The sequence below is a fragment of the Giraffa tippelskirchi genome, chromosome 8 (genome assembly GCF_054371585.1).
Source record: "Giraffa tippelskirchi isolate mGirTip1 chromosome 8, T2T-mGirTip1v1.2.pri, whole genome shotgun sequence".
In the NCBI taxonomy this organism is placed as follows: domain Eukaryota; kingdom Metazoa; phylum Chordata; class Mammalia; order Artiodactyla; family Giraffidae; genus Giraffa; species Giraffa tippelskirchi.
This window is the reverse complement of record NC_137282.1, coordinates 141,220,264-141,290,764: the sequence shown is the minus strand read 5'-3', so window position 1 is coordinate 141,290,764 and position 70,501 is coordinate 141,220,264. Positions and strand designations below refer to the sequence as shown.

Here is a 70,501-nt window from a genome sequence, read left to right as displayed (position 1 = left end):
TGTAGAACTCTCTGTAGTCAAGTCCTCTCAGAAAGGGAGGAACTAAGATGACATTCTCATTTAGACAGTTTACAAAAAAAAATGCAAGTCCCCAGGTTTTAAGATCCTCACTTAGAAACGATGGCAGAGAGAAGGACATACTGGATCAGAACAGGCACATTTTACCATGCAGAAATTCCCTAAGTACCTTCTTTACAGATAAGGAAGTTAGATTTTCTTTTTAATGGGTGAAGTTGCTGTTCACTGTAGCACTGTTAGTCCAGCTTGAGTGTCCAACTTAAGGTTGCCAGATTTAGCAAATAAAAATACAGAATGCCCAGTGAAATTTGTATTTCAGATAAACTATCATTGTTTAGCTGGAATTCAGATTTAACTGGGCAGCCTGTATTTTATTTGTCAACCCTAGCCCAACTTACTAGTAAAATCTCAGAAGGAGCATACTGAATGTTTTTCTGTGTTCTTCAACACAAACCCAGGACAGTCTGCACACAGTGTGAACCCTGATGGAATTTTTCAAATAAATGCAAAATGATCGTATATAATGGAACTAACATTCCTTGCATACTCCTCACACAATAGCACAGGTGAACCTCAGAAATTTTATCAGTAATTCAGACTTAATTAAACCACTATTTACTAATCATAGTTCAGTTCAGTTCAGTCGCCCAGTCATGTCCGCCTCTTTGCAACCCCATGAACCGCAGCACGCCAGGCCTCCCTGTCCATCACCAGCTCCCTGAGTTTACTCAAACTCATGTCCATTGAGTCGAGAAGCCCAAGCTACAGAATTAGGAAGTGTAATTTGGAACTCGAGCTCATCCACTTGGGTTTTAACCTAAGTTAAAATATCCAGCAGCCTAATGGATTTAACAATAGTATGCTCCTCATAAGATATTGTTAAATGTGCAATTATTAATAAATAGTGACTCTTCCTAGTCCTGATCATGTAAATATTCAATAAATATACTGACATTTTAATGTTATAACCCTTAAGAATGCAGGCTCAGAAGATATTCTTATTTTTTAACTTCCTGAAGTAGATAATATCTTCATCATCATTTGACTTCCTCTCTGACCTCAACTTATTTCACCCCTCAACCTGCTTGCTGTGCTTCAGCCACTCTAACTTTCTTTCTGTCCCTTAAACAGAACAAGCGTCTTCCCATATTTGGCCTTTCTCATGTTCCCTTTTCGGGAACACTTGTCCCTTAGCTGCTTCACGTGACTGGCTTCTTCTCCTCATTCACATCTCAACAAAGTGTCTCTTTGTCAGACAGAGCCCCCTAGACACCTGATCGAAGGTTGGATGAATCCCATTTTCTTTGTCCCATAACACAGATTTTGTTTGTCAGAGCCCCATTGCTCACTGAAATGTTCTTATATTCGCTTTGTGTTGAATACTTACTGGATTGTTGTCTTTCTCTCCTTCATTAGATAAGTTCTATTGATGATAGAGGATTTTCATATTTTATTCAAATAGAATTGTCTGAGCCAAGAACAGAGTCCAGAATAGAGCAGTTGCTTAGAAAAATATTTTTGGTCAAAATGAATAAACCCAGGATTCTAGGAACTGATCTTTGTGAGAATCCTGGGAAGCAGGAAAAGGCTCAGAGCCAGCACTCTGTTATTCTAATGGCACATTACATCCTTTCCACTTCCTGCGAGAAATTCAGACAAATTTCTTCTTTCTCCACCTACTAGTTGGAATAAACATTCACAGGGAGGAAATGGTCATTTCAAGAAAGAAGGAGCGTTCACTATGTTTTAAATAGTTCAATGAATCTATTATAGTGCTGAGGGTCTGTGCCAGCTTTGGGATTTTCAAATCTGGTGATGGCATGGTAGGAAAAAGAATAGGAAGGAGTTAAAAGTTGATATAAGCAAACATTACTGATTAAGGAAAACAGAGGACATGACGTCTGATCTTACGAAATGTGGGCCTGAGACTCCAAGAAGCTAATGAGTTCCCTCAACTTGCTTATTGGCTTTCAGCCCAATGGGATGGAAACAACCATCATACTCTCTGTACCCTGTTCAGGGCACATGGCTTGGCATGTGAAATGGCTGATATTTGACTATCTATGACCTACACAATCAGAATTTCATATAATTTATTCTATACTCATTGAGTTACTGGATACTTGTATGCTCAGGTCAGAGAAAGGGGAGATACAGGAAAAACTGCTAGTATAGAAAGGCTCAGAATAGATTCATGATGGTTACTAACCTGTGTTGGGTTTTCAGAAGATGCCCTAAGTTCTTTAAGGTATCAAAAAACACCCCATAGATACTCCTTATCTACGTGGTCATTCCAAGTACTAAGAAACCCTGCTTCAGCTCCAGGGTACTTTACCCAAGAGAAATAAAGAGAAAATTAACTCTGTCAAAGAATATCTAGTACAAGGATTCAAGTTTTTATAAACATTGGGGTTTGGGGGAAAAGGAAAGAGGATAATGGGGGAGATCCCTTGATACATCCTCCCACTGGGAGAGATAGCATCATCACAGATCCTGTTGAGGACATAACACGATATTTTAGAACAAGTCTCCCTGGTGGCTCAGCTGGTAAAAAATCCGCCTGCGGTACAGGAGACCCTGGTTGATTCCTGAATCAGGAAGATGCCCTGGAGAAGGGATAGGCTACCCACTCCAGTATTCTTGGGCTTCCTGGTGGCTCAGATGGTAAATAATCCACTTGAAATGTGGGAGACCTAGGTTCGATCCCTGGGTTGGGAAGATCCCCTGGAGGAGGGCATGGCAACCGATATTCTTGCCTGGAGAATCCCCATGGATGGAGGAGCCTGGTGGGCTACAGTCCATGGGGTCACACAGAGTCGGACATGACTGAGTGACTTAGCACAACACAGCACTCCCTAATTCTTTAGATTTGCCATAAAATCTTCAGGGAAACTTACCCTTTTTCTTGCACAATTCAACACAATAAAGAGAACTATTGAATGAAAAATTATTTTAACACTATTGTTTCTAAATTCTCTCAAATACCTGAAGGGATGGGATGCAAAGTTGGAGATGCAAGACTCCTTCATTGGAAGGGAGTTGAGAAGAAATAAACTATAGAGATGGTGGCTGCGTATGTCACTGTCATAGAGAGGGCAAGTATTCAGGAACTGTTTGTTGTAGGTTGGAGTCACAATCTCTAAGGGACACGGTCTGGACATAGAGACTAAGGTACTCTTTCTTCTCCCACACTACAATAGCTCACCACCCAAGGTGTGTGCTTACATTTTGGCCCAAGCCAAGAGAGGGCTCAGAACCATCATCACTAACAGAGCTGCCATCCAGGAGCCTCTGGAGAAATACAGACATACCATGCTGGAGAACAGGAAAGGAAAGGGTGAGGAGAGCAGGTGAGTGTCACTCAGTGAGGACAAGAACCTTCCCCCGACCCGTATCCCAAGTAACATCAATCAAGAGACTCATTTCTTTGTTCCTGGATTGGGTGATCTCAGTGTTGGACCTAATCAGCATCAGTGATCTATGATATCATCAGTTGCTGGTCATAAATTCAGTATGAATGTCCCTCTCTGAAACTTAGATTTTTCTAAACCTGCCCTGTTTGTTGTCTGCAGGGCAGGAATAGAGATGCAGATGTAAAGAACAGACATCATCAGTCCTCTGTGATGACCTAGATGGATGGGATGAGGGGCATGGTGGTAGGAGGGTGGGCCATGAGAGAGGGGATATAGGTGTACATATAGCTGATTCACTTCATTGTACAGCAGAAACTAACAAAATATTGTAAAGCAATTACACTCCAATAAAAAAGGGACGACTTCCCTTGTGGTCCGGTGGCTAAGGCTCCATGCTCCCAATATAAGGGGCCCAGGTTTGATCCCTGGTCAGGGAACTAGATCCCAAGTGCTGCAAATAAGAGTTCCCATGCTACAAATGAAAGAAGTCACAACAAAGATCAAAGATCCTGCATGCCACAACTAAGACCCAGGGCAGCTCAATAAATACATATCTTTTTTAAAAGATTGTTCTTAATTTAGTGCTTTAAATGTTTGATCTGGTTGTATCTGACACATTTTATCTGGGCCTGTATTGAGAGCCAGCTGTGCTCCATGTTTGAGGCTAAAGAGCATTCATCTCTCTTGCTTGAAGATATAGATATTTCAACAAAAGTACGTGTGAGTGTGTTTAGGAGCTGAAGTGCTAAAGAGCAGATGATTGCAATTTAGGAGAACTTTAATCTGATCCTTTTTGCACTTGTTGTAGATTTGGGGAAATTACAGTTGACATGAAGGTACTGTGACTTTTCTCAATACTGAAAAATGCTATGATTCTGTGGACGCTTTAAGGAACACTATCCCCCAGTAACTGGTGATGTGACAGAATTACAGCCGCTGATTAGAGTATAGTCTGTACTTCTGACAGGAAGCGATGTCTTTCATAAACTAAAGGAAATGGAAATTTAGTCAGTAGCTTAACTCAAGTGAAAAAACTTCCCAGGGTTATCTCCTGATGCTGTCCAAGATTAGTGGCACCTCCAAAATATTCATAGAAAATGAGGTTTAGAGTCAGTGATCTGTGTGGAATGGAGGATCTTGAAGGTATCTTTGTAGCATTTAATCCAAGAATATGTTAAGGCCAACTGTCCTGATCAAAGTTTGCAAGTGGCTGAAAGATCAATAAAAGTCAAAGTCAGCTGTTGGTGCACTTTTGCTTAAGAAGAATTAATAGAGAATAGAATCACCATGTTAGTCGCTCAACCATGTCCTACTCTTTGCCATCCATGGACTATAGTCCACCAGGCTCCTCTGTGCATGGAATTCCCCAGGCAAGATTACTGGAGTGGGTAGCCATTCCCTTCTCCAGGGGATCTTCCTGACCCAGGGATCAAACCCATGTCTCCTGCATTGCAGGCAGATTCTTTACCATCTGAGCCACCAGGAAAGCCTGTTCATGTTTTATGTAAAAACAAACAAACAAACAAAAATGTGTTCAATTCCTTATTCCTGGCTCCCATTAGGATTTTTTATTTTATTGGGAACATGTCCTCTTATTATTCACCTTCTCTTGCTTTATACCAAGAAAATATATAAGAATGTGTTGCTAATTAGTAAATACAATCCTATGAAAAAACTATCAATTATATCCTTTGATGTAGTCATATAATAATCCATGCGGTTGCAGAGAGTCGGACACGACTGAGAAACTAACACTTTCACTTTACACAGCAGAAGTTGAACAGAACTGCTTCTCCCTTTGCTTTTAGAGCGGAAAAGCCCTCGACTCTGGCCTCCCACCCCCTACCCTCTTCCTTCCCTCTCAACAGCAACAGGGCCTGTGACTCAGGAGATCCCCACTCTCCATTCAGAAGTGCCCCAGGTGACATTGCTAGCGACACTGGCAGCAGCGAGGCACCAGTGACCCAGGAGGTACAGATGCAGTGAAATTGCCAACTCTCAGATACAACTAGAGGTAGGGCAGGTAAAAGAAACCAAAAAGCTGCGATATAGCGCCACCTACTGCAATACAGTAGTCATGTATGGAGGTGAGAGTTGGACAGTGAAGAAAGCTGGGCGCTAAGAATTGTTGCTTTTGAACTGTGGTGTTGGAGAAGACTCTTGAGAATCCCTTGGACTGCAAGGAGATCCAACCAGCCCATCCTAAAGGATATCAGTCCTGGGTGTTCATTGGAAGGACTGATGTTGAAGCTGAAACTCCAATACTTTGGCCACCTCATGCAAAGAGCTGACTCGTTGGAAAAGACCCTGATGCTGGGAAAGATTGAAGGCAGGAGGAGAAGGGGACAACAGAGGATGAGATGGCTGGATGGCATCACCGACTCAATGGACATGGGTTTGGGTGAACTCAGGGAGTTGGTGATGGACAGGGAGGCCTGGCGTGCTGCGGTTCATGGGGTCACAAAGAGTCAGACACGGCTGAGCGACTGAACTGAACTGAGTTATAGTATGAAGGGGAAATGGAGAAAAACAGCAGTAAAAATAGCTATAGCTGCCTCAATTTGGAAACAAATTCACAACATGGAAAGGGACATTTTGAGATAACAGAAACACAAGAGAGGATGAAGAGAAGGATGGAACCTGTATGGACAAATGGAGATATGATGATATCAGCAGACAAAGGACTATTTTATCTGTAAGACATTTTATATAAACCTTATGGTAACCATATGATGTAAGTCTAGAGCAGAGATATGAAACAAAAAAGAGGAAACTGAGAAAAACATTATGCAAAACCAGCAAACTAAAATTGGAGACAGAAGCACAAGGAAAAGGAAGTATAGAGGAGCCAGAAAAGATAAAAAGTTGGTACCGTGCTCAGTCACTCAGTCGTGTCCGACTCTGTGCGGACACACAGGCTCCTCTGTCCGCGGGATTCTCCAGGCAAGAATACTGGAGTGGGTTGCCATTTTTCATTTATCGATAATCACACTAAATGTCAATGATATGAATTCACCAAACACACATGATGCAACCATCATGTGAGTAACAAACAAGACCCAACTATGTGCTGCCTCTCGGAGCTGAAGACAAACATAGGCTCAAAGTGAAGGGATGGAAGGTGATGCTCCAAGGAAATGTCAGCCAGAAGACAGTGGTGTAGCCTTATTCATATCAGATAAAATAGACTTCAGGCCAAAAAGATGACAAGAGACAAAGATGGACATTTTATAATGGTAAGGGGAACAATTCACTAAGAAGACATAACAGTTAATGATATACATGCACATAACATTGTTGTTGTTTAGTCACTAAGTCGCGTCTGATTCTTTTGTGATGCCATGGATTGTAGCCCACCAGGCTCCTCTGTCCACGGGCTTTGCTAGGCAAGAATACTGAAGTTGGCTCCATTTCCTTCTGCAGGGGATCTTCCTGACCCAGGGATTGAACCCATGTCTTCTGCATTGACAACTGGATTCTTTACCACAGAGCCACCAAGGAAGCCCACACAATAACGCAGAAGTACCAAAATGCATAAACCAAATATTAACCTGTCTAAAGGAAGGGATTGACAGCAATACAATAACGGTAGAGGACTTTAACACCCCACTTGTATCAATGGATAGATCATCTAGACAGAAAGTCAACAAAGAAACAGTAGCTTTAAATCAAATATTAGGCTAGATGTAAAGACTTTCGATCCAAATGCAGTAGAATACACATTCTTCTCAAGTACACATGGAAAATTTTCAAGAATAGACCATATGTTGAGACCAAAAAAAGTCTCAATAAATTTAAGAATATTCAAATTATAGAAAATAAGGGGCTTTCCAGGTGACACTAGTGGTAAAGAATCCACCTGCCAATTCAGAAGAGGTAAGAGACACTGGTTCTATCCCTGGGTCAGGAAGATTCCCTGGAGGAAAGCATGGCAACCCACTCCAATATTCTTGCATGGAGTACCCCAGGGACAGAGGAGCCTGGAGAGCTATACAGTCCATAGTGGGGCACAAAGTCAGACATGACTGAAGTGACTTAACAATGGTATATAAATAGAAATCAATTACAAGAAGAAATCTGGAGAAGTCATCAATATGCAGAGACTGAACAATATGCTAAGAATAGCAGATAGGTCAATGAAGAAATCAAAGAAGAAATTTTAAAAACACCTAAAAATAAATGAAAATTAAAAAATGAAATACCAAATCTTTGGATGCAGTTAAAGAAATACTGAGGGACACTTATAACAGTATAGGCCTAACTCAAGAAACAAGAAAAATCTCAACTAAACAATCTAAAATTACACTTAAAGGAACTAGAAAAAGGACTTCCCTGGTCGTGCAGTGGCTAAGACTCTGTGCTCCCAATGCAGGAGGCCAAGGTTCAATTCTTGGTCATGGAATTAGATCCCACATACCACAACTAAGACCCTGTGCAGTCAAATAAATAAATGAATATTCTTTTTTTTAAAACAAGGAACTAGAAAAAAGAATAAATGAATCACAAAGACAGTAGGAAGCAAATACTAAAGACCTGAGTGGAAATAAATGAAATAGAGACTAAAAAGGCGATAGAAAGGGTTAATGAAACTGAGAGCTGGTTCACTGAAAAGATAAATAAAATTGACAAATCCTTTTTTGTAATTGACAAATCTTTAGCTAGACTTACTAAGAAAAAAGAGAAAAGGATTTTATAAATAAAATCCAAAATGAAGGAGGAGAAATAACATCAGATACCACAGAAATACAAAGGATTATAATAGAATACTATGAACACTGTATGCCAACATATTGGACAACCTCGAAAATAAATTCCTAGACTCCTATGACAGAGAAACAGAAAATTTGATAGACCAACTACTAGTACAGAGATTAAAAGAGCAATTAAAAACCTCTCAGAAAACAAATATCTAAGACCAGATGGCTACACAGGTGAATTCTACCAATTCTACCTATTCTTCTCAAATTATTCCAAAACATTGAAGAGAAAGGAATGCTTCCAACTCATTATATGACCCAATATTTCCCTGAGAGAAAAACCAGATATGATACACACAAAACATACACACACAAACAAAATTATAGGCCAATTTCTGTGATAAGCATACAAGTAAAAATCCTCCCCAAAATATTAACAAACTAAATACAACAATACATTAAAAGAATCATACACCATGATGTGGGATTTATTGCAGGGATGCAAGGATGTTACAACATCTGCAGATCAATCAACGTGATACACCATGTTAAAAACTGAAGGATAAAACTTACATGGTCATTTAAAGAACTGCATGAAAAGCAATTGACAAGATTCAACACTGATTTATGATGGATCTAGAAGGAACAGAGCTGAGCATAATAAAGGCTATATATATGACACATCCACAGTTTACCTCATACTCAACTGGAAAATTTCCAGTAATTTTATAAACATGTGCAAATACCACCACAATCCAGTTTTTTAGAACACTTCTAACACCCCCAAAGGTTTCCTGTTTATAGTTAGTTTTCACTCCATTCCAAGCTCTAGAGACCCACTGACTTACTTTCAATCTGTAAATGTGCCTTTTATAAATGGTTCATGTATGTGGAATCCTATGACAAGTAGTCTTTTGTATTTGACTTATTTCCCTGATAATAGCTCAGTTGGTAAAGAATCCTCCTGCAATTCAGGAGACCCTGGTTCGATTCCTGGGTCAGGAAGATCCCCTGGAGAAGGGATAGGCTACCCACTCCAATATTCTTGGGCTTCCCTTGTGGCTCAGCTAGTAAAGAATCTGCCTGCAATGCAGGAAACCTGGGTTCAATCCCTGGGTTGGAAAGATCCCCTGGAGAAGAGAAAGGCTACCCACTCCAATATCCTGGTCTGGTATAGTCCCTGGGGTCACAAAAAGCTGGACACAACTGAGCAGCTTTCACTTATTTCCCTTAGGATATTTTTGAAGGTCATCCATTTTGCAGCGTGTATCATAAATTCTTTTAGATGTTTTTCACTTGTTCTTTTTTTATTGCTAAACAGTTTTCCATTGTATAGATACAATGCATTTTGCTTTTCCATTTGCTAACTGATGGATATTAAGATTGTTTCCAGTTTTGTGTTATAACAACTAATATTGCTATGAACATTTTCATACATGTGTGCGTGTGTGTGTGAAGTATCCATTTTGCTTAAAGGAATGAGTTTGGGTTATTCTTGACAAACAACTTGAAACTCTCTGTATTAATCTAAACCTCAAATGTCCAGGGATCTAATTCTGGACTCATATAGCAAATAATAGGGCTTCCAAGGTGGCACAGTGGTAAAGAACCTGCCTACCAATGCAGGAGATGCAAGAGATGGATGTTTGATCTCTGAATCCTCCTCAAGAAGATCCCCTGGAGTAGGAAATGGCAAACCACTAAAGTACTCTTGCTTGGAAAATTTTATCGACAGAGGAGCCTGATGGGCCAGAGTCCCTGGAGTCACAAGGAGTCAGACATGACTGAGCAACTGAGCACACATGCATAACAAATAATGAATCAATGCAAAAAAGTGCTTAATAAAATAGATGTATAATAAATTTTAGCATTTTAAAAAATGACTAATTCCTCATTACGTGTCCTTTAAAAAAAATTCCCCCCCAAATATAGTTTTCCTCATAAAATTAAGAGCCAGCATATGTTCTAAAATCAAACAAATAATCCTCCTGCTTATTTGCTTTTGGGGTGGAAGGAAGTGGCTTATGGCTGGTACTTAAGTCTCAGTGCTAAAAAAAAAAAAAAAAATCCCTGAAATGACACTGTTATTTAAATACCTATCATCCTTCATGAGGCAGTTACAAAAAATACAATCGAATAGTACCAGACACTGTATTTCCATACTGTAAAATCATCCTCCTCGCCTCATGGACCATTTCTTTCTCTTAAAAAAGAAAGATGATTTTAAACCTCTCCTTCCCTTGTGCATCAGAGGAGGCAGGCCCATGTCACAAAGGGTGAAACGTGATTTGTGTGAGCTGCTGTCATCATCCATGAGCCTCCTAATGTGTGAGGAAGTGGGTCTGCTGGGAACACTAAGGGAAAACTTTTAGCTGCTTCTTATAAAACCACACGAGAAGCAACAGTTCTCTTTTCCTGCCTTTCAGATCATTGGTGATGCCATTGGCCTGGTAAATCGACCATCTCTGGAAATTCCCTACCTTGGTCTATCAGTTATGTGAGATAATAAGTTAAAGGAAAGTAAAGCTAATTAGATTGGATTCTTCTGCTACTAGTAGCAGAAAGTGTCTTCATAGATATATTCATACTATAGACTTTAGTTCTACCTTGTAATTTCACACCACAGGTCTCAAACAAAATGAAACATTTATTCAAATCAGTGAACAAAATGACAGTAAAGTTTCAACCTTGGGATCAAATAAAACTTATCCTAACTGTATGCACATGGCAGACATGATTTATCAAATCTTTACAGGATGATAACCTGTTTCACACAAATAACACATAGTATAATTAACATACGCAAAAACAAACTGAATTTGCTTGAAAATAATAGATGTGCAGGACTGTGAAGAATTCAACAATTACTTTGAAATAAACTTCTGAATCTATTACCTACTGTTTTGATTTAATTTGCATTTGAAATTGACTCTTCAGATGAAATGGGCTTCCCTGATGGCTCAATGGGTAAAGAATTCGCCTGCAAGGTAGGAGAGGCAGGAGATGTGGGTTTAATCCCTGGATGGGGAAGATCCGCTGGAGGAGGAAATGGCAACCTGCTCCAGTATTCTTGCCTGGAAAACATGGACAGAGGAGCCTGGCAGGCTACGGTCCATGGGGCCGCAAAGAGTTGGATATGAGTGAGCATGCACATTGACTTCAGATGGAATACAACAGCAGAACCCACCATCTTCATAAGCAATTTAATTACCTAAGCCTGAGCTAGGAGAAAGGCTTTAATTCCTTCTATCATGGTGGTTTCTCGAGCTAGGAGAAACCACCATGGTTTCTGAGCCTATCCAACTCTTTTATATTATTAAAGTCTTTGGAACTTAAAACTATATACTTATTTACAATTATAGTTCCACAATCTTTTATGCAAGGGTCAAAAAAAATTTGATTTACTTTTCTAGCTTGTTTTCTATCATATACTTTCGGTCAAATTTGTTTGAATCTTTTCAGTTTGCTTTTAGTTTTTAAGCATCGCTTTGTTAAACTTTTAATTTAAAATTATTTTTATTGCATAGAATAGTTGAATGTTCCTCTAGTTAAAACTATTAAATGAAATAAATTCAAAAAAGTCTGACTTTCATATTTGTCCCCTTTAATCTAGTCTCTCATTTGCCCAAAAGATAACAAAATTTTTAAATAAGTTCTGCCATTGTTTCTATTCACAAATGTAAGTGGATGATAGATAGATATTCTCCTCCTCTATCTTAGATTTTAAAATGTTATACACTGTACAAATCTCCTAAACCTATTGAAAGTACATTTTGGGGATTATTCTAGAGTAGAGAGTCTCATTTTTCTTCCAGTTGTAGGATATTTTTTTGTTTGGATGAACATCCCTGTATTCATAAATTTTCCTTTGTTTTTCAGAATTGTCTCTGATTTCTGCTAAGATAAGATCCATACTGGATTTTCCTGTAACAGACAATAGTTTATCACACACTCTGGGGGGACTCAGAAATGCATTTTTCCACTAGAGTCGTGGCCTTTTCTTAGTGGCCTTCTGAAACCTACTTACAGGCAAGAATGCACCCCGGCCAAAGCATCAGCATGTTACTGATGTTTATCTGAGAGACAGAAAAAGATTTAAATATTGAAGCCCACTATTAGTCTAATTAAAGAGGAGTTCAAGGAGTGAACTAACCCAAGATTAGATACTTTGTTTAAAAATCATGGCAAAGGAGAAAAAAAACACGAATATACATTTTGTAACTTTTAAATAATGGCAGATTACTATAAAGTGTGTTTATTTTTCAGGTTGCAAAGATGCAGGAAACCACCATGATAAAGGGAATTAAGGCCTTTCTTCTAGCTCAGGAAAACATACCTGATGACAGAATGCAGAAAACTCAAGGAAAAAACAGGGAAGGGAGCAAGGAAACCTCCAGATCCACAAATGACCAAATTAAGGAATATATAAGAAATAATAACCATTATTGTTTTGTGATGCCACCCTCCACTTCTGTTTTCTTTCTACTTCTTTCCTTGAAACTGTATAAAGCAGATGATTGCCAGTCCATATTTATTTGAGATAAAAAGCTATACAATAATATGGACAGAAGATGAGATCAGAGGCATAGGAAGCACTAAAGGTTGAAAACAAAGGGGACCAAGAAAGAATGAAGATAAGGTATGGTGATCAATACTGAGAATGTCCAGGTCAAACGTGGGGGCCAAGGAAACCAGCAAGAAGGACATTTTCTGCAGGGTCACTCATCCAGGAGCACACGAGACCCTGAGAAGCACTCTTGTTGTGGAAGAACAGGAGCCAAGCGGGAGACCTTTTCAGGCCGTGAAGAAGCTGGGACAGAAGGTTCTTCTTTCAGCGTCACCATCTTCACTTCAGTTCAGGGGTCCTGCAGGAAACAAAGGACAGTGTCATTTCCAGTCTTGCTTTACAAGCAGCTTTCCCCCTTGTCTCTGCCTCTCAGAGCCTCCTGTTAAAGCACTGCCGTAAGAAGGGGGAAATTTCTTAAGTCTCCTTGCGCCAAAGTCACTTTAGAGGTCAAGCCTTCTGTTTAGTGGACAGAAGAAGCTTCAGTGTAAACTGTGTGGTCAGAAGTCAGATCCACAGTCTTCTCATTATTTCTGTCTCCTGTCTTGTCACCTCTACCATCTGTTCAGGAGACTAAATATGATTCTAAAAGAGAGTTAAAGAGCATTACCTGTAGGCTGAAGTGCAGGGTGTCCTGGAAAAGAGGAAGAAAGACATATACTTAAAAGATATGGAGGTAAATCCATCCCCAAACACAATGTTCCCAGACCCAGAGCACTCTCCTCAGATTTCTCTCACACCACAGCCCGCATCACAGGATGCCAGGATAGAGAGAAGAGACACGAAGAGCGTGAAGCTTCTCTCGCACAAACTCAGTGTAATTTCATCAGCCTTAGTGTCTCTTCCTGCATTTGCCCCAGGATCTCCACCCCAAATTTCATGTTTGTTAACCTTTTTCTTATATTTACAGGCTGTCACCTTTTATGTTTCAACCATGGCTAACCATGGACTGTCAATTTCTGGATTTTCAGGAAATTTGAGGTCAACTAGGTAATGAGAGACTTTGTACAGGGTCAATGAACTACCCGAGCAAAGTCATATTTCTTCTCCCAAAACCCTGAGAGGAGTATCGTCTGCCGACTGGTTCCTCACCTCTCTTACTCCTGAAGTGGATGAACAGCCCCATGCCAAGGAAGAGCAGACCCAAAGCAAAGCCTCCGATCCCACTCATCAGCTTCCTCTGAGCAGAGTCAGATTGTGCTCCTGAGAAAAGCAGCTCATTTTAGTCATTTTTATCCCAAATACAACTTCTCTATTTCAATCTCTAAGACAGAATTTTTTAATGTATTTATTTTTTTTAGTTGAAGGATAATTGCTATAGAGAATTGTGATGGTTTCTCCCAAATGTCAACGTGAATCAGCCATAGGTATACATATGTCCCCTTCCCCCTGAACCTCCCTCCCATCTCCCTCCCCATCCCACCCCTCTAGGTTACCGAGCCCCTGTTTGAGTTCCCTGAGTCATACAGCTATCTGTTTTACATATGGTAATGTAAGTTTCCATGTTACTCTCTCCATACATCTCACTCTCTCCTTCCTTCCCCCGTTCCGTTTCCATATAAGTCTGTTCTCTATGTATGTGTCTTGACTGCTGCTCTGCAGAAACTTTCATCAGTACCATCTTTCTAGATTCCATATATATGTGTTAGTGTACGATATTTATCTTTCTCTTTCTGACCTACTTCACTCTGTATTCTAGGTTCTAGGTTCATCCACCTCATTAGAACTGACTCAAATGTGTTCCTTTATATGGTTGAGTAATATTACATTGTATATATGTACCACAGCTTTTTTATCCATTCATCTGTCGATGGACATATAGGTTGCTTCCATGTTCTAGCTATTATAAATAGTGCTGCAATGAACACTGGGGTACATATGTCTTTTTAATTTTGGTTTCTTCGGGGTATATGCCTGGTAGTGGGATTTCTGGGTCATATGGTGGTTTTATTTCCAGTTTTTTAAGGAATCTCCATACCACCTTCCAAAGTGGCTGCATAAGATTGAGAATTTTTTTTATTAAGCTTTTTATTTTGTATTGGAGTATGGCCAATTAACAATATTGTGACAGTTTCAGGCAGACAGCAAAGGAACTAAGGCAGACATATACATGTATCCATTCTCCCCCAAGGGAGAAGGAAATGACACCCCATTCCAATATTCCTATCTGGGAAATCCCATGGATAGAGGAGCCTGGTGGGCTACAGTCCATGGGGTCGCAAAGAATTGGACATGACTTAGCGACTAAACAATAACAATTCTCCCCTAAACTCCCCTTCCATCCAGGCTGCTACATAACATTGAGCAGACTTACTATAAGACCGAGAGTTTTGAGAAGAGGGAAAGAAGGCTTCCTTGGAAGAACTAGAATAACTGGCAATTCCTACAAAAATTTGTTTTAAAAATCACATAGAGTAGCTTCAAGATTTGGGCACTGAACTCATTTAAACATTGCAGTCCCAATATAAGGCCACAGGACTTCAATATGTGATAGATGAGGAACCTGGGACTGAATGAGGTTAAATAGCTTGTGTATGGTGACAGAGCTAACAAAGGGCATAGCTGAGGTCGAACTCCACTCATGTCAGGAAGCTTTCTACACTGTAAAGGATGAACCTCTTCTCAGATCACAGTGAACAACTCAGAGCAACAGTGTCCGAAGCACAAGCCCAGCCTGAGGCAGGGGACTGGTACCCAGGTCACAGGATGACCATGACTTGAGATTTCATGGAGGCTCAGAACAGGGACACCTTTTTTCTCCTGGTCAGGCTGAAATGCCTCCCCAGGGGATGTAGGTATCTGGAGAAACTATCCCAGGATATCTGTAAACTCTCAGAGGATTTCTATCATAGGCTATCTCAGAGCTCCCCCCAATAACCTCAGCTGAAGGACAGGAGAACAAGGAGCAAATGAACACATGGTATAGGGAGAGAAGGCACTCAGGGGACACTCAGGGGAAAGCAAGCCCCCTCCACAGTGGGTGAGGAACTTATGAGATCAGAAAGCTCACTCCATTCTACTGTGATAGGGCTCGTCTGGCTGGGGTGATCCACTTGGCAGGTGTAGACCTCTCCACTCTGAGGAACTGTCTCAAGCATCACCATGGTCTGGAAGGTCCAGTCACCATTCTGGATCAGGCCTGTGGAGATCACCCCAGCCTCCTCTTCCTGGCCGTTCCGGAACCACCTGACTTCAATGTGTCCTGGGTAGAAACCGTTCACAGAGCAGACCAGGAGGTTGTGATGCTGCAGGGGCTGGGTCTTTGCAGGATACACAGTCACTGTAGGCTCCACTGGGAGAGAAAAGTGGAGGCAATCAGTGAGCAAGACGAAGTGAGTCTCCTTGATTGGCTGCCTTTCTAAACCGACCACCAGAGCAGACTGCAGTCTCAGGTCGACCGGACAGGCCATTTGGCCCAACTTTAGGCACTAGTACTGTGAACCTTGACTTCAATCCTTACAGCACTGGCCCATTAGATTTGAAAGATGTCGAAAAAATATGTGTGTGTGTTTCACAGTGTGACAAATAATTCACTGTTGAACTGAAGCATTTACAAATCTTTCAAGGCATACAGTGTATTGATTAATAGCATGATTTCTGAAGGCAGACAGCCTGGATTCACATCCAGGCTCTTCCTCTTAGTGACTGGGAGAATTTTTACATTTCCATGTGCCTCAGCTTTCTATCTATAAAAGGGGATTATTATCCTAATTTACCTCTCAGTGCTATGTGAGGATTAATGCACGTAAGGTATGTAAAACAATAACTGGAATTTAGTCTTCAATATATGTTAGCTATTGTTATCCTTGTTTAACTGAAGAGAAAATATGAATCAAAGTGTCGATAAATTAGGGAACAGCAGTGGGGTAGGTGTGGATATAGGACATTAAGTCCTGGGAAAACTGTCTCCAGGCACTCACACCTTAGAACACCTCAGAACAGTTCCACCCTGGGAATAAGGAAAGACACGGGTGATTCTCTAAGTCTATGAGTTGAACCCCAAGAAAAACTTGAGTCCTGAAGGAAAGGTAAAGCAGGAAGGAAAGTCACTAATTAAAAAAAAAAAATTCTTGGACTTTCCTGGTGGTCCAGTGGTTAAGAATCCACCTGCCAATGCAGGGGACACAAGTTCAATTCCTGATCTGGGAAGATCTCACATGCTTCAGGTAAAGTAAACCCCTGCCACAAATACTGAGCCCACATGCTGCAACTACTGAAGCTCCCACACCCTAGAGCCCATGCTCTGCCACAAGAGAAGCCACTGCAATGAGAAGCCCATGCACTGCAACTAGAAAGTAGTCTTTGTTCGCTGCAACTAGAGAAAGCCTGCACGCAGTAAGGAAAACCCAGCACAGTCAAAAATTAATTAATCTTAAAAGAGTAAAAAACTTAAAATTTCTTATAACTGTATAACCCCAGAACCAGCTCCAAACTGGCCCTATTCTGTTTCAAGCAAGATACTGAGTTGCTTTTCAGAGACGAAAGAACAAAACCATGAGTCATGCAGCTGAAGCATGAGCAAAGGTGAAAATTTGGACCCAGAACCAAAGTTTCTTCCTGACCATAGAAGCAAAAGACTCAGACATGAAGCAAAGGGCCCATCATCCAGGAAGATGAGGTGCTGAAGCTCCTGTACCACAGCATACCATGAATGACCAAGTTCCAGAGCCCTTTGTTGAGTAGCACAATCACAGACACTTCAATGCCCTCTCCTCCTTTGTAACCACCTACAGTGTTAGTCACTCAGTCGTGTCCAACTTTTTGTGACCCCAGGGACTGTAGCCCACCAGGCTTCTCTGTCCATGGAATTCTCCAGGCAAGAATACTTCAGTGGGTAGCCAACTCTTCTCCAGGGGATCTTCCCCAGCCAGGGATCAAACCCAGGTCTCCTGCACTGCAGGCAGATTCTTTATGTCTGAGCCACCAGGAAAGCCTAACCACCTATCTCAGTCAATATTCCTCCATATCCCCTTCCCCTTTCTGCCACCTCACCTCTCCCACAGTCTGCTACCATCTTTCCTTCCTGCATCTGTCCCCCCACACCTCTTACCCTTTCCGGTCCTCTCAGACCCCTGGCCCCTTCCCCCACCACATGCTCTCTCCCCCTCACAATCACACACTGACAAAATCACACACTGTCTCCCGACAGCGGGTGAGACTCTCAGTCTCATCCTCTCACAGCAACTTTCCTAACTTGAACTTGCTCACAGTTCAACACTCACCTGGACTCAGCCTCTGTCTCTGTCTTTCTGTCTCTTTCTCTCACACACAACCCTGCACACGCACATTCACACACACACACACAACCTCCCCAAGGCCACCCACCTGCTTCGCTCACCTCGGCGCTGCCTCATGAAGCTACCAATGCCCAGGTAGTTGGATCTGCACACCGTGTCCACCTTGGCCCGCATCTGCTCCATAAAGTCCTTTTGCTGGTTCCAGTACACGGCGTCCGGCCTCCCCAGCTCGGTCAGGGCCATGAACTCCCCCACATCGCTGTCGAAGTGCACATCCTCCTCCGTGTTATAGATGTATCTGGCAAAGAACCGCATTCGCTCCAATCCGTTGGAGAAACGACACTCAGCCTTAAACTGATGCATGAAAAGCGCTGTGAGGACGTGAAAGATCTAATCACTGGGCGGGCTCCTGGAAATGACTGACTACAACGCCCACCAATGGGCGGGGGAGAAGGGGGTCTCTCAGGAGCGGTGGGAGCATTAGGAACTCCTTCACTGGCTCCACCGGCAGCCCCAACTACCAGCACTCATGGTTTATCTTTCAACTGCGGGGTCAAGGCAGATCATGGTGGGCGGGGAAGACCCCTCTGATCCTAAGCCATGTGGGATGCAGTCAGCTCTGCACTTGGCTAGAGACCTCCAAGCCTGAGCCGGGCCAGGATTTACCCCATTACTTCCACCTCCTGAATGCTTTCACCAGAAAAACACTCACTGCTCCTTCCTCTCATCCCACAGCCCTTCAGCAGTTCCTGAAACACTTCCTTACCTGATGCTGACCTTGTGCCAAGCCTGTGCTGCTGCCCCTGGGAATTCAAAGAAGGAAAAACAGACCTGTCTCCTACCTTATCTAGGAGCATAACATTTAGTGAAAGTGATGGACACAACCCAACCACACAAGAGTTAATTACACAGGAGCCAGAAATGTCAGAAGAAAACTGTGGAATTCTAGAAGAGAGAATAATTACATTAGGGTGGCAGAGTTTTCTCGAATGATATCTAAGATGTGACATGACACACATTTGTAAATCAACTATGAAACTGAAAGTCACTCAGTCGTGTTCGACTCTTTGCAACCCCACGGACTGTAGCCTAATCTCATTCTGAATATAAAGACATTCGATACAATGTGTGCGAGCTGTCAATTCAGTTCTATCCGATTCTTTTCAATCCTATGGACTGTAGCCCACCAGGCTCCTCTGTCCATGGAATTCTCTAGGCAAGAATACTGGAATGGGTAGTCATTCCCTTCTCCAGGGGATCTTCCCAACCTAGGGATCAAACCAAGGTCTCCCACGTTACAGGCAGATTCTTCACCATATGAACCACCAGGGAAGCCCATAATCAACTATACTTCAGTTTTTTTTTAAAAAAAGATGTGACATGAAAGATTAGGTTTACATGGGCTGAGGGCAAGAAGTGTGTATATGTCTGGGAGAAAAAGGAGGCGTATTTAAGGTGAAGGTAGTAGCATGTGTAAAAGCTTGAAAGAGATGATGAGTTTCTGCAGGAATCCAGAGGAAATCTCACTAAAAGCACAGAGAGTGAGGAAGCAGTGTGAAAGTTTCCACTGGAAAAATCACAGAAGCCAGGTTCTTAAAACTCTTATATCTGATGTTAGAGTTTTGAATTTATGCTACATGGGGAACTTTTGAAGAGTTTTAAGGAAATAAAAACCATGATCCCAACATATTTCTACCTTTCCTTTTTGGCATTTCCAAATCCAGATAACTCTGAAAACCAATTTATTTTTTAAATTTGGTGACAGAACTCACTTGTCAAATCTGACTTGATGAGGTAAGAGATCAAATATGCCTCTTAGGTAAGGGGGGGCTATTCTGCACATTGAAGGCTGTCTACCAGCATTGCTGGCCTCTACTCACTTGATGTCAGAAGAAACCCTCAGTGTAACAACCAAAAATGGCTCTCAGCTCAGTTCAGTTGCTCAGTCATGTCCGACTCTTTGTGACCCCATGGACTACAGCACACCAGGATTCCCTGTCCATCACCAACTCCTGGAACTTGCTCAAATTCATGTCCATCGAGTTGGCGATGCCATCCAACTATCTCATCCTCTGTCGTCCCCTTCTCCTCTCACTTTCAATCTTTCCCAGCATCAGAATCTTTTCAAATGAGTCAGTTCTTCACATCAGGTGGCCAAAGTATTGGCATTTCAGCTTCAGCTTCAGTCCTTCCAATGCATATTCAGGACTGATCTCCATTAGGATGGACTGGTTGGATCTCCTCGCAGTCCAAGGAACTCTCAAGAGTCTTCTCCAACACCACAGTTCAAAAGCATCAATTCTTCGGCACTCAGCTTTCTTTATACTCCAACTCTCACATCCATACATGACTACTGGAAAAACCATATCTCTGACTAGACAGACCTTTGTTGACAAAGTAATGTCTCTGCTTTTTAATATGCTGTCTAGGTTGGTCATGACTTTCCTTCCAAGGAGTAAGCGTTTTTTAATTTCATGGCGGCAGTCACCATCTGCAGTGATTTTGGAGCCCCCCAAAATAAAGTCTGTCACTGTTTCCATTGTTTCTCCATCTATTTGCCATGAATTAATGGGACTGAATGCCATGATCTTAGTTTTCTGAATGTTGAACTTTAAGCCAACTTTTTGACTCTCCCCTTTCACTTTCATCAAGAGGTTCTTTAGTTCTTCTTTGCTTTCTGCCATGAGGTGGTGTCATCTGCATACCTGAGGTTATTGATATTTCTCCCAGCAATCTTGATTCCAGCTTGTAGTTCTTTCAGCCCGGCATTTTGCACAATGTATTTCCCATATAAGTTAAATAAGCAGGGTGACAATATGCAACCTTGATGTACTCCTTTCCTGATTTGGAATCAGTCTGTCATTCCATGTCCAGTTCTAACTGTGGCTTCTTGACCTGCATACGGGTTTTTCAGGAGGCAGGTCAAGTGGTCTGGTATCCCCAACTCTTAAAGACTTTTCCACAGTTTGTTGTGATCCACACAGTTATAGGCTTTGGCGAAGTCAATAAAGCAAAAGTAGATGTTTTTCTGGAACTATCTCACTTTTTCTATGATCCAGCAGATGTTGGCAATTTGATCTCTGGTTCCTCTGTGTCTTCTAAATCCATCTTGTACATCTGGAAGTTCTTGGTTCACATACCTTTGAAGCCTCACTTGGAGAATTTTGAGCATTACTTTGCTACCGTGTGAGATGAGTGCAATTGTGCAGTAGTTTGAGCATTCTTTGGCATTGCCTTTCTTTGGGATTGGAATGAAAACTGACCTCTTCCAGTCCTGTGGCCACTGTGAGTTTTCCAAATTTGCTGGCATATTGAGTGCAGTGCTTTCACAGCATCATCTTTTAGGATTTGAAATAGCTCAACTGGAATTCCATCACTTCCACTAGCTTTGTTCATAGTGATGCTTCCTAAGGCCCACTTGACTTCACATTCCAGGATGTCTGGCTCTAGCTGAGTGATCACACCATCGTGGTTATCTAGGTCATGAGGATCTTTTTGTATAGTTCTTCTGTGTATTCTTGCCACCTCTTCTTAATATCTTCTGCTTCTGCTTCTGGCTCTAGATATTGCCAAATATTCGGGGTCAAGGAGTTGAGGGAAGGGTTGGTGATTTGTCACTGGATGAGTTCAACTAGTATAAACCATCTGAAAATCTGTGGTCAAAAGCCACTGTTAATGGAGTGCTGAGAATTACATTAAAAATTTTGCCAATATTGTATCTGTTGAAAATCTTGTTCCTATATGAAATTTCTATTTTTCAAGAATCCACTTCCAGTGAAGAGCTATTTTTCCAGCAAAATAAATTTGAATATGACTTGCTTATTTCTTTGCCTCACCAGCCAATTAAAAAGACATATAACTTATTCTTCACATCATCTTCCTTCTTAATTTCCCTGCCACTTGTCCACTACTTCTCTACATTAGTAAGCTACACCTACAGATATTTCAGTCCTATTCAAAGCCCCAACTAACTCATTTCTAACTTTGCCTCCTACAATACCAGTATTATTGCTATTAATAATACTGAATTACTAGCCTTGGCCAGATGTAGGACTCTCATTTCTGCAGTCAAGTACCCTTAGAAAAGGAGAACGTTAGAAAAAATAACATTCTCATATAGACAGCTTACAGAAAAAGAACAGGACCCTAGACTTTGAATACAGACCTTCACTTAGAAATGATGGCAGAGAGGAGTGTGCTCTGGGTCAGACTAGGTCCACTTACTATTCAGGAATTATCTAATACCTTTTTGTCACATGACAAAGTTTGAAAAGAGCAAGACCCACAACAATCTACCCGAATCTATTCACTTTATCTTTACTGTTGTCTTTGTCACCACCACACTAAGTGAAGCCACAGTACACCTGCCCTGCAGAATTCTACCATATTCTCAAATGGTGTCCTCGACTCCACTTGTGAACCTCTGGAGTCCAGTCTCCACGTGGCAGCTATATTATTTTAAAAAATAAACAAACTGACTTTCCTTATAATCTCTCAGTAGTTTCACATATCTCTATAAATAAAAGTCAAAGTTTGGACCATGGGGGCTTTCCTCGTGGCTCAGTGGTGAAGAATCTGCCTGCCAATGCAGGAGACAGGGGTTCAATCCCTGATCCTGGAGGATCCCACATGTGGAGCAATGAAGCCCGTGCGCCACAACTATTGAGCCTGTGCTACAGAGCCCAGGAGCCGCAAGTACTGAGACCCGCATGCCCTAGAGCCTGCACTTGGTAACAGGAAAACCCACCGCAATGAGCAGCCTGTGCACCACAACTAGAGAAAAGCGCGCTCGGCAACAAAGACCTAGCATAGCCAAAGATAAATACAGGAATAAATTTTTTTTTTTAAAAAAGTTCTCAGCCACCAGAGCCTACTATGATTTGGCTCCTAATTTCCTCTCCAATCTCATCTTATTTCACTCTCCCAGCAGCTTGCTCGGCTTCAGCCGCTCTAATGTTTGTTCTGTCCCTCAAACACAGCAAACATCTTCTCACACTTTGGCCTCTCCTCTGCTCCGTCTCCCTGGAGCGCTTGTCCCTAAGATCCCTCACGCATCTGGCTTCTTCTCATCGTTTATGTCTCAGTTGACTGTCACCTTCTCAGGGACAGCTTCCTGGATGCTTGAACTGAAGTCAGGTGAATACAGTTCTCTCTGTTCTATAACCCTGAAGTGTTCTTTCAGCACATTTACTGCTCTCTGAAATGATTTTCCTTGTTACATGTTTACTGAGTTTTCTTCCTCTCCCGCCATTAGGTAAGCTCATGACTGCAGGGGACTTTCCTATGTTACTGAAATAGAATTCTCTGAGCCAAGAACAGAACCCGGTATATAATAGCTGCTCAGAAAAAGACATTTGAGTTCAAAATGAATAAACCCAGTGTTCTGGAAATGGATCTTTGTGTGACTCCTGGAAGGCAAGAAAGAGCTCAGCTCTAAAACTCTTTTATTCTGTAGGCATATGATATCCTTTCCATTTCCTGTGAGGAATTCAGGCAAACTTCCTTTTGCTCCTCCTAGTAGTTGTAAGAAACATTCACAAGAGAGGAAAAGGTGATTTTAAGATTCAGGGAAACTTTCATTAAGTTTCATCTCATCCAATTGATCTGTTATAGTGCTGAGGGTTTGTGCAAACTTTTTTTCTTTGATGGGGATTTTTTTCTAATGGTCATGGCATAGCTTGAGGAAAGAATAGGGAAGAACCAGAAAGGAGAGGACACCAAACATGACTAATTAAGGGATTAAATGACATTATTAGTGAACCTATGAAGTTTGGGGGCAATATCTGATAGGCCAACGAGTTCCTTTGACTTGCTTCTTGACTTTCAACCCAGTAGGATGGAAACAACTTCACATTCTCAGGACCCTTCTCAGAGTTTATGGTTTGCCATATGAAAATGCTGATATTTGACTACTTGTAACTTACAAAAACAGAATTTCCTGTAATTTATCCTCTACTAGCTGAATCCCTTTGCATGTGCTCAGACCAGAGAATGGGGAGATAGAGGAGAAACTAATCATATAGAAAGATTCAAAATAGATTTATAAAGAACACTAACCTGTATCAGGTTTTCAGAAGATGCCATAAATTCTTTAAGGCACCAAAGAACACCCTATGGATGCTCCTTATCTACAGAGTCATTCCAAGTAGTTAAAGATCCCTGGTCTAGCTCCAGGGTGCTTTACCAGGGAGAAAGAGAGAAAATTAACCCCAACTTCTGTCAGAGAAGCCCCAGGGCAGGGATATAGGCATTTTAAATATTGTGGTTCAGGGAGATAGGAAAAGATATAGTGAGGGATGTCCTCTGATACATTCTCACATATTAGGGAGAGACAGCAACATCATAGACTTTGTTAAGCACGTACATAGTATCTTCCTAGGAGAGACCATTCTAATTCCAGGTGAGTCCCTGTAAATTTTCAGAGAAACTTTTCTTTTTTCTAATATGTGCGTTGAGTGTGTGCTCTTTCGTGTCCGACTCTTTGTGAGCCCATGGACTGTAGCTCACCAGGGTCCTCTGTCCATGGAATTCTCCAGGAAAGAATATTGGAATGGGTTTCCATTTCCTCCTCCAAGGGATCTTTGTGACTCAACATAATAAAGCCAGTTATTTTGACTTCCTTACTTCTAAATCCTCTTAAGATCCTTAGAGGGATGGGTTGTAAGACTAGAGAGGTTTTATTGGAGGAGAGTTGAGAAGACTTATCCCGTATATATGGAGTTACCTTAAGCAGCACTCAGAAGGCAGGCATCCAAGGCCCTTTGGTTGTGGAAGGAATGAAGGCTCCATGTGACAAGGACTGGTGATGACTGAAGAGAATGTCACAGTTTTTAAGAGATGTATTCTGGACACAGAGACAATGGTAATTCCCTTTCTTCTCCCACCCATAATAGCTCACCCTCCCCCCAAAGGTGTGCACTTACATTGGGTTTCCCTGGCCCCAGAGAAGGGAGGGCTCAGCACCATCAGTATCACTGTCAAAGCTGCCATCCAGTGAACCACAGACACATCATGCAGGAGAACAAAGAGTGTGAGGGAGCAGCTGAGAGTCACTCAGTGAGGACTAGGACCCTCTTCAATCCACATGGCCAAACAATACTAACCAATGAACTCTTTGTTCCTAGATTGGGCGATCTCAGTGTTAGAAGAACCAATCAGCAGTAGAGATGGATAGCATCATCATTTGCTGGTCAGAGATTCAGTAGGAAGGTCCTCTTCTGAAACTTAGAATTTTCTCCATTAAAAAGATTATTTTAACTTAGTTTGATCCAGTTGTAGCTGAGATATTTTAATTGGGCCCCTCTTGTGTGCCAGTTCTGTGCTTGTCACTGATGTGCCACTCATTTGAGGCATTTAGGAAATCTTTCCTCTTACTTGAGACATTTGGACAAAAGTAGGTGTGAGTGTGTGAGGAATTGAGGAAGTGGAGAGAAAATTGTTGCATTTTAAGAGTCCTATGGTCTCATCATTTTTGCATCATAATTTAGTGTTGTAGATTTGGGAAAATTACTGAACTTGTTGAAAACAAAGCACTTCGATTTTTCAAGTACTTCAGTTCTGAAAAATGCTGTGATTCTGTGGACAACCGAAAGAACAGTGCCCCTGGTAACAGAATTATAACTGTTGTATGGAGAGTATAGACTGTGCCTCCTTACAGATAAGATTGTCTCCAATAAACCAGAGGAAATTAAATTAGTCAATAATTTAATGTAAATGAAAATGTCTTCAGGTTTGTCCCTGATATTATGATTGACTTTAGTGGCACCTCCAGAAAACACAGAGATAAAGGGGAACTTATATGAGGTGACCTATGTGGAATGGAGGGTCTTAAAGGTATTTTTTTGTAGCACGTTATCTAACAAGGTAATGAAACCAACTGCCCACATCATAGTATGCAGGAGACTGAGAGAGGGATAAAGGACTTCAAATCAGCCTTTAGCATGATAACTCAGCTTTAAAATGTAATATCTTACCTAAAAAAAGTGTTGAATTCCTTTCTCCTATTTCCCATCAGGATTTCCTCATTTTACTGGGGATATGTCCCTTATTAATCAACTTCTCTTGCTTTATCCTAAGAATAGAAGACTTTGCTAATGAATACATTACAGAATGTTCAGGAAAGAGAACACTATGGGAAAACTATGAATTATATCTTTTGACATAGTCACATAATTTTAAACATATAAATCTATATTAGATAATTATTGCACGTTATATTAGAATAAATGTAATATCTCAGATTTAGAATGGACTTTAGAGGCCAACTATTTGTCTAAAGTTTAGCATTAATTTACACTCCACCCCAGTTCTGATAAGCATTTATCCTTTACATGCGTTAATAGTTCTAGAGATAGTATTCACCATTTGGCAATAAAAATGACTACAATTAATTGAGCAATTTTTGCGCTCTTTACCTTGTACCCAGAATTATACAAACACCTTTTTATACATCTTTTTGAAATATAATTCTCACATCGTTTCAGTGATTTTACTACTCTTGCTAATCCTACAAAAGAGTAAAATTATGGTTGGAGGTTAAATAACCTTTGCAAGGATACAGGGGTAGAAAATGGTACATTTCAGACTGCACCAAGATATATGTGACTCCAAATAACACAAGCTCAAATATTGAATTGTGAGTGAAGTGAAGTGAAAGTCGCTCAGTTGTGTCTGAGCTTGCTAGGCTCCTCTGTCCGCGGAATTCTCCAGGCCAGAATGCTGGAGAGGGTAGCCGTTTCATTCTCCAGGGTATCTTCCCAACCCAGGGATCAAACACAGGTCTCCCACATTACAGGTGGATTCTTTACTGTCTGAGCCACCAGGGAGGCCCTAGAACTAGAACGTTTTCTGTTCAGTAGTTACAGAGAGATCAAGTAGAATTCTCATAGACATGTCCATTAATATCATATGTAGAAAAAGTTTTATTTTTTTCTCTTTGATCTAGATCTTGAGTTCATTGTGCTGTAGCAAAATATCCACCTCTTTATCCATTACAATTACTGGCCACATTATTTTTCAAAACCCCACCTTGGTTTTCCACTAGCAACTGTCCAGTGATCCCAGGTGTGCATCTGAAATGTTGTCTATTTCAAAATAAATAATGAATTATTTTAGCAGTTCTTTTGCCATTAGTTCATTATCGTAGATAAACAAGTTTCTACCTTCAAAATGTAAATTTACTAGTCATTCTCACCAGGTAGGAAAAGGAGCTACTCCCCTTGTCTTGACATCTCTTTCTAATGTTGTCAAACAAACCTACAGGAGTTGCATTAAACCTAAAGATCACTGGGGAAGGGGGAGAATTAGTGTGTTTACTATATTGAATCTGCCAATACAAGAACATAGTATGTTTCTCCAAATATTTACAACTTTTGATTATTTAAGCAAGCATTTAAAACATTTTCAGCATACAAGTGCTATACGAGTTTGTTAGGTTTGTATGTATTTATCTCATTTTTAAATAACTGGTCATAATATTTTACTGTTAAATTTGACTCCCATGTGTTCATTGCAAGTATATAGAAATAGAATTGATGTGTGTAGGTTTATCTTGCATCCTGTGACCCTGCTAAACTCAGTTGTTATTTTAGAAATATTTTTAAGTCTTTAAACATTTTATAGAACTATCACATGAAACCACCTGGCTCTGGAGATTTCATTTTCTTGAGTTTACATATAAAGAATTAAAATTTTTAAATAGTTGTAGAGGTGTTCAGATTATCCAGTTCAGCTTGTGAGAATTTTTGTATTTATACTTCTTGAGGAGTTGGCTCATTTTGCAGAAGTTATCAAATTTGTGTGTATAAAGTTGTTTGTAATATCACTTTATTACTTTTTGATGTCTGTAGGGTTTGTGGGTATCTCTTGTTTTATTCCTGATACTTGTAAATAATATATTCTTTATCAGTCTTGCTAAAAGCTTGTCATTTTTATTGATCTTTTCAAAAAGTCAGTTTTCATTTTATTGATATTTTATATTGTTCTGTTTTCAATATCGTTAATTTCTGCTCATGTCTGAATCTCAATCCTTCCTTCTGCGTGCCTTGAATTTTTTGCTCTTTTTTTAGTTCCTTTAGGTGGGAACTTACTTTATTAATATGAGATTTGTCAACTTTTCTACAGTCAACATTTAGTGCTGTAAATTTCTTGCTAAGCATTGTTTTATCTGTATCTCACAAATTTTGATATGTTGTTTTTGCATTTTTATTGAGAGTATAAAACCTCCATTTAGATCTATGGATTATTTATAAACATTGGTCTGTAAATATCGTTCTCTAAATACTGATTAGATCCTATTTGTTTATATTGTTGGAGAAGGCAATGGCACCCCACTCCAGTACTCTTGCCTGGAAAATCCCATCCCTGCAAGGCCAGACAGGAGAGCAGACATCAAGAGCATGAAGCTTTCCTCTCACAAATGGAATGTAATTTCATCAGCCTTAGTGTCCATCTGTCCCAGGGTCTCCACCCTAAATCACTTTGCATGCTAACCTTTTCTTATCTCTAAATGCCATAATGTCTTATGTTTCAAACATAAGTTTCTAAGTTTCCAAGGCTTATTGAATCCTAGATTTTCAGGAAATTGAGGTTAATAGGGGCTTCCCAGGTAAGTCTAGTGGTAAAGAACCTGCCTGCCAATCCAGGAGACATAATAAGAGTAGTGGGTTCGATCCTTGGGTGGGGAAAATCCCCTAGAGGAGGGCATGGCAACCCACTCCAGTATTCTGCCTGGAGGATCCCATGAACAGAGGAGCCTGGCGGGCTACAGTCCATGAGATCTCAGGGTCGGATATTACTGAAGTGATTTAACAGGCATGCAAGTAGAGGAAGGAAAGGCTTTAGATGAGACCATTGATATACAGAGAACTAACTGAGGAAAGCCATATTTCTTCACTCAAAAGTGAGTATCAGCTGCCAACAGGTTCCTTACCTTTCTGATTCCTAAAGTAGATGAACAACCCCATCCTAAGGAAGAGCAGACCCAGAACAAAGCCCCTGACTCCACTCATCATCTTGCTCTGAGCAGAGTCAGATCGTGCCCCTAGAAAAGAAGTTAGTTTCAGTGATCTTTATCCCAATCCAACTTCCCTAAGCTTTGAGGATGGGTGAAGAAGTTTGCCTGGAAGAATTAGAATAATTGGTCATTATGAACAAGAGATTAAAAATCACACAGAGTAGCTATGAGGTTAAGACATTGAACTCATTTAAACATCACAACCCTGACATAAAGCCATGACTTCAGCATCTCATGGATGTGGAGCCTGGGACTCGAAGATGTTAAGTAGCTTGTCTAGCACGACAGCTAATAAAAGGCAATGCTGAGACTGGATTCCTCTCATATCAAGAAGGTCCCTACATTGAAGAGGATGTGCTCCTTCTCAAATAATGGTGAACCCAGGGCAACAGCATTAGATGTACAAGTCCAGCCCAACAAAGGGGACTGATGCCTTGGGCCATGGGGTGACCATGAACTGTGACATCATGGAGACTCAGAGCAGGGACACCTCTTCTCTGCCTGCCAGGAAAAACTGTCTCACCAGCAGGTATAGGTATTGATAGAAACTATCGAATCATATCTGTAAACTATCAGAGAATTTCTATCACAGGATATCACAGAACTACTCCCCCAAAATTTGTACTAAGAAAGAGAAGAGCATGAAGCAAATAAAAAATATGGTGTGGAGAGAGGAGGAACCTGACACTCAGAGGTAAGCAAGCCCCCTCCAGGGTGGGTGAGGAATTTATGAGATCAGAAAGCTTCTCACTCCACTCCACTGTGATAGGGCTCGTCTGACTGGGGTGCTCCACTTGGCAGGTGTAGACCTCTCCACTCTGAGGAACTGTCTCAAGCATCACCACGGTCTGGAAGGTCCAGTCTCCATTCTGGATCAGGCCTGTGGAGATCACGCCAGCCTCCTCTTCCTGGCCGTTCCGGAACCACCTGACTTCAATGTGTCCTGGGTAGAAACCGTTCACAGAGCAGACCAGGAGGTTGTGGTGCTGCAGGGGCTGGGTCTTTGCAGGATACACAGTCACTGTAGGCTCCACTGGGAGAGAAAAAGCAGAGGGACTAAGTGAAGGAGACAGAGTAAGTCTCCCTGACTGGCTGCCTGTCTTCATTTAGTCTGCTGTTTCAGACTTCAGGCTTGCACAGGCCTCGCTAGAGCTGGCCATGTGGCTAAACAGGAGTTAGTGCCATGAGCCTTGCCTTTAATCCTTACAGCATGAACCCGTTAGATTTGAGAGATGTGGAGGGAATTTGTGGTTTCTTTATCCAAGGAACCATTTATTCATTATTGAATAGTTTACAAATTTTTGCAAAGCAATTTTGTGTTCATTAACAGCACAACTTCTGTAACCATGCTGCCTGGCTTCAGTTCCAAGCTCTCTCTCTTACTGATTGATCCTAGTGTAATATTCACACTCTCTGTGCCTCAGCTTTATGACCTACCAAGGAGGATAATCATACAGTGATCTCTGAAGGTTATCTGAGGATGACTGCACCTAAAGTATGTTAAGCCATAACTGGAATTTAGCCTTCAACATGTGTTAGCTATGTATTATTTTTGTTTCATTAGAGAGAAAACATGGTTCAAAGTAATGTGGATAACTTAGGAAAGAGTAATAGGGTAAGTGTAGAGATAGAATATGAAATTCTGGGAAAGCCAAGTCCAGGCACTCACACTTTAGAACGCCTCAGTTTGGGGCAGGGTTTGCGATTCACTGATATATGGTCTTAGTGCCTCATTCTTAACTCCACCAGCCACAATAAACACAGTTTAAAAAAAAAAGAAAGAAAAAACAGAAGAAGGGGAAACCTGGGGGAAAAACATTTTTACAATTTCACAAAATAGTAGATTTAAGATCGGTGGTAAACCATTACTAACATTTTCTCAGTCTATTACATTAAATTAAAATATTTAAATTTCTAAAATGGAAAATAATGAACTGAATCAAAATATAAACCACAAACTGGAGAAAATCATCAATGTGTTAATCTTAACACATAGAGAACCCATAAAATCACAGAGGAAAATACTAGGACCATAGAGATAAGAGACAATAGGTAATTCTTAAGGTAATAATAACAATTAACCAATAAATATATGAGAAACGTTCAAGAGCCTTGGAAACAAAAAAAAATTTTAATTAAAAATTTAAAAAAGTAAATTTTAAACTAAGTATTTGGAAATAATGAAAGAAACATCTAACAAAAGGGAATGTAATGTATATTTTGCAACTACAAAAATAAATAATATGTAACCACACAAAATACTATTAACATTCATTATAAAAAAAGTAACAGTGTGTTAAGTGGCAAAGTTATCATTATAATTCAGAAAGCTGGTTTCACAAGCATTTCAATTATGTAAAAGTACATATAAAGAAAACCAAAAAAGCAAGACATTTAGACATAAACAAAGCCTTAGAATAATCAGAAGTGCTTCAGAAGTTCCCCATCTCTCAAGAATTAGTCTGCTAGCTCTTGGTCAATGAAATGCTTCTGCACACAGACACCTGCACACTTGTTTCTGGGGGGTCAGTGTTAAGAGGGTGTGTACCTAGAGCAGGTTGTGACTCTTCTCACATGCTCCCAATCCTTGAACATTCCTCACCTCTCCTCCCCCAAACCCTTCCCCCAACCACGGACACCTTGAAGTCCCCTCCCACATCGCTAACCACCCACCCACCAGTGTTGACTCCCCTCCCCCACCTCTTTTCTCCCACAAGGACCATCAAGGATGCCTGGAGTCTCCCTTCTGCATCCTCACCCCCTCACCCTCACACACATACACCCTCCCTCCTGGTCCTCCCAGATTCCAAGGTACGCCCCCCACCACACACACCGTCTTTTTCCTTTCACAATAACTAACAAAGTCACACAGGCAGATGAAAGAAGAACCTGTGGTAGTTGAGGGGTGCCTGTGGAGCCAATGAGGGAGTCCTAGTGGCCCTCCTGTGCTTGGGCAGCCCTCATTGGTGGCCGTCACATCAGTTCCTTCCTGGGAGCCCACCAGGGTGACCGAATCCTTCTGTTCCCACAGCACATTTCATGGTGCAGGGCCAGTCCGAGTGTCATTTCTCCAGGCAACATCTCTCACAGGAACCCTCCTTAAGCATACTTGCTCATAATACAACACATTCACCAGGACTCAGACTCTCTGTCTCTTTGTCTCTCTCTCTCTCTCTCTCTCACACACACACACACACACACACACACTGTCCCCAGTCCCCTGGCCGCCCACCCCCGCGCTCACCTTGCTGCTGCACCGTGAAGCTCTCACCAATCCAGTAGTTGTGTCTGCAGAACGTGTCCACCACTGCCCACGTCCACTCAACGAAGTCCTTCTGGTGATTCCAACTCTCAGCGAAGAGACGCCCAGCTCAGTCACTGCCCTGAACTCACCCACATCGTCACTGTCAAAAAGCACCAACTCCTTCTGGTTATAGAAGTATCTGGCCAAGAACTGCACCTGCTCAGTCCGGATGGATGATCCAATCCAGACTTTATTTTGGGGGGCTCCAAAATTACTGCTGATGGTGACTGCAGCCATGAAATTACAAGACTCTTACTTCTTGGAAGAAAAATTATGACCAACCTAGACAGCATATTAGAAAGCAGAGACATTACTTTGCAACAAAGGTCCATCTAGTCAAGGCTATGGTTTTTCCAGTAGTCATGTATGGTTGTGAGCAGGGTGCTCGGGGCTGGTGCACCGGGATGACCCGGAGGGATGGGATGGGGAGGGAGGTGGAAGGGGGATTCTGGGAGGGGGAAACATGTACACCCATGGTGGATTCATGTCAGTGTATGGCAAGACAAATACAGTATTGTAAAGTTAAAAAATAGAAAATAAACTAATTAAAAAAATTTTAATGAGAACAACTAAAGAATTTATAAAGTGTTTTAAGTAATTAAAAAAAAAAAAAGAAAGCTAAGTGCCAAAGAATTGATGTTTTTGAACAGTGGTGTTGGAGAAGACTCTTGAGAGTCCCTTGGACTGCACGGAGATCCAACCAGTCCATCCTAAAGGAAATCAGTGTTGAATGTTCATTGGAAGGACTGATGTTGAAGTTGAAGCTCGAATACTTTGGCCACTTGATGCGAAAAACTGACTCATTGGAAAAGACCCTGATGCTGGGAAAGATTGAGAGTGGGAGGAGAAGGAGATGACAGAGGATGAGATGGTTGGATGGCATCACCAAACTCAAGGACATGAGTTTGAGTAAACTCCGGGAGTTGGTGATGGACAGGGAAGCCTGGCGTGCTGCAGTCCATGGGGTCGTAAAGCGTCGGAAAAGACTGAGTGACTGAACTGAACTGAACTGGGGGATCTCAGTATTAGAGAACAATTAGCATCACAGATGAAAAGCATCATCAGTTACTGGTCAGAGACTTAGTATGATGGTCTTCTTTCTCTAATAAAAGGATTGTTTTAATTTAGTGCTTTAAAGGTTTGATCCAGTTGCATCTGAAACATTTTAACTGGGCCCCCATTGTGAGTCATTTCTTTGCTGATCAGTGAAAAAATCACACATATGAGCTTTTTAGGAGCTTTCGTTCCTCTCTGTTTGGAGACTGCGCTATTTAGACAAATGTATGTGTGCATGTGTTTAGGAGTTGAGGTGCTGGAGAGAAAATGATTGCAAGTTAGGAGACCTTTAATCCAGCCCATTTTGTACCATAACTTAGTGCTGTAGATGTGGGGAAATTACTTATCCTCTATAGTAGAAACGCTGGAGAAGGAAATGGCAACCCACTCCAGTGTTCTTGCCTGGAGAATCCCAGGGATGGTGGAGCCTGGTGGGCTGCCATCTATGGGGTCGCACAGGGTCGGCCACGACTGAAGTGACTTAGCAGTTAGCATAGTAGAAACGAAAGCATTATAATCTTTCAGTTACTTCAATACTGAAAAGTGCTGTGATTCTGTGGACTCCTCAAGGAACAGCATCTCCTGGTAACAGATGATGTGACAAAATTATAGCTGTTGATTAGAGCGTAGTCTGTACTTCCTTACCAGTCGAGATGTCCCTGACAAACTAAAAGAAATTTAAAGTTAGTCAATTATTTAACCTGAGTGAAAAGGTTTCTCTTTTTTTCTGTCAGGTTTGTCTCCTGTTACTGTCACTGAGTTTAGCAGCACCTCCAGAAAATACTTACGGACACAGCAGGGGAAGGAAAAGTGGAACGAATTGAGAGAGTAGCACTGACATATATACACTTCCATGTGTAAAATAGATAGCTAGTGGGAAACTGCTGTATAACACAGGAAGCTCAGCTCAGTACTCTATGATGACCTAGAGGGGTAGAATGGGGGAGGGAGGTGAAGGGAAGCTCAAGAGGAAGGGGGTATATGTATACTTAGAGCTGATTCACATTGTTGTACAGCAGAAACGAACACAACATTGTAAAGCAATTTTCCTCCAACCAAATTTTTTAATTTATAAAATTAAAAAAAGAAAAGAAATAAGTAGACCTTGCTAATGAATATATTACAGAGTGTTCAGGAAATGGAATACCTTGGAAAAACTATAAATTGCATATTTTGATATATAATTTAATACAAAATTTTATTTTCAGATAAACAGTACACATTAATGTAAATATCTCACATTTAGAATGGACTTTAGAGATCAATTATCTTCTTAAAGTTCTGAATTAATTCACACTTCACTACAACTCTGATAAGCAATCCTTTATGTACCTTAATAGTTCTTGTGACAATACTCGCCATATCACAATAAAAATAACCAAAATTATTAAGCCTTTTACTTTATACCATGAATTAATTTTGCTAGGCTTTTTTATACATCTTTTGAAAATTTAATTCTCACATCATCTTCGTGGAATACACTTTCTATTTCTACAGATGCAGATAAAAAGATGATGGATGGAAGGTAACTTGCAATGATGCAAGGCTGGTAAATTGAGCCATTTTATGTGATTCCAAACTCCACAAGCTCAGCCATTGCATCATACCACCTTATGTTCAATTTCCAAAGAGAATAGTGCCCCTTATATTGAATCTATTTTTATCACTTTAATTTCATGGATATGCATATCAATAAAACTACTTTTAATGAATGCCAGCACTTCTCACTGGAAAAGACCCTAATGCTGGGAAAGATTTAAGGCAGGAGGCGAAGGGGTCAAAAGAGGATGAGATGGTTGGATGGCATCACTGGCTTGATGGATGTGAGTTTGAGCAAGCTCCAGGAGATGGTGATGGACAGGGAAGCCTGGTGTGCTGCAGTCCATGGGCTCACAAAGAATCAGACACGACTGAGCAGCTGAGTTGAACTTCACTTGATATAAATTGAAGCAGCTACTTGTAGCAATTCTAGTTACTTAAAGACTTCCCTCATCAGCATTGTTACTCTCCTCTGGAAATAATAAAATTTGAGTTGATCTTATGTAATGACCCCATAGGTCCCCACAAGTCTCCACCTTATTGAAGATAACAGTGTCTTTAAAATTCCTAAATCCAATCTATTGTTCTCAACCATTACTTCAGATTTCTCAGCATAATGTAATGCAAGTTTGAAATTTTGGAATACAATATAAATAGAATCTCCTTTATTTTGGAAAAATGTATTTCTCTTAATATGGAAAGTTCAACACTTCTTGGAGAGGTTGGATAGCAGTCACTATTGTTTCTAGATCTGAGAAGAATCTATGTCCCTAGATGCCAACAATAATTAGTACTATTGGAAGCTGTGCTATTGCAACCAGGAAAATATCATGTTTAATTTGACAAATAGAAAATCATAATTTACTCAGTATTCACTACCTGTGACATGGTAATCAGGTAAAGCCAAGTTAAAGTTCACCATATCACAGAATAATAGGACAAGCAAAAAAAATTGTAATTCTATATCAAGAACATACTGAAATACAATAAAGAGAACATTATCAAAACTTGTTCATATAAATTACACATACAATTTACAAATCATACTAATTTATTTTTTTTTAAATGAATCAATTACTACAACCTAAGTTCTACATGTTGTCTACATCCATGAGTAACAAAAATGCGCTGTTTTAAACATTACTGGACTGAACAACAACAGAGGAGTCACCCTTATGCCTGAGACATCTGATTGTTTCTGAAAGGTAGTGTCTTGTTTTTCTGTCTACGTACCTCTCCTTTCCCCCTTGGCTTCTGAGGATCATTAGTAAATCAAGTTTCTGGATTTGGCAATAGAAAGTAAAGAACAAGGAGAGAGACACTGTGCCTGAAACTCCAGTGTCCTCTGGGCGCATTTAGCTAATCAATTTAATGAACAGTTGCAAGAATCAGGGTAATGGACAGAGTTCAAAAAGTCCTTTTTGGAGGATATTGGAAAATAAATCTTATATAGGCTATGGAATGACAGAGAATGGGGTAAAATGAGACAGCATCATAAGTATTGTTATGTGTTATAAATAATTTTTTTTCATATTTTGAGATTGGCAAGCTAAACATTTAAATACTTTTTAAGAATACTGGCGATGGGACAGGGCTTATAAGATGATCGTATATAATAGCTGAAAGGATATTCTTTCCAACAACAAGCCATGTGTAGTTCTGAAAAACAAAATTAGAAGCTGCAGGATGGAGCACCAATGTTGAAGAACCACACACTTCTTTTCTAGAAGTTCAGTACAGTTCAGTCTCTCAGTTGTGTCCAACTCTTTGTGACCCCATGGACTGCAGCACACCAGGCCTCCCTGTCCATCACCAACTCCTGGAGTTTACTCAAACTCATGTCCGTTGAGTTGGTGATGCCAGCCAACCATCCCATCCTCTGTATTCCCTTCTCCTCTTGCCTTCGATCTTTCCCAGCATCAGCATCTTTTCAAATGTGTCAGCTCTTCGCATCAGGTAGCCAAGGTATTGGAGTTTCAGCTTCAACATCAGTCCTTCCAATGAACATTCAACAATGATTTCCTTTAGGATGGACTGGTTGGATCTCCTTGCAGTCCAAGGGACTCTCAAGAGTCTTCTCCAACACCACAGTTCAAAAGCATCAATTGTTCAGCGCTCAGCTTTTATAGTCCAACTCTCAGATCCATACATGACAACTGGAAAAACCATAGTCTTGACTAGATGGATCTTTGTTGGCAAAGTAATGTCTCTGCTTTTTAATATGCTGTCTAGGTTGGTCATAACTTTTCTTCCAAGGAGTAAGCATCTTTTAATTTCATGGCTGCAATCACCGTCTGAAGTGATGTTGGAGCCCCCCAAAATAAAGTCTATCACTGTTTCCACTATTTCCGCATCTATTTGCCATGAAGTGATGGGAACGGATGCCATGATCTTAGTTTTCTGAATGTTGAGTTTTAAGCCAACTTTTTCACTCTCCTCTTTCACTTTCATCAAGAGGCTCTTAAGTTCTTCTTCACTTTCTGCCATAAGGGTGGTGTCATCCGCATATCTGAGGTTATTGATATTTCTCCTGGCAATCTTGATTCCAGCTTGTGTTTCTTCCAGCCCAGCGTTTCTCATGATGTACTCTGCATATAAGTTAAATAAGCACAGTGGCAATATACAGCCTTGACGTACTCCTTTTCCTATTTGGAAACAGTCTGTTGTTCCATGTCCAGTTCTAACTGTTGCTTCCTGACCTGCATACAGATTTCTCAAGAAGCAGGTCAGATGGTCTGGTATTCCCATCTTTTTCAGAATTTTCACAGTTTATTGTGATCCAAACAGTCAAAGGCTTTGGCATGGTCAATAAAGCAGAAATAGATGTTTTTCTGAAACTTTCTTGCTTAGTTGGTGATCCAGCGGATGTTGGCAATTTGGTCTCTGGTTCCTCTGCCTTTTCTAAAACCAGCTGGAAAATCTGGAAATTAATAGTTCCTGTACTGGGAACCAGGCTGGCTTGGAGAATTTTGCACATTACTTTGCTAGCCTGTGAGATGAGTGCAGTTGTACGGTAGTTTAAGCATTCTTTGGCATTGCCTTTCTTAAGTAATAGAAACATTTTAAAGTAGTCACTAATTTATTAACCATTAAAAAAATTAGCATATGAAATGAAAATCCAATTAGTAAAGACATGTGACAGAGTGCTCTAAGATAAGATAAAGTAATAATTTTCTTCCATAATAAAGTTATTGAATATATTAAATTAATTGAAAGATAGGTTGCGTGTGTATTATTCAGTTCAGTTCAGTCACTCAGTCGTGTCTGACTCTTTGCCACCCCATGAACTGCAGCATGCCAGGCTTCCCTGTCCATCACCAACTCCTGGAACTTACTCAAACTCATGTCCATCAAGTCAGTGATGCCATGCAACCATCTTATCCTCTGTCGCCCCCTTCTCCTTCTGCCTTCAATCTTTCCCAGCATCAGGGTCTTTTCAAATGAGGCAGTTCTTCGCATCAGGTGGCTAAAGTATTGGAGTTTCAGTTTCAGCATCAGTCCTTCCAATGAATATTCAGGACTGATTTCCTTTAGGACTGATAGTTTGGATCTCCTTGCAGTCCAAGGGACTCTCAAGAGTCTTCTCCAACACCACAGTTCAAAAACATCGATTTTTTGGTGCTCAGCTTTCTTTATAGTCCAACTCTCACATCCATACATGACTACTGGAAAAACAATAGTCTTGACTAGATGGACCTTTGTTGGCAAAGTAATGTCTCTGCTTTTCAATATGCTCTCTAGGTTGGTTAGAGCTTTTCTTCCAAGGAGCAAGCGTGTTTTAATTTCATAGCTGCAGTCACCATCAGCAGTGATTTTGGAGCCCCAAAATTTAAAGACTCTCATGGTTTCCATTGTTTCCCCATCTATTTGCCATGAAGTGATGGGACTGGATGCCATGATCTTCATTTTCTGGATGTTGAGTTTTAAGCAAACTTTTTCACTCTCCTCTTTCACTTTCATCAAGAAGCTCTTTAGTTCTTCTTCGCTTTCTGCCATAAGTATGGTGCCATCTGCATATCTGAGGTTATTGGTTTTTCTTCTGACAATCTTGATTCCAGCTTGTGCTTCATCCAGCCCAGCATTTTGCGTGATGTCTCTACATATAAGTTAAATAAGCAGGGTGACAATATACAGCCTTGATGTACTCCTTTTCTTATTTGGAACCAGTCTGTTGTTCCACGTCCAGTTCTAACTGTTGCTTCTTGACCTGCATACAGATTTCTCAGGAGGCAGGTAAGGGGGTCTGGTATTCCTACCTCTTAAAGAATTTTCCACAGTTTGTTGTGATTCACACAGTCAAAGACATTGGCATAGTCAATAAAGCAGAAGTAGATATTTTTCTGGAGCTCTTGTTTTTTCTATCATCCAGCAGTTGTTGGCAATTTGATCTCTGGTTCCTCTGCCTTTTCTAAATCCAAATTTAACATCTGGAAGTTCATGGTTCACATATTGTTGAAGCCTAGCTTGGAGAATTTTGAGCATTACTTTGCTAGTGTGTGAGATGAGTGCAATTGTGCGATAGTTTGAGCATTCTTTGGTATTGCCTTTCTTTGGGATTGGAATGAAAACTGACCTTTTCCAGTCTTGTGGCCACTGCTCTGCTTTTCAAATTTGGTGCCGAATTGAGTGCAGCACTTTCACAGCATCATCTTTCAGGATTTGAAATAGCTCAACTGGAATTCCATCATCTCTACTAGCTTTGTTTGTAGTGATGCTTCCTAAGGCCCACTTGACTTCGCATTCCAGTATGTCTAGCTCTAGGTAAGTGATCATACCATTATGGTTATCTGAGTCATGAAAATCTTTTTTGTATAGTTCTTCTATGTATTCTTGACACCTCTTCTTTTTTTTTTTTTTTATTTTAGTTGGGGGCTAATTACTTTACAATATTGTAGTAGTTTTTGCCATACATTGACATGAATCAGCCATGGGTTTACATGTGTTCCCCTTCCTGGACCCGCCACCCACCTCCCTCCCCATCCCATCCCTCTGGGTCATCCCATTGTCCCAGTCCTGAGCATTTGTCTCATGCATCGAACATGGAATGGTGTTCTGTTTCACATATGATAATATACATGTTTCGATGCTATTCTCCCAGAACGTCCCACCCTCACCTTCTCCCTCAGAGTCCATAAGACTGTTCTATGCATCTGTGTCTCTTATTCTGTCTCGCATATAGGGTTATCGTTACCATCTTTCAAATTCCATATATATGCATTAGTATACTGTATTGGTGTTTTTCTTTCTGGCTTACTTCACTCTGTATAATGGGCTCCAGTTTCATCCATCTCAATAGAACCGATTCAAATGTATTTTTTTAATGGCTGAGTAATATTCCATTGTGTATATGTACCACAGCTTCCTTATCCATTCGTCTGCTGATGGACATCTAGGTTGCTTCCATGTCCTGGCTATTGTAAACAGTGCTGCGATGAACATTGGGGTACATGTGTCTCTTTCAATTCTGGTTTCCTCGGTGTGTATGCCCAGCAGTGGGATTGCTGGGTCATATGGCAGTTCTATTCCCAGTTTTTCAAGGAATCTCCACACTGTTCTCCATAGTGGCTGTACTAGTTTGCATTCCCACCAACAGTGTAAGAGGGTTCCCTTTTCTCCACAACCTCTCCAGCATTTATTGCTTGTAGACTTATCATCTGCTTCTGTTAGGTCCATACCATTTCTATTCTTTGTTGTGCCCATGTTTTCATGAAATGTTCCCTTGGTATTGCTCATTTTCTTGATGAGATCTCTAGTCTTTCCCATTCTATTGTTTTCCTCTATTTCTTTGCATTGATCACTGAGGAAAGCTTTCTTATCTCTCCTTGATATTCTTTGGAACTTTGCATTCAAATGGGTATATCTTTCCTTTTCTCCTTTGCCTGTAGCTTCTCTTCTTTTCTCAGCGATTCGTAAGGCCGCCTCGGACAAGCATTTTGCCTTTTTGAATTTCTTTTCCTTGCAGATCGCCTTGATCACTGCCTCCTGTTTAATGTTATGAACTTCTATCCATAGTTATTCAGGCACTTTGTCTGTCAGATCTAATCCCTTGAATCTATTTCTCACTTCCACTGTATAATCATAAGGGATTTGATTTAGGTCATACCTGAATGGTCTAGTGGTTTTCCCTACTTTCTTTGATTTAAGTCTGAATTTGGCAATAAGGAGTTCATGATCTGAGCCACAGTCAGCCCCCAGTCTTGTTTTTGCTGACTATATAGAGCTTCTCCATTTTGGTTGCAAAGAATAGAATCAGTCTGATTTCAGTATTGACCATCTGGTGATGCTCATGTGTAGTCTTCTCTTGTGTTGTTGGAAGAGGGTGTTTGCTATGACCAGTGCATTTTCTTGGCAAAACTCTGTTAACCTCTGACCTGCTTCATTTTGTACTCCAAGATCAAATTTGCCTGTTACTCTAGGTATCTCTTGACTTCCTACTTTTGGATAAAGGACATCTTTTGGGGTGTTAGTTCTAGAAAGTCTTGTATGTCTTCATAGAACAGTTCAACTTCAACTCCTTAAGCATTACTGGTCAGGGCAGAGACTTGTATTACTGTGATATTGATTGGTTTGCCTTGGAAATGAACAGAGATCATTCTGTCATTTTTGAGATTGCATCCAAGTACTGCATTTCAGACTCTTTCATTGACTATGATGGCTCCTCCTTTTCTTCTAAGGGATTCTTGCCCACAGTAGTAGATATAATGGTCATCTGAGTTAAATTTGCCCATTCCAGTTCGTTTTAGTTCACTGATTCCTAAAATGTCGAGGTTCACTCTTGCCATCACCTGTTTGACCACTTCCAATGGGCCTTGATTCATGGACCTAACATTCCAGGTCCATTGTAAAGAGCAATATTGCTCTTTACAGCATGAGACTTTACTTCCATCACCAGTCACATCCACAAATGGGTGTTGTTTTTGCTTTGGCTCCATCTCTTCATTCTTTCTGGAGTTATTTCTCCACTGATCTCCAGTAGCATATTGGGCACCTACTGACCTGGGGAGTTCATCTTTCAGTGTCCTATCTTTTTGCCTTCTCATACTGTTCATGGGGTTCTCAAGGGAAGAATACTGAAGTGGTTTGCCATTCCCTTCTCCAGTGGACCATGTTTTGTCAGAATTCTCCACCATGACCCATCCGTCTTGGGTGACCCTAGATGGCATGGTTCATTTTATTGTTAGACAAGGCTTTGGTCCAGTTTGTAACATATATTATTACAAACTTTAATCAAATGCAAAATCATTCAATGAAACATATAATTTTTAGAAATAACTATTATTGGTATCATGTGTAAGACTGCTTTATTAATCTGTGAATTAAATTCCCAATTAATAGTATATAAATTTTTTTTTTTTTAATATTTTGAAGTTAGTGGAAAAAGGACAACAGAAGCAACTTTCTTCTAATCTGTTTTATATATGCAGGAGTGTTTTTCCTCGAAGTGAATAACATGTGTATAGAGTTATATTTTTAACTTTAAAAATTAACAGTGATAAAATTAAATGCAATAAATTGCATAACTTTTTATTGCACTAGGTAAAATAAATTAAATCTTGTTGTAGGTTGAAAAGAGAGATATTCAATAGAAAAGAAAGTCCTAAAAACTTTACACAGTTAAAAAGACAAGAAATGTTCAAGACAAATAATGCAGATGATAGAACTCCAAAATTAAAAGGATAAGGAACGACAGTGGATTAAGTAATTTAGCCATATATGTTATAAAAATGAAATAAGTTAATGTTCTATTATTTCTTTTATTTTTATAACTGAAGTATAGTTGATTTACAGTATTATATTAGTTTCAGGTGTACATAGTTGTTTAGTATTTTTATATATTATACTCTGTTCAAAGTTACAAAATAATGGCTATATTTCCCTGTGCTCTACAATATATCCTTCTAGCTTATTTATTTTATACATAATAGTTTGTACCTCTTAGTCTTAGTCTATCTTGTCCCTCCCCCTTTCTCTCTCCTTATTGGTAACCACTAGTTAGTTTTCTACACTGAATATATTTTCTGTTTTGTTATATTAATTCATTGTTTGTTTTTTATATTCTCTATATAAGTAACAGTATGCAGTATTTGTCTTCCTCTCTCTGACTTATTTCACTAAACCTAATACCCTCTAGTACCATCCATATTGTTGCAAATGGCAGGATTTTGTTCCTTTTTATGACTAATATTCCATAGTGTATATATTATATATGTATACATACATGTAAAACACCTTCTTTAACTATTTATCTATTGTTGGGCATTTAAGTTGCTTTCTTATCTTGGATACTACAAATAATGCTGGTATGAACATTGGAATGTATGTGTCTTTTTAAATTTGAGTTTTTGTTATTGTTGAGTTGTGTGAGTTATTTATTTGTTTTGGATATTTTATGCAGATATATGATTTGCAAATATTTCCCCCCATTTCGTAGGTTGTGTTTTTTGTCGGTGTTGGTTGTTAATGTGCAGAAAGATGTGTTTTTTTGATGTTGGTTTTTAATTTGATGTAGTTCTATTCATTTATTTTTGCTTTTGATTTCCTTTTCCAAGAAGACATACACAGATAGGTATTACTAAGATTCATGTCAAAGAGCATACAGTCTATGTTTTCTTCTAGGAGTTTTATGGGTTCACTTTCTATGAATGTAGGAGTCTCTGATTTTGAGTTGTTTTTGTGTAAGGTGTGAGAAGGTGGTTTAGTTTCATTATTTTGCACGTGGCTGTCCTGTTTCCCAACATCTTTTATTGGAGAAACTATTCTTTCTCCATTTTATATTTTTTGGTCCTTTGTTGTAAACTAATTGTCCATGTAAGTATGGGTCTATCTCTGGGCTCTCTCTTTTCTTTCATAGCTGTTTGTGACTATTTGTCTGCCAATATACAGCTTTGTATTATAATTTGAAATCACGGAGTGTGTAGGGCACTACACGGAGTGTGTAGTTCATTTGGAAAGATTGTATTTATTATAGGTGAGAATATTGAGAGACTTTTCCAAAATCAAAGGATGAAGGGAGAAGAGAAAGGAATCTAAAGGTGAGAGCACAATATATTCAATTTAAACTTCATAGTAACTCTGTAATTGTAAGGGTTAATTTTGAATCCATACTGGATCTGCATCTGTGACTTTAATTCTTATTTTGCTTTTCTTATTATAGGCATAAATAATGGCCTGCCTCAGGGAGACCTGTCCAGCCCCTTCCACTTGACCCTTGGTCTAGGATGTTTTGTTTGGCTAACATGGAGCTAGCTTGACCCTGCCCACTGTGAAGAGCTATAAAGAAGTGAAGTTAACATATTTCCTGCCGGAGGCTTGCCATTCTAGGAGTATTTGTAAGAATTAAAGGGTCTTTTTACTTTGTTTCCTCACCTCCACCCATCTCTGAAAAGAATCCAACATTCAGGCCCTGATAAGATGGTTATTTTCAGGCACTAGCCTGCCATCTTCTCAGTCAGCTAGCTTTCCAAATAAAGTCCCAGTTTATCAGAGCTCAGTCTCATTAAGAGGATCCGCAAGCAATCCAGTTGCTGTGGTCCTGTTCTCACCTGGAAAAACCTAGAGCAGTGTTTGTTTGTTAGGAGATCTCTACTTAGCTCTAGGTTCAGATTTTGGTTTTGGTTCTTGATTCTCCTGGTCAATGAAATGTCTGCATCTTCAGTAGAATGAATCTGAAAGCCTAGGGTTTGGCCTCTGATAAAGGGTAAGACAAATGGTGGGGAGAAAATGGAATGGGGAGCAGAATAGAGTACCTATTTATATACAACAGAATTTATACATCAACATCACCCACACCAGACTTAATGAAGATTGAGATTGGACACTGAGGACTGACATTACCCATTTCATTCATATATACTTGGATACTTGTTTCATTACCAAGAGACTAGCCTGCCTTATTCTTGGAGCCATCTTGTTTTTGAAGATGTGTTCCTGAGTGAAAACCCTGAGTAAAAGTTGGGGGAGATACAGCTTAAAGTGGGGGCAAAGAATGTTTGAGTCACAACGAGCTATTTCTCATTTATCTTCAAAATTATGACTTGATTAATCTATTTCCAAAATGATCAACAGAACCTACCCCAAATCAAAGGGATTAAGTCACCCTGCTTATTTAACTTATATGCAGAGTACATCATATGAAATGCCGGGCTGGGTGAATCAAAACATGGAACCAAGGTTGCCAATAGAAATATCAGCAACCTCTTATATACAGATGATACCACCCTAATGGCAGAGGGCAAAGAGGAACTAAAGAGCCTCTTGATGAGGGTGAAAGAAGAGAGTGAAAAGAGTTGGCTTAAAACTCAACACTCAAAAAACTTAAGATCGTGGCATCTGTTCCCATCACTTTACAGCAAATAGATGGGGGGGAAATGAAAACAGGGACAGACTTCATTTTCTTTGGCTCCAAAATCACTGCAGATGGTGACTGCAGCCACAAAATTAAAAGATGCTTACTCCTTGGAAGAAAAGCTATGACAAACTTAGACAGCATATCAAAAAGCAGAGGCATCGTTTTGCTAATAAAGTTTCATCTAGTCAAAGCTATAGTTTTTCCAGTAGTCATGTACGGATTGAAAGTTGGACCATAAAGAAAACTGAGTGCCAAAGAATTGATGCTTTCAAATTGTGGTGCTGGGAAAGACCCTTGAGAGACCCTTGGACAGCAAGGAGATCAAACCAGTCAATTCTAAAGGAAATCAGTCCTGGATATTCATTCATTCAGTCCTGGATATTCATCAGTCCTTCCAGGACTGATGCTGAAGCTCCAATACTTTGGCCACCTGATGTGAAGAATCAGCTTGTTGGAAAAGACCCTGATGCTGAGAAAGATTGAGGGCAGGAGTATGGGGCGACAGAGGATGAGATGGTTGGAAGGCATCATCGACTCAATGGACATGAATCTGAGCAAACGTCAGGAGATAGTGGAGGACAGGGAAGCCCGGCATGCTACAGTCCATGGGGTTACAAAGAGTGGGACGCAATTGAGTGACTGAACAAAATTACCCCTCACGGTATGGTAGACTGGCAAATTAGTGCTGTTGAAATGAAATAAACTTGGGCTTCATCTTGACTCTGTCATTTACTAGCTATATATTCACTGGTGTCTACTTAAATTAGCCTGATTCCTCTTATGAAAACACTGATGAATTGTAATGAGAATTAAAAGAAAAATTGAAGCAAAGTAATTTGGTACCTTGCTTAGTATAATAAAGTTGCAAAAAGTATAATTCCATTATTTTTCTCAAAATTTTTACAGCTTGATGATAAAAATCCAAGGTAAAGTAAATAAAACCACAAAGCAGAAAGCAAAGCAGCCTGGCCTTGAAGGGGAGCAAAGTATGTTACCCCAAAATATGCCTATAAGCATATAGTAAGAATTATAAAAATTCTTGTAATATAAGAATTATTCTGAGCTTATAAGGGTTTAGATAATAGAATTGCTTTAGATTACTTGTTGGCTGAACAAAGAGGAGCCTGTGCCATTACAAATATCTCATGTTATGCAAATATCTCCTGTTATACCTGGTTTAATACCTCTGCTATTAAAGAAAACAAATACAAGTAAAGAACTAACAAGCTACTTGATGAGATTAATGTCTCTTTAGGTACATTCTTTGATTTATTCGGTACAAAATGATTTGGTTCATAGGGGCCCTGGCTAAAATGCATATTTCTGCCTCTTGGTATTATCTTCTAATGGCCATTATTTTAATCTCTGTTTCAGTAGCTTTATAAACCCTGCAATAGTTCAATTGTTCTCCTCAGTGAAGACAACAATCTTTCAGCACTTTGCAGTCTTTTAGCTACTCTAAATGTAGCGACACCTTCCTTCTATGAAAGCACAGGAGAAGAAACAGTTGTCTTTTCCTGCTTTTCAGATCATTAGTGATGCTACCAGCCTGATAACCAACTCTGCAGATTCACTATAATAATTAAAGTAAAGCCAATTAAAATGGGTTTTCTAACAGAAAGCATCTTAATTCAGATATTCACACCATTCACTTTTCTACATTATTTTTCAGACCACTGATCTCAAACAAAATGAGACAACTCATTTCTTAATCTTAAAGAACAAAGCGAGAGTAAAGCTGCAACCCTAGCATCAAACAAAATTTACACCAAATGTATACATAATGCAGGTACAACTATCACCTTATCAAATTCCTATAAGATGATAACCTGTTTCACATATAATCAATATATGCATAAAATAAATTTTGACTATGGTTGAAAACAAAACAATAGTTGCTTCTGACTATGGAAAAATTATGTTCAAATTACTATTACTCTGAAATGAGCTTCTGAATCTACTATCTACTCTTTAGATTTGACTTACATTTAAAGCTGACTCTTCAGAAGGAATATAAAAGCAAAACCCACTAACTGCTTATCCAATGTAGTCACCTTTCTCGGAACTTATCCAACTCCTTTATACAACTGAAGTCTATGGAATTTATAGATAAATGCTGATTTACAATTATAGTTCCACAATGTTTTATGCACGAGTTAAAAAATGTTAAAAAAGAAAAGTAAAAAATTACTTTTCTAGCTTGTTTCTCATCATATATTTTTGACAAGTCTGTTTCAATCATTACAGCTTGTTTTTAGTTTTTGATATCACCTTTCACATATTATTTAAATTTTTATTATGCAAAATATTCAAAAATGTCTCAAGTTAAAATATTAAATAAGATTTGGAAAAGTCCAGCTTTCATCTTTGTCCCCTTCAACTTAGCCCCTCATTCTGCTGTAAAGGCAATGTTAAAAAAAAATCCTTCCTTTGTCTCTACTTATGCATGTAAGTAGATGATATGTAGATAGATCGAATGAATGGGTTTAGTGACATGTTCCTATTATCCTCTTTTACCTTATTAAACAAAATGCTGTATATGGTACACACACTTCTGTACATACTGAAAGTGAATTTTGGAGATTACTCCATAGCAAGACAGTCTCATTTTTTTCTAAAAATGCAGAGTATTCCATTGCTGGATGTACATCACTGTATTCATACAACCCCTTTTGTTTCCCAGCATGGTCTCAGATTTCTGCTAAGACCCATATGGGATTTCCCTGTGACAGACAGTAAGTGTGTAACAGAAACTGGAGGGCCTCAGAAATGCATGTTATCGACTTGTGGCTTTGTCTTGATAGACTTCTGAGAACTATTTATGGGGAAGAATGCATCCCAGCCAAAGAATCAGCACATCAGTGATGTTTATTGGAGAGACAGAAAAAGATTGAAGTATTATAGCCCACTATCAGTCTAACAAAAAAAACAGTTCAAGAAGTACCCTAGTTTATATACTTTCTTTTAAAACATCAGTGAAAAAGAGACAAAAAGAGCATTACAAAAATGCTGAGGGCATCACATCCTTACAAGTTACCTGCATTTCTTACATTTGTTGTCCCAATTCTGTATTCAATAGTGTAAAGAAACTTGCCTTTGAAAATGCAGAGATGTAGAGGACCATCATGAAATGGGTTCTTTAGGGGCTTTCTCAGGAAAATGGGTTCATTAAGGGCTAGCACAGGAAAACATGTCTAATAACAGAATGCAGAAAACCCAAGAGAAAAATAACGGAAGAAAGGAAACTTTCTAGAGCCACAGGTGACCAAAATTCAGGAATATAAAGAAAAACGTTATTGTTGTGTGATGTAATCTTCCCTTTTTCTTTTCTTTGACTTCTTTCTTTGAAGATATATGAAGCAGATGATTTTCACTCCGTATTTATTTGCGGGAACACATTATAAAGTAAAATGAACAGAAGATGAGCTCAGATGCACAGGAAACAGAAGTTGAAAACAAAGGGAACCAAGAAAGAAAGAACATAAGGTACTGGAATCAATACTGAGAACTCCCAGGTCAAAGCCTGAGGGCAGGGGGGTAGGGGTGACTGAGAAAGCCGTCAAGGAGGACAGTGTCTACAGGGTCACTGAGCCGAAGCAAATGAGATCCTGAGAAAGTACTTCATTGTGGAAGAGTTAGTGCTAAGCAGGAAACCTTTTCATGCTGTGAAGAAGCTGGGACAGAGGGTTCTTCCTTGAGTGTGACCATCTTCACCTCAGCTCAGGAGCCCTGCAACAGACAGAGGAGAGGGTTATTTCCAGACATAACTCTACAGGCAGCTCCTTTTCCCCTCTCTCAAGGGAATGTTAAGGTTAATATTAAAGTGTTACGGTTAGAAGGGGAAAAAATTCTTAAGATTCCTGAGCCAAAGCTACTTTACAGCACAAGCCTTTTATTTAGTTGAAAGAAGAAGCTTTAATGTAAACTGCCTGACAAGAAGTTAGGTCCAAAGTCTTTCATTATGTCTGCCTCTGTCTTATCACCTCTACCACCTGTTCTAGGGAAACTAAATACGACTCTAAAAGATAAAAAGCATTACCTGTTGGCTGAAGTGTAGGGCGTCCTAGGAGAGACATAAGAAGATATATACTTAAAAGATATAGAGGTTGATTCATCTCCAAAACACAATGTCCAAGCCCCAGGGCCCCACCAGAGATCTTCCTAACACCATAACCCACATCATCTGATGCCAGGGTTTATATGAGGGCAAACACTGAGAGCATGTGACCCATGAAGTTTCTCTCATACCAATCCAATGCAATTATGTCGGCCTTATTGTCTCTTCCTGCAATTGTCCCAGGATCTGCACCCCAAATGCCCATGCCTGTTAACCTTTCCTTATCTCTACAAGCCACAATCTCTTATGTTTCACCCATAAGTAACCATGGACTACAGATTTCTGGATCTCCAGGATATTAAGATCAGTTGGGGGAAATAAGCTTTAGAAGAGGCAATTGATACACAGAGAACTAACTAGAGCAAAACCATATGGCTTCCTCCAAAAGTCAGTGGGGAGGCTCAGCTGCCTAAAGGCTCCTTACCTTTCTGATTCCTGAAGTAGATGAAGAGCCCCACCGCAAGGAAGAGCAGACCCAGAACAAAGCCCCCAACTCCACTCATCATCTTGCTTTGAGCAGATTCAGATCGTGCCTCTGAGAAAAGAAGCCAGTTTTAGTCAGTTTTATCCCAAATTCTCTTCTCTAATTGCGACTCTGAAATTGTTAACTATGAGAATGAGGAAAGAAGTCTTCCCTGGAAGAATTAGAATAATTGGCCATTTCTGGAAAAGAGATTAAAAATCACACTGAGTAGCTACAAGGTTCAGACAGTGAACTTATTTAAATATCACAGCCATGCTATTAGGTCACATGACTTCAACATCTAATGGATGAGGAGCCAAGGACTCAATGAGGTTAAGTAGCTTGTCTAGGGTGACAGATGTAATGAAAAGCATAGCTGACGCTGGACTCCTCTCAGGTCAAGCACATCCTTACATTATAGAGGATGCACCTCTTTTCAGATCACAGTGAAGAACTCAGAGCAACAGTGTCAGAAGCCCAATCCGAGGCAGGGGACTGGTGCCCAGGGCCATGTAGTGTCCATGACTTGTGATATCACAGGAAGCTCAGAACAGGGACATCTCTTTTCTCCTTGTCAGGCAGAGATGCCTCCCCAGGGGGTGTAGGTATTTGGAGAAACTATCCCAGGATATCTGTAAACTCTCAGAGGATTTCTATCATAGGCTATCTCAGGGCTCCCCCAATAACCTCAGCTGAAGGACAGGAGAACAAGGAGCAAATGAACACATGGTGTAGGGAGAGAAGGCACTCAGGGGACACTCAGGGGAAAGCAAGCCCCCTCCACGGTGGGTGAGGAATTTATGAGATCAGAAAGCTCACTCCATTCCACTGTGATAGGGCTCATCTGGCTGGGGTGATCCACTTGGCAGGTGTAGACCTCTCCACTCTGAGGAACTGTCTCAAGCATCACCATGGTCTGGAAGGTCCAGTCTCCATTCTGGATCAGGCCTGTGGAGATCACCCCAGCCTCCTCTTCCTGGCCGTTCCGGAACCACCTGACTTCAATGTGTCCTGGGTAGAAACCGTTCACAGAGCAGACCAGGAGGTTGTGATGCTGCAGGGGCTGGGTCTTTGCAGGATACACAGTCACTGTAGGCTCCACTGGAAGAGAAAAGGTGGAGGGAATTAGTGAGGACAACAGAGTAAGTCTCCTTGGTTAGCTGCCTTTCAGCCCCTACTCTCAAGTTCCAGACTGCAGCTTTGGGGAGGCCCAGTGGCACAAGAGGAATTAGTGCCATGAGCTTTATCTTTAACATTTACACATTGGACTGTTAGTTTGAAAGATGTTGAGAAAATGTGTTTTCTCATGCAGTGAAATAGTTATTCATTGTTGAATGGAATTGTTTACACATCTTTGCAAGGCATATAGCATATTAATTAAAAGCATAATTTCTGAAGCCAGACTGCCTGGGTTCAAATCCAGGTTCTACTTCTTACTGATTGACCCTGGGAGAATTTTTACATTCCTCTGTGTCTTGAATTTCTCATCTATAAAAGAGGATAATAGTATTAACTTATCTCTTAGCATTCATTATGTGAGGATTAATATACCTAAGGTATGTAACACAATAACTGGAATTTACCCCACAATATGTGTTAGCTATTATTATCCTTGTTTAATTCAAATCCATGTGGATAAATTGGGGAAAAGCAGTAGGATAGGTGTGGAGAGAAAGGATGAAATCCTGGGAATCCTGCCTCTCTCAAGGCACTCATATCTTAGAATATCTCAGAAATGGTTCTGCCCTACAAAAGATGCATGTGATTGTACTCTGTTAGTTAAATCTCAAGAAAAGGGTGAGTCCTGAAGGAGAGGGAAAGCCATTAATTTTTTTTAAATTTATATAAATTCTTACATACCACTGATCAATCCATCTCCTTTGCAAAACAAGCATATTTACTATTGGAACTATTATTATTTTACATTTTTCTTTCTTTTTAAGCTCATATTTGAATTCAAAAGAGGATAGGAGACTCATTAATATGTATGCTTAGTGCCTGATACAATCCCTAAAGCTAACGCATTCAGTTAAAGACATTTTCTTGAAAAAGAAAATGAAATCTGAGGAAAAGACATTTTTACAATATCGTAAGATGACAAATTTAAGATTAATCTAAAGCATCTTTTCCAACCACAACACTGTGAGATTAGAAATCAGTTACAGGAAGGAAAAAAAACAGCTGTAAAAAACATGAACACATGGAGGCTCAACAGTATGTTACTGAATAATCAATGGATTAATGAAGAAATTAAAGAAGAAATCAAAAAATACCTAGAAACAAATGACAAGGCAAATGCAACAATCCACAACCTGTGGGACACAGCAAGAGCAGTTCTAAGAGGGAAGTTTATAGCAGTACAATCTTAACTCAGAAACAAGAAAGATCCCAAATAAACAACCTAACCTTACAACTTTAGAGAAAAAAGAACAAACAAAATGCAAAGTTAGTGGAAGGAAAGAAATCATAAAGACCAAAACAGAAATATATGAAATAGCAAAGATCAATGAAATTGAAAGCTGATTCTTGAGAAGATAAGTAAAATTAATAAACTTTTGGCCAGATTCAATCAAGAAAAAAAAAAAGGGAGAGGAGTCAAATCAATAAAATTAGAAAACAAGAAAGAAGTTACAACAGACACCACAGAATGCAAAGGATCATAAGAGACTACTACAAGCAACTATACACCAATAAAATGGACAACCTGGAAGATATGGACAAATTCTTAACCTCCCTCCTGTATCCCTCCCCAACACCTTCCTCCCTCCAGGCCCACTCAGACCCCAGGGCACTGTCCCCATCACACACACTCTTCTCTTCGTCCCACTTCACACACACACACTCCCCTCAACAGTCACTGACAAATTCACACACTGTCTCTCCAACAACACACTCTCACAGGAATCCCAACTTCTACTTACTCACATCCTACATATTAATACTTACCCTGGACCGGTCTACCTCTGTCTCTGGCCCTGTCTCTCTCTGTCTCTCCCATATCACAATCACACACTGACAAAATCACAGTGTCTGCTGACAACACACTCTCACAGGAACCCTCCTAACTTGTACTCACTCACAGTCATACACACTCGCCCGGATTGAGTGAAGTATCTCTGTCTCTGTCTGTTTCTCTCTGTCTCTCTATCTCTTTGTCTCTCTCTCCCACCTTCTCTCTCTCTCACACACACACACTGCCCCCCAACCTCCTGGCCGCCCACCCCCGCACTCACCTCGCCGCTGCACAGTGAAACTCTCCAAGATCCCGTAGTTGTGTCTGCAGTACGTGTCCACCGCGGCCCGCTCCTGCTCCAGTAAGTCCTTCTGGCTGTTCCAGAACTTGGCGTCTGGCCGCCCCAGCTCAGTCAGCGCCAGGAACTCACCCACGTCGCTGTCGAAGCGCACGGTCTCTGCTCCATTAGAGAAGTATCTGTCCAGGAACCGCACCCGTTGCGTCCCATTGGAGAAATGGCACTCGCTCTTGCTATACTCCAGGAAATGTGCTGCAGAGACAGGATAGATCTGGTCACAGGAGCGGACTCCTGGGGAGAGGCTAATGAGGGTTGGAGGGCAGGGGCCACACCCACCAATGCGGGACGCCCAGGCTCAGTTGGGGCCGCTAGGACTAACCCTAACCCCCTCCTTGGCTCCAACGGCACCCCAACTACCAGCTCGCCTTGAGTTCTTTCATCTCAACAGACGGAGGCTGCGGGAGGCCAGGGAAAATCTCTCCTATCCAAGCCTTTCCTGACCTAGTCCAGCTTCCATGCTTGGCTGGAGCCCTCTAGGCCTGAGTCTTCTAAGCCTGAGGACTTAGAGGATTTGCCCCTTCACCACCTCTTCCTAAATCCTCCACCAGAAAACCAGCGCTCTCCCGTCATCCTGCAGCTCTTTTAACAGTTCCTTAAACATGTTCACCTCATTTTGCAAATGCTTGGTTGGGGCCAACCTTGACACAGGCCTGTGCTACTCTCTGAGAATCCAAAGAAACAGATGTGTCCCCTCCAGTCATGGAGCTTACATTTTAGTGAAAATGACAGACAAAATTAAACCGTAAAAGAATTTATACAAGAGTGAGAAATACCAGAAGTGTTAGACTTCTGTAACAATTATAGGATGACCTGAATTACATTAGATGCCAAGTGATCTCAAAGAGTGACATTTAATGTAACGTGAAAGGCTAAGTCGGTGTGCACTGAGGAAGGAAACTGGGTGTGTGTGTATATGTTTAGGGTAAAGGGGAGACGCATTTCAGGTGTACATATACACCATGTACAAAACCTTGGAAGAACTGATGGACTTCTTTAAAGAACTAGAAAAAAAAATTTCATTGAAGTGCAGAGAGTGAGAGGGAGGAGGTAAAAGACTATATTGGAGATTCTTGTCAATGTATGGCAAAAACTATTACAATATTGTAAAGTAATTAGCCCCCAAGTAAAATAAATAAATTTATTAAAAAAAAAAAAAAAAAGAACATAAAAAAAAAAAAAAAAAAAGACTATATTGGAGAAATCAAGTACTTGAGCCAGTTAAACAAGTCCTGTAGGTGATGTTAGGATTTTGACTTTATACTATATGTAAGGAGAACTACTGAGGAGCTTAAGGAAATTAAAACCATAACCCTATTATAGCGCTACAATCTCTTTTCTGCATTTTCAAATTAAGAAAGCTCAGAAAAACAGATTTTTTAAAAATTGGTGACAAATCTCAATTGGCAAATCTGACTTGATGAGTTAAGGGGTCAAATATGGCTCTGAGGGTTGGGGTGGGGTACATGGTGGGCTGTCTACCAGCATCCCTTAGCCCCTACACAGTGGATGTCAGAAGAGACCCTCAGTGTAACAACCAAAAATGGCTCCAGATATTTCCAAATGTTTAGGAGTCAAGGAGTAGGGGTAAGGAGGGGTGGTCTGTCACCAGATGAGCTCCACTAGTATAAACCATCTGAAAAAATCTATGGTGCAAAAAGCATTGTTAATTTTGGAGCAGCTGAGAATTACATTTAAAGTTTTGCCAATAGTCTGTCTTGGTCCTACATCAAATCTACACTTTTTAAGAATCGAGCCCCAGTGGAGAGCTACTTTTCCAGTAAAACACATTTATTCAGTACAAAGCCTTCTTTGTTTCCCTTACCAACAAATTACAAAGTCATGTAATTTATCCTTCACATCATCTTCCTTCTTAATTTCTGTGCCACTGGCCCATTACTTGTCTATAGTATAGGAGCAAACTACAGTCACAGACATTTTATTCCCATTCAAAGCTCCAAATAATTCATTTTCTAACTTTGTCTCCTGCTCCTAATAATACTAGTAGGCATTAAATTATCAGCCTTGGTCAAACAAAGAATTCTTATTTCTGTAGTCAAGTCCCTTTGGAAAGGAAGAAAGTAAGGGAGAAAATGACCTCATTTATACAGTTAACAAGAAATGAGCAATTCCCCAGACTCTGAGAAGAGACCTCCACTTATAAATGATGGCAGAAAGTGCATTGTGAATCAGATCAAGTCTATCTTAATATTCAGAAATTCTCTAATACCTTCTTGTCAATGACAAAGTTAAAGAATAAAACTGTGTGAAGTTAATTTTTTTATGGTGGCTTATATGGTTAGAACTGTTTACTGCAACTCATGTGCCCAATTTAAGGTTGCCAATTTAGTAAATAAAAATATACATTTCCCAGTTAAATTTGTATTTCAGAAATTGTTGTTTAGCTGAAATTTAAATTTAACTGGATCCTGTGTTATATTTGGCAACCTTAGCCCAATTTGCTAACAAAATTTCAGAAGGAGTACATTTAATACTTCTTTTTCTTCTTCTTCACATGCCCATGACAGCCTGCACATAGTATGAACCCATATGAAACTTGTAAAATAAATGCAAAATTAATGAATATTCCTTCTATTTATTGCTTCTAGCACTCTTTCTAGTGCTGTTCATATCATAAGTACTCAATAAATACATTGCCATTTTAATTTTTATAAACCCTATGAATGTAAGCTCACAAGATCTATTTGTTTAATTTCTAAAGCAAATGATATCTTCATCATCATTTGGCAATTGTCTTCAATTAATTTTATCACTAATTACCATTCTGAGCATAAAAGAGCAGAAACATTGCTTTCTATAAGATAAAAATGTATATATGAATCTAACACAAATAGAGTATGCTGACATAAAAGAAAAAGAATTTCCATAAACTCAGTTTCACACTATGTAATCTAGGCTTTAGCAGCAGCTATGTGACACTGGGTAAATTATTGAAACTTTCTGAATATTAGGTTCCATAGATATATTTTAATTGCTACAGATTTGATAGGATAGTATACGAATTACATACTGAAATTTATGGGCCTGGTGCGTAACAACTATGAAGTGTTTTGATGTTCCATGCTGATAGAAATTGGGTTGTTTTGTTTGTTACTCCAGCCTCATCAACTAGAGGAATAACTGTTGTACTCTAGGTCACTAATAAATATAAAGTTGTATAAATCAATGGCTTTTCCCATAACCAGTCACCCCTGCATACATACAAGGGCATTCTAGTGTTTTTTGCTGGTGACTGAACCTCTCTGGTTCTCAAGTACTCCCAGCGTTTCTTCAGGTTTGTTTATTCTCATACTTTAGGTACAGCTTACTCTCTGATTCTAGGGCACAGTCTCCCCCTGATTTAAGCTACTCAAATGTGGCATCTGTAATCCATTCCTCACTTCTTCAGCTCTCATTCTTTCTTCAAAGGGTCCAATCTAGCTCCTGTCTTGTATGTTCTGTGGACTGTATACATCAAGTCTGCCAAACCCAGTGTTGATTTTTCTGTCATGTTCTCACTTGACCCTCCTTAGTCAGACTCACCACAACTGCCACTCCTTCCCTTCTTGAAAAATCTATTTTCTTCACTTGCATGCATCACATTCTCTTGGTTTTCCCCAACATCAATAGTACCCCTTCCCAGGCTCTTTTACAGACTCATAAGCCTTTGGCCCTCTGGACATGGCCCTTGCTCTCTTTTTCTGATCTACACACACTCTCTCTTTCCCCTACTTTCTTGGATTTTAACATAGTGCATATGTCAATGACCCCAATGACATACATACCTTCGGCTCTGGCCTCCCCTTGAATTCCAATTTGATGTTTTCAACTGACTTCTTGAAGGCTACACATATATGTTAATAAATTATTTCAAACTTAACATAAACAACTTAACATATCCACCCACTTCAAATTATTTCCTTTCAAAACTTTTCCTATTTCAATAAACAGCACCACCAAGTGACTTTCCTCCTAATCCCTCAGTGCTGTGCTGTGCTCAAGTCCTGTCTGACTCTTTGAAACCCCATGGACTATAGCCCACCAGGCTCCTCTGTTCATGGAATTCCCCAGGCAAGAATACTGAGGGATGGGATGGGGAGGGATGTGGGAGGGGGTTCAGGATGGGGAACACATGTACACCCATGGCTGATTCATGTCAATGTATGGCAAAAGCCACTACAATATTGTAAAGTAATTAGCCTCCAATTAAAGTAAATAAATTAATTAAAATTTAAAAAAAAAAGAATACTGGAGTCGGTTGCCATTTCCTCCTCCAGGGGACCTTCCCGACCTAGGGATCAAACCTGCATCTCTTACATCTCTTAGATCTCCTAAATTTGCAGCCAGATTCTTTAACACTAGCGCCACCTGGGAAGCAACCCCTCAGTAGCATTCACATATCTTTTTAAAGAAAATTTAAATGCTTTACCACAGCCAGCAGGACCTAATATGATTTGTCCCCTGACTTCATCTTCAATCTCATCTTATTCCACATGCCAACTTGCTTTCTATGCTTCAGCCACTTTCTTGCCTTCTTTTTGTCCCTTTAGAAAATCAAATATCTTCCTCACTTCATTCTTTCCCTGTTCCCTTATATCCTTCACATGACTGGCTTTCCATCATTCATATTTCAACTAAATGTCACTTTCACTAGCTACCTGAACTGAAATCAGGTGAATGCAATTCTCATTGTTCCATGACCCTGACATATTTTTTTCAGAGCACTTATTTGTCTCTGAAATGTTTTTTCTTTGTTAAAGTTTATTGGGTTGTTTTCTTTCTCTCCTGTCTCCATGATAGCAGGGGTCTTTTCTTCCTTATTCACACAGAATTTTCTGGGCCTGGAATATATAATAGTTGAGCCCAATATATAATAGTTGTTCAGAAAAAAAACCAAACAGATTTTTGGTCTAAACAAATAAACCCTGAGTTTTGGAAGTTGATTTTTGGGGGGATCCTGGAAAGCATCCAGAAGGGGCTCCAGCTCCAACACTTTTATTCTGATGACACATTACATTCCTTCTACCTTCTATGACAAATTCAGACAAACTTCCTCTTTCTCCTCCCACTAGTTTTAAGAAACATTCAAAGTTAAGTAAAAGGTGATTTTTAAGAAAGAGAGAAATTTTCACTAAATTTCATCTCATCTAATGGACTAAATAGTGCTGATGGTCTGTGTAAACTTAGGGATTTTTAATAATGGTGATGACATAAATGGAAAAGGGGTAGGGAATAACTGGAAAGATTTATTAACATGAATAATTAAGGTACAGAGACTACATGATAAATGAAGCCATGAAATTTGAGGCCAAGACCTCAATAGGCCAATGAACCCTCTTGACTTGCTTGTTGACTTTCAACCCTATGGGATGGAAACAACCTTCACACTTTGTACCCTGCTCAGGGTTTATGGTTTGAACAATATGAAATTGCTGATATTTGATTGCTATTGACTTACAAAAACAGAATTTTATGTATTTTGTCCTCCACTTGTTAAATCCCTTCTTATAGCTTCAGGGCAGAGAACGGGGAGACGTAGGAGAAACTGATTGTGCAGAAAGATTCAAAATAGATTAGTGGTGAATACTAACCTATGTCAGGTTTTCAGAATTTATGTGAATTCTTTAAGTGTCATAGAACATCCCATAAGGTGCTCCTTATCTATAGAGTCATTCCAAGTACTAAGAATCTCTGCTTAAGCTTTAGGGTACTTTCCACAGAATAGAGAGGAAAAACCAACCCCAGCTTTTGTCAGAGGACCTCTATTACAGGGACATAACCTTTATAAACACTGGAGCTCGATACAAAGGAAACGGCTTAATGGGGAGAGACCTTTTGCTATAGTCTTACATATTAAGGAGAGACAGCATAGGTCCTATTGAGGACACAACACAGGATCTTCTAGGAGAGATCTTTCTAACTCCTTTTGAATCCACAGAAAAATTTTGGTGAAACTTTTCCTTTTTTGGCATGCGTGCTAAATCACTTCAGTTGTGTCTGTCTCTTTGCGACCCCATGGACTGTAACCCACCAGGCTCTTCCATCCATGGGATGCTCCAGGCAAGAATACTAGAGTGGGTTGCCATTCCTTTTCTAGGCGATCTTCCCGACCCAGGGGTCAAACCCCATCTCTTATGTCTCTTGCATTAGCAGGCAGGTTCTTTACCCCTAGCACCACCTGAGAAGCCCTTTTTTGGCATAACTGGTGGCTAAGGCCATAAAAAGTCTGCCTGCAATGTGGGAGATCCAGGTTCGATCCCTGGGTTGGGAAGATCCCCTGGAAATGGAAATGGCTACCCACTCCAGTATTCTTGCCTGGTGAATCCCATGGACAGAAGAGCCTGGTGGGCTACAGTCCATGGGGTCACAAAGAGTCAGACACAACTGAGTGACTAACACACACACACACACACACACAACACACACATACTATAAATAAAGGAAACTGCTGTATGAGGAATTATTTTGACATTCTTATTTATAAATCTTAAGACCCTAAGAGAATTGAATGCAAGGCTGGATAGGTTTTATTGGAGGAGAGTTGAAAAGAAATGGTTCATATATATGGCAGCAACTTATACAACTCTCATTAAGTGAGCAAGCACCCAGGCTCCTTTACTGTGGAAAGAACTATGGATCCATATGATAAAGATAGGTGGTCAATAAGAATATATCACAATTTTTAAGGGACCTGGCCTGGATATAGTGACAAAGCTAACTCCGTTCCTCACCACCCACCCCATGATAGGTCACCATCCAAGGTATATACTTACGTCGGATCTCCTTGGCCCAGGCCAGGGGAGGGCTCAGCACCATCAGCATCACTATCAGAGCTGCCATCCGGGAGCCTCCAGAGAAATACAGGCACACCATGCCGGAGAACAGCAGAGGACAGAGAGTGAGAGGAGCAGGCAAGTCCCTCTCAAATGGGTACTGTGACCCTCCTCCACCCACATCCCAAATAATACCAACCAAGGAACTCATTTGCTCCAGGATTGGGTGAGCCCAGTTTAGACAACCAATCAACATCAGAGGCAAATAGCATCATCAGTTGCTGGTCAGAGATTCAATAGGAAGGTCCTCTTCTGAAACTTAGAAATTTATCCACTAAAAGGATTGTTTTAATTTAGAACTTAAAAGGTTTGACCCAGTTGCATATGAAATATTTTAACTGGGCCCCTATTGTGATCTAGCTTTGTGCTGATCAGTGATGGTCACACACTTGTTTCTTTAGGAGCATTCATTCCTCTGACTTGGAAACAGAGCTGTTTTGACAAATGCATGTGAGTGTGTTAGGAGATCGGGGAGTGGAGAGAAAATGATTGTAATTGAAGATCTTTAATTTGGTCCTACTTGCACCGTAACTTAGTGGTGCAGATTTGGGAAAATTACTTAAATTCTCATAAATGAGGGCTTCCCTTGTGGCTCAGCTGGTAAAGAATCCACCTGCAATGTGGGAGACCTGAGTTCGATCCCTGGGTTTGGAAGATCCCTTGGAGAAGGGAAAGGCTACCCAATTCAGTATTCTGGTGTGGAGAATTCGACTATACAGTCCATGGGGTCGCAAAGAGTCGAACACGACTGAGCGACTTTCACTTTTCACTTTCTCATAATTGGAAAGAAGTCACTTCAGTCCTTCAGAAATTTCAATACTTAAAAGTGCTATGATTTTGTGAATACCTCAAGAAATAGTATTCCTGGTAGTGGATGACATTACAGAATTATAATTGTTGATTGGAGACTATATAGTCTGTATCTCCTGACGTGTAGGGGTGTCTCTGATAAACAAAAGGAAATTTTAAAGTTAGTCAATAACTTAACCTGAATGAAAAGATATTTCAAGTGATGCTGCCACTGAGGTTAGTGGCATCACCAGAATACTCATCTAATTGTGCTGTGGCAAACTATCCACCTCTTTATTAGGAACAAATACTGGTCTAATAATTATTTTTCAAAATTTCACTTAGATTTTCCACTAGCAACTGCCCAAGTGATTTCAGGTGTATATCTGGAATGTTGTCTGTTTTATTCAATATATGCAATAAAATATTTCAGCAGTTATTTCACTAGTAGTCCATCCTCATAAACAAGTTTCTACCCTCAAAAAGTAGGTTTATTAGGAATGATTCTCCCTCAATGGGAAAGGACATCTCTTCCTATGTGGTGTACCTGTCAAAAAAAATCAATCTTTCAATACTGTAGAGCAATTTTGAGAGCACTGAAGTGAATGACCCTCAATAATTATTGCTAGCATCCATTTTTAAGTCATATGTCCATTTCATATGTTACACAACCAAGCTAAAGGAGGAAAAATTGGTGCTATTTAAAAGCCATCCAGAGATGCTAAAGGCGAGCCAGGTGCAAAAGATGCTTGTCAGTCTCTGTAGTTCAGAATTTGGAACCTGATCTTGAAAAACACTTTCAGAAGAGGGAAGAGTTCAGTAAATTGTTAAAATAAGAATGAAGTGGCCAGTTAATTTAAAAAAATATCTAAACCATGCCTACATTAATAACAAGAGAAAAATGCTTTTTAATAATCATAGCAGAAGATAACATAATGACTACTCAAAATATTAAGCTTCTCCAGGAATGACAATCACTTGTTGCTTTTTACTGAATAAAAATTCCAGGCTATGGAAATTCAAAAACATGACAAGAATCAGTCCTACCGGATTGCTTCTGCCATCTAAGCAAAATACATAGCAGTTGGTTTATTTTCCTTTTAGAACAGGAATGAAACACTAAAAGTTTTTAGCTGTCTACATTTCTTTCAATGCTATTGCTTTTATTAATTACAATATCTCTAGTCTTGACCATATTCTTTTCATCTATTATATGATTTTATAGCCACGTGATTCCTGCCATCCAAAACAATTCCTTGTTATGTTCCTGTATAGACAATTCACTCAAGTGTTTACCTAGATAGGCTTCTAAGGGTGACTCTGGTTGCCCCTTTCTATTAGTTAAGATTGAGTCACCACATGATAATGATTCAAACTGCTAAGTGAATTGCAATATTCTAGATAGTTTAGAGAAGACTCTTGAGAGTCCCTTGGACTGTAAGCAGATCAAACCAGTCAATCCTAAAGCAAATCATTGGAATATTGATTTGGAAGGACTGAATATTCATTGGAATATTGAATGCTGATGCTGAAGCTGAAGCTCCAATCTTTGGCCACCTGATGCGAAGAACTGACTCATTGGAAAAGACCCTGATGCTGGGAAAGATTGAAGACAGGAGAAGTGGACGACAGAGGATGAGATGGTTGGAGGACATCACCAACTCAATGGACATGAGTTTGAATAAACTCTGGGAGTTGGTGATGGTCAGGGAAGCCTGGCGTGCTGCAGTCCATGGGGTCACAAAGAGTCAGACATGACTGAGCAACTGAACTGAACTGAAATGAGATAGTTTCAAGAATGTTTAAGGAGGCCTTGAAATATTGGGAGTAACATGGCATGTATGAATCTTAAGCACACCTCTGGCAAATCACTGCCATAATATCACCTGTCAAGACTAAATATAAAATGTCTTGGGAATGTGTACAGGGATTCAAGCCCCCTTGGCCACCAGATTCAAGAGATCAAAAGGTATCCCTGAATGGCAGCCAGAAAAGATAAATAAGGAAGCAGATGAAAACCCAGATACTTGTAAGAGTGTCCCTCTGAGAGACACTGGTGCTCTGGGGTGGCATAGGAAGAGCACAAAGACAGTCCCTGCCTTCTGGGGTCCCTGGAAAAGTAAACAGTTAGCCCTTAGCTGTGTGTTTATCAGAACTCTGCCCTTCAGGCTGCAAGTATGATAATAAATTAGAGGTTTCCTTCACAAAAAGACTGAGCTCCTGGATCTGTTGTCTCTTTTTGTGCCCTAAGGGTGGGGGCTATTTAAGAAATTTTTCTCTGCTGGTTGTAGTCCTGCAGGACCTGTGAGCATAAACCCTGACAGCCACCAGAACCAGTTAATCTGGAGGTGTCCCCTGGTCACAGTTCCACAAACCAGGGCACCAGACATAAAAGCAGGAGCACCAGACATGTGTAAGAGCCCCCCTCTGGGAGACACTGGGTCTGTGGAGTGTGACAGACAGACAGCATGAAGTTGGCACCTGCTGAAGGAGAAAATAAAAAGATGGTGCCCACCAGCTTTAGTAAGGCAGACCAAGAGCACAGAGACAATGCTTGTCAGTTGAAATGTGAAGTAGCATTCACCAAGGGGAAAAAATTTGGAGTAAAATCTATAATAAAATAAAATAGTGCCTGCCACCTTTAGCAAGGCAGAGGGAGAGGTCAAAATGGTGCCTGCTCTTGCCTCTGTCCCTAGAGAGGATCCCAACAGGTCCCTGTCCCTCAGGTCAATGCTCAAAATTGAATATCTTTTGCACACGGGCACTTTTCAAGGTGTTGGTGCCTGGAGCAAATGAATCTGCCCTTTAAGAGTCTCTTTTCACTTCTCCACTGGTATGGGAGAATAGAGACAAGAGATCAATCTCAAGACACTCTGAAACAGATAATTCTATAAAATATCAAAATTATGTTTTCATGAGACTTTTTTGGATACATTGAGGAGTCGGGGAAAGTAGAATAAAGGACATCCAAAAGACCAAACACCCTAAATCCAGAAAATGTTTTGTGATTAATAAGAAATTATGAAATGAGGAGCACTGGGTTTAATCTGGGAGATTATCCTGGGACTGGCTTACCTTTGGTCACTAGTCAGTTTATCCTTTCATTTTCTAGGAAGAAATATCTGTCTCTACATAGGAGAAATTGTTACAGTCACACAGATTGGCAGTAATAAGCAGTAATTTGGTGAAAAGATAATTTTGTGGGATTGTCCCTCTTTCACATATTTCCAAATCTCATGTCCTCACAGTCAGAAAAATATTCTTGATGCCTATCCCTCATATCTTTTCCCTGCAATGATGTTAATCATTCATCACCATTTGGTAAATTTTAGCTGAGAACCTACCACATGTACAGGCACATTACACGTGCAATCTAGTTAGGTAGGTAGGTTTAGTCAGTAAGTCATGTCCGACTGTTGCAACCCCATGGACTGTGTAGCCCTCCAGGCTCCTCTGTCCATGGGATTTTCCTGGCAAGAATACTGGAGTGGGTTGCCGTTTCCTTCTCCAGGGGATTTTCCTGACCAAGGGATCGAACCCGGATCTCCTGCATTGCAGGCAGACTCTTAACTAACTAAGCCACCAGGGAAGCCCTAGTTGGGGGTATTCAATTCACAATATTTATCGAGTGCTTCCTATATGCATAGAATTCTTCTAATGCTAAGGCTTAAAATATACACATGACTTAGATTCTACTTTTAAAAAGACTAAAACCCATAGTAAAGATTGATATATAAACATTTTTTTTTTTAATGTGACAAAACTTACCATAGACACATCTGTTAAAAAACAAGCAAAACACAACTTGGTGACACTAATTTTCAAGATAAAACAAAATAATTAAAAATAAGTAAAAACATAATTTACAACAAAAAGGAAGTATTTGTAGAGATGTGAGTTCTGGAGGAAGTGAGACTTAGAACACAGAGGAAGGGGTTATGTTTCAGGTTGTCTAGAGACATCTGGGGATTAGGAACCACAGTGAAATCATGTGTGTACGGGGAGGGATGGTCAGGAGGTGGTAAATAGTGAGGAGTCCTTTTGACAGAATTAAAATTTCTTCCTTAGTAACATTGGGCGATGAGAGCCGATATGCAAAGTTTAAACTATGCTAGGTAAGGCATTGAAAAAATATAAAGAAGTTACATTGTTTAGAAAGGAAGGAATGAGATTAGAAAAAATATTAACTAGGAAAACATTTAGCAGTCCAAGGTTAGTTATGTTGAGTTGGGCAAAGAGATTAGTGTGACGACAGTAGGAATAAATACCAGGAATATTATGCATTTTTGGACTTCCAGGCCTGTATTACAACTAATATTTAATAAAAAAAAAAGGGGGGGGGAGGAACCTGAGGTCTTTCATAAGTGTCTCGTATTTACTTTTGGAGACAGCACCCAAAAGATCATTCCTCATATTAGCCTGGGTGTTGGTTCTTTCCTTCTGAGTAAGACACTTAGGAGAAATATAAAGAGAAAGAGAAAGATTTTCTGGAAAAACCACATCCTTTCTCAGATAACTGGTTTTTTATATTTATAACCAATGGAGATGAAGAATGAGGCAGCATCACTTATCTCCAGCAGATACTGAGATATATACAACCACAAAGTCTTATTTAAAGTCTTGGGTAGAAATTAGGAAAGGATGGGAAGACTAAGTTAGATGTTGATAATAAAAGCCAAAAATATCCTGGACATGGTTAGGTGGTTGTCAAGGAAAGAAGGTTTGCAGAGTAAAGCAAAGTGTGGAGTGAGGACTGGAGGAGATAGGCATTTAGAATGATAGAGACATGATGTCTGACTTTTCAAACTATGCGAGAAGTCCCTGCCTATGATTTAAAAGCACAAATAAAAAGCTATGATGTTGGTATCTCCCCACTATTCCTAGCCTAGAAGAGATGGGGACTGTGAATGAGGTCTACTGTTCCAACTCTGGTTTCACAGGCAAATGAAGGGAAAATGAAATAACAAACTATCATTTATTTTCTACAAGGCACTGAGTTATGTACTTCCGGAAACTTTAATTCATTTAGTTCTCATCATAACCTTGAAATAGCTGTGTTGTATCACATTATATTTTCAGTTAACTGCAATCTATCACAGCTCTTGTTACAGTGCATTATAACAAAATTAGGTAGGCTCTGAACTCCTAGGTACAAGATCTGCAGGGCCCATTCATGCTGGCAAGGCCAGCACCCTGAAGAATGTGTGTGTGTGCTAAGTGTGTGCTAAGTTGCTTCAGTCGTGTGCAACTCTTTGTGCCGCTATGGACTGTAGCCCACCAGGCTCCTCTGTCCAGGGGATTCTCCAGGCAAGAGTACTGGAGTGGGTTACCATGACCTCCTCCAGGGGATCTTCCTGACCCAGGGATCAAACCTGAGTCTCCTACGTCTCCTGCACTGGCAGAGAGTTTCTTTACCGCTAGTGCCACACGGGAAGCCTTGAAGAATACTTTGCTCAATTTTCAACACGAATACATTTTTACTAATTTATAGCTTCCAGAGAGAGAATCTTCTTTTCTTTTTGAAATCATGATAGAAATCCTTTATTCCTACTATTACTTCCAAAAAATAGTATAAAATGTTATTTTCAGACTTGTTATAAAGATTAAATGAGATAATTGAAAAATGCTTAATCGAGACCTGGAACTATTGATTTATTTTTCCATCATTGTCCCTGCACTTTCTCATGATAACCAGCAGGAGGAGAGATAGCCCTTAACACCTCTCCTTCTCCCCACCACAGAGATTAAATTTTTACCGCAATGAGATACTAGTCTCATAGCAATTTCCTTTCCACTTAATCCCATCCAGGGGCTTTCCAGAGATGCTAGAAAAGGAACAGATATCCTGACTACAGCACTCTGCATGTGTGTGTGTGTGTGTGTGTGTGTGTGTGTGTGTGTGTACACATGCATGCTAAGTCGCTTCAGTTGTGCCCAACTCTTTGTGACCCCATGGACTGTAGCCCGCCAGGCTCCTCTGTCCATGGAATTTTCCTGGCAAGAATACTGGAGTGGGTTACCATGCCCTTCCCCAGGGGATCTTCCTAACCTCGGGATTGAACTCGTGTCTCTTACATCTCCCAAATTGGCAGGCAGGTAGCTCTACCTGGGAAGCCCTTATAGCACTTAACACCTATCTAAATTAAGCTTAAAACCGAAAGGGGAGAGTTCTTGGCAATCCACATAGCCATATCCTGTTTCTTTTCACAAACTGCTTTCAGCACATAGCTCATAACCTGTCCCTTTCTCACAGAATCTTGAAGCCAGACTGATACTAGGACTATTGCAGTAGCATTATTCTGTCTGTCTACTCTTATCCCACACTGTTCTTCAATGTGGACGTTCACTCCAGTCAATCAGGGCTTCTCCTTAAATTACATCACCCCTCATTCCTCCAGTACTTCCAACTCTGAGCCAGTACTATTTTTGCTCATGTGATTCATGGTTATTTATTTTCCCTTGCTGTTCTTCTGAATCATATCTTTTCAAAGGCAGCATCTACAGGCTCAGCACTCAAACCCAGAATCTGCCTCATCCATTCATTCAGGTCCAGGTTAATTCCTTTTTAGGAAGATTCTAGAGCTTTCCACATTGAGGCATTTTAAGAAAGAAAAGCATTTCCAGAAATCCCCATCCCTTCGAACTTGTCTTTAACCAATAGGAAAAGAAAATGAAGCAGCATCACTCGTCTCTATGCAGATGAATCTTTTAAGAAGGTCTAATCTGATCCCAGGTCTTGGGGAGAAGGTGGAGAAGGGATGGAATGACTAATATATGGTGAGAGGAGTGGCTGACAACCCAGTGTCATGGGGAAAAAATGGTATTCCATGTTTAAGTACCAAGAAACCACATTTTGTAATTTGAAACAAAGTATATGGTGAGTATTTAAGTACTGGGCTTCCCACCCAACGAGGGAGATGCAAGAGATGTGGGTTCGATCCCTGGATCAGGAAGATCCCCTGGAAAAGGGCATGGCAAGAACACTTTAGTATTCTTGCCTGGAAAATCCCATGGACAGAGGGGGCTGGCAGGCTATACTCCACGAGGTCGTGGACTGAGCATGCACACACACATCTAAGTATTTAGTGTTAGGTGGAAAAGAAGAGGGAACCTGATTTTTTTGTGCATCTGTGGGAAGTCCCTTCTCAGGTTTTAAAGAGGAGGAAACAGTTATGATACTGAACTTTCCCTGCTTCTAATGCATACGTACCTGTGGTGGACGAGATGGAAATTGTGAAAAAGTCCACAAGCCCACCTGCTGATTGTCACAGGACAATTTGAGTGAAAGTTGCATTACCACATGCTGATGATTTTGCTCTAGAGAAGCAGCACTTCCAGATGTATTATCTCTATTAATCATCATGACAGTCTTGCATTTTTCTTAACTGCTGAATCTGTAGCACCCAGAATAGTTCTTAGCATGCAATAACTAGCTAGACAAATAATCAATAAATGAATAAGACTAAGAATGAGTGAATTTAAGAAATATATTATTATATATTTATTATATAAAAGTCATATAGAAAAAGACTTCATATATGACTTATTTATATAAAAAGAAGTCATAATTATTAGGATCCAAATTTAGTTCTGTGTAAGTTCAAAAATTCAGAAAATACTAGTTTTTCTGAGATCAGAAGAGTATCTGGAATAAAAATTGAGTGGACCTTCCTTCTATGCATTTCACACACCTCAATTTAATATTTCCTCTTCTAAAAGTCCTCCTTACAGAGCAACATTTCACTTGATCAGAGAACTCTGGAGCTCAGTTACTGAATATGTATCATAGGGTGGAAAAAGCAGTTTTGATTGTCATAAAGTTGGAATTCTGGGGCCTTATCTGTAGCCTTGTCCAATGACTTACTCTTTTGAGCTTCTAATTCTTCATCACTACATCAAGAGACTGAATTACATGATTTCCCATGTTAACACCCAGCTGATTCCTGGAACATGAGAAATGTTAATAAACACTGAACTTTTATTCCACTGTCACTGATCGTTTCAGTAACTGAAAATAATTACAGAAAGGTACTCTCAGAGCAGTAGAGGTTGCAATGAAAGACAACTTTCATGGATCTAATGAAGATATAGCCTACACTAAAGGTTGGCTAGTTTGCAAGTAAAAACCAGAGAATAAGACAGTTGAGAGGTGCCCTCTTGGAGTCAAAACAGATATCAAATACTGACCTCAGAAACTATCCCACAGAAGAAGTCACAACTTTATTGGATTTGTTTATAGAGAAATTTATGCCCCAAGGCACTGTTGAAATCAATGGCTGTTAGAGCATCTCAATATATTTGATTAAAATACAATTATTAATGGATCAGAAAGGAGAAACAGACTGCAATGTAACAAGAGTAGGAGACTTCAATAACCCACTTTCAACAATAGATAGGTCATCATATAAAAAACTAATAAGAAAAAAATGCACTTCAATGACAATTTAGATTAAATGGCTCTGCTGCTGCTGCTGCTAAGTCGCTTCAGTCATGGCTGACTCTGTGCGACCCCATAGACGGCAGCCCACCAGGCTCCGCCGTCCCTGGGATTCTCCAGGCAAGAACACTGGAGTGGGTTGCCATTTCCTTCTCTAATGCATGAAAGTGAAAAGTGAAAGTGAAGTCGTTCAGTCATGTCCGACTCTTAGCAACCCCATGGGCTGCAGCCTACCAGGCTCCTCTGTCCATGGGATTCTCCAGGCAACAGTACTGGAGTGGGGTGCCATTGCCTTCTCCTTAAACGGCTCTAATGGACATAAATAGAGCATCCAAAAGCAGCAGAATACATGTCCTTCTCAAGCACACACAGAACATTCTCCAGGATAGACCATATGTTTAGGTCACAAAGCAGTCTTAAATTTTTACTCTGACCAAAATGGTATGAAACGAGTATAAATAAAAGAGTGAGATTTGTGCAGGGACAGGCATATAGACACAAACAAGGCCCGGAACCAACCCATTCATACTGGATTTAGCATTGGAATTCACTTAGGAAATAGTGCAGTTTTTCATATATCATCCCGTGAGATTTGGTCACAGAGGGAACACTCAACATTGGACCCAGACCACATAACAAAAGTCAATGCCATGCAGAATAAATACTTAAATGTGAAGAAGAAAATTTTTAACTTACAGTAAAAAAAAATTAGAAGTTTACTCTTATGAACTTAGGTAAAGAAGCGTTTCTTAACAGGCACACAATGGCAAAAACATTGTAAAACATTGATAAATTTATTTTATTACATGCTTCTTAAAATTATACCAACTGTAAGGCAGGTTTTGAAATATGTAACAAATTGGGAGAAATCATTTTAATACATAGAACTTATATAGAAAATAGAGATTGAAAAAACTAAACTCTAAATCCTATAAACTTATTTCTCTCTAGATGTGTCTATTTTTATATTTGTAAAAATAATAAGAAACTTAATATCACTGGACGGGCTAGAGTTAGATTATAAAAAGGAAATCTAGCAGTCTAATACACATGTGAGGATTCACAACCTTATTAGTAATCAGTAAAATGCATTCTGAAACCAGCAAGAGGCACCATTTAATACTCAAGAGATGGACAAAATGAAAAAGTCTGAAAATACCAACTATTGGCAAGAAAGTCCATTATGGGATTAGTTATACACTGGTAGTGGAGGTATAAATTCATACAGCTAGCAGTTGAATTTAGTAAAGGTATAAATACACATACAATGCATGGAAATTCTGCCCTTACATATGCTGTAAAGAATTTATACACATGGACCAGGAGACATGCCAGGATGTTCAGAGAGGCAAAGATGATAACAG

At 40.0% G+C, this 70,501-nt stretch overlaps 2 protein-coding genes and 1 pseudogene across 8 annotated transcripts; all 3 read right to left on the bottom strand.

Moving 5' to 3' along the window:
* Positions 1 to 10,757: 10,757 nt before the first annotated feature.
* Positions 10,758 to 25,992, bottom strand: LOC145516263 (HLA class II histocompatibility antigen, DRB1 beta chain-like). Of its 6 annotated transcripts, XM_081517403.1 has the most exons (9): positions 25,903 to 25,992; positions 25,033 to 25,152; positions 24,853 to 24,912; positions 24,654 to 24,773; positions 18,031 to 18,300; positions 15,703 to 15,984; positions 13,785 to 13,895; positions 13,303 to 13,326; positions 10,758 to 12,993 (listed from the first exon to the last, which is right to left on the bottom strand). In XM_081517403.1, the coding sequence occupies exons 5-9, from the start codon at positions 18,290 to 18,292 to the stop codon at positions 12,980 to 12,982; spliced, it is 693 nt and encodes a 230-aa protein (XP_081373529.1). In that variant the 5' UTR covers positions 18,293 to 18,300; positions 24,654 to 24,773; positions 24,853 to 24,912; positions 25,033 to 25,152; positions 25,903 to 25,992; the 3' UTR covers positions 10,758 to 12,979. The 6 variants fall into 6 exon arrangements, with proteins under 6 accessions (XP_081373529.1, XP_081373530.1, XP_081373528.1 ...); XM_081517404.1 differs by lacking the exon at positions 25,903 to 25,992 and having other exon boundaries at positions 24,654 to 24,738; XM_081517402.1 differs by lacking the exons at positions 25,033 to 25,152; positions 25,903 to 25,992 and having other exon boundaries at positions 24,853 to 24,994.
* Positions 25,903 to 32,484, bottom strand: LOC145519020 (HLA class II histocompatibility antigen, DRB1 beta chain-like; annotated as a pseudogene). Its single transcript, XR_014063489.1, has 4 exons — positions 32,188 to 32,484; positions 29,695 to 29,976; positions 28,860 to 28,970; positions 25,903 to 26,000 (listed from the first exon to the last, which is right to left on the bottom strand). The product of XR_014063489.1 is annotated as an HLA class II histocompatibility antigen, DRB1 beta chain-like (transcript).
* A 15,556-nt stretch (positions 32,485 to 48,040) lies between these two features.
* LOC145516262 (DLA class II histocompatibility antigen, DR-1 beta chain-like) lies at positions 48,041 to 60,015 on the bottom strand. The gene is made up of 6 exons (XM_081517399.1): positions 59,852 to 60,015; positions 53,004 to 53,273; positions 50,590 to 50,871; positions 49,732 to 49,842; positions 49,230 to 49,253; positions 48,041 to 48,919 (listed from the first exon to the last, which is right to left on the bottom strand). Exons 1-6 carry the CDS (start codon positions 59,949 to 59,951, stop codon positions 48,906 to 48,908), a joined length of 801 nt encoding a protein of 266 aa, XP_081373525.1. The 5' UTR covers positions 59,952 to 60,015; the 3' UTR covers positions 48,041 to 48,905.
* Positions 60,016 to 70,501: the final 10,486 nt, after the last annotated feature.

Coding starts and splice junctions, on each gene's coding strand:
- LOC145516263 (XM_081517400.1), bottom strand. CDS start 24,919: ATGGCAGCTTTGACAGTGATACTGATGGTGCTGAGCCCTCCCTTCTCT. Junction 24,739..24,852: donor TGGGGCCAGGGAAACCCAAT/GTAAGTGCACAC, acceptor CATTCTCTTCAG/TCATCACCAGTCCTTGTCAC. Junction 13,327..13,784: donor CCACTTCAGGAGTAAGAGAG/GTGAGGAACCAG, acceptor CCTCTTTTCCAG/GACACCCTGCACTTCAGCCT.
- LOC145516262 (XM_081517399.1), bottom strand. CDS start 59,951: ATGGTGTGCCTGTATTTCTCTGGAGGCTCCCGGATGGCAGCTCTGATA. Junction 50,872..53,003: donor TTTCACTGTGCAGCGGCGAG/GTGAGTGCGGGG, acceptor TTTCTCTTCCAG/TGGAGCCTACAGTGACTGTG. Junction 49,254..49,731: donor CTACTTCAGGAATCAGAAAG/GTAAGGAGCCTT, acceptor TGTCTCTCCTAG/GACGCCCTACACTTCAGCCA.